This window comes from Patagioenas fasciata, chromosome 1 (genome assembly GCF_037038585.1).
Source record: "Patagioenas fasciata isolate bPatFas1 chromosome 1, bPatFas1.hap1, whole genome shotgun sequence".
Classification (NCBI taxonomy): Eukaryota; Metazoa; Chordata; class Aves; order Columbiformes; family Columbidae; genus Patagioenas; species Patagioenas fasciata.
This window is the reverse complement of record NC_092520.1, coordinates 514,009-584,948: the sequence shown is the minus strand read 5'-3', so window position 1 is coordinate 584,948 and position 70,940 is coordinate 514,009. Positions and strand designations below refer to the sequence as shown.

The 70,940-nt window shown below is 51.7% G+C and overlaps 3 protein-coding genes and 2 pseudogenes across 3 annotated transcripts; 1 reads left to right on the top strand and 4 right to left on the bottom strand.

Moving 5' to 3' along the window:
* Window positions 1-14,056: 14,056 nt before the first annotated feature.
* On the top strand, window positions 14,057-15,025 carry LOC136111534 (olfactory receptor 51Q1-like). Its single transcript, XM_065855834.1, has one exon. It carries the CDS (start codon window positions 14,057-14,059, stop codon window positions 15,023-15,025), a length of 969 nt encoding a protein of 322 aa, XP_065711906.1.
* Window positions 15,026-34,007: 18,982 nt separating this feature from the next.
* On the bottom strand, window positions 34,008-63,866 carry LOC136100039 (olfactory receptor 52B2-like). The gene is made up of 3 exons (XM_065834770.2): window positions 63,455-63,866; window positions 35,726-35,841; window positions 34,008-35,415 (listed from the first exon to the last, which is right to left on the bottom strand). Exon 3 carries the CDS (start codon window positions 35,406-35,408, stop codon window positions 34,449-34,451), a length of 960 nt encoding a protein of 319 aa, XP_065690842.1. The 5' UTR covers window positions 35,409-35,415; window positions 35,726-35,841; window positions 63,455-63,866; the 3' UTR covers window positions 34,008-34,448.
* LOC139826953 (ubiquilin-1 pseudogene) lies at window positions 41,813-43,582 on the bottom strand (annotated as a pseudogene).
* On the bottom strand, window positions 54,271-62,178 carry LOC139827647 (olfactory receptor 52B2-like; annotated as a pseudogene).
* Window positions 63,867-65,442: 1,576 nt separating the features above from the next.
* On the bottom strand, window positions 65,443-66,417 carry LOC136100031 (olfactory receptor 52B2-like). Its single transcript, XM_065834756.1, has one exon. The coding sequence runs from the start codon at window positions 66,415-66,417 to the stop codon at window positions 65,443-65,445; it is 975 nt and encodes a 324-aa protein (XP_065690828.1).
* Window positions 66,418-70,940: the final 4,523 nt, after the last annotated feature.

The following is a 70,940-nucleotide window of genomic DNA, read 5'->3' as shown; positions in this document are numbered from 1 at the left end:
TATCAAGATGAAGAGAAACTGCTTGGTCTCAGTCCTGTCCCAAAATACCTTCCTCTCCCTTGTGAAATTCGACTTTTTTCCAGGGCTTTGTGATTCTGCCCATACAACAGCTCTATAGTGCAGGAACATTAAACTTCCCGTGGTGATTATTTCAAGGAAAGCAGCAGTGCCGCTGGGCAGAGCTGTAACTTTTAAAACACTTTTATTCCACAGGGGGGTTATTTGCTTTGTTTGTTTGTTGGTTGGTTTTGCAGCTGAACGCGCCAGACTTCAGCAAAGCGGACTCGGTAGAACTGAGACAGCGACATCTCATGAGGAAAAAGTCTAGGAGGATATTTTTCAGGAAGAGGTGCAGTTCATTAAAGATGCCATAAAAATAGAGCTTTTCCTTCATACCCCACCAATAGAATGAATAAGCAAGGAGCCCACTAACAGTCGTCACGCATAAATCACCCCCTTCGCGGTGAACCCTGGCACGAGAAAAGAAACGAGCGTCTGAGCTTGGTCAAACCAGGAATGATTTACAGAACGAAACAGCAAGAGCGTATAAAGCAAAAACAAAGAGGGGACGGCAAAACAGCAATTTGCATTTAGTTAGACACATAGATCAACGTAAGAATTGCTTTGTTATTCAAATTCTAGGGAAGCATATTGAATGATGGACGATATGAACGTGCATGACATTCGTTATTCTTTTCAATTATAAATTATTGTTCCCTGAAATGGTCTAACATCGGCAGCAAAGTAAGAAATCGAGGGAAATGGGTGAAAAAAAGTTAAAAAGAAAGAAAACAGATGGCTTCAAATTACAAGGGTGGTGAAGAGGTGGGTGATGTTCCCCAGGGAGTGTTTAGGGACGGGAGGAGCAGCCCAGAGGTTGTTGGCAGATACCTTTGAGAATGAACAGGAGATAAATGAGACAGAAAACCAGCCTGGAAGAAGGTAAACCCAGGGCCTGGCTTCAGAAAGGTGGTAAGAGGGTAAAGAAGTCATAGGGAGTTACAAACCAGCTGGATTAACATTTATTTCCAGAAAAATACTGATGCGGACAAACCGAATGTTTATGGAGCACACATGGCGTATGAAAGAAACAAGCAGCAGTGACCATGAATTTCTGAGGAACAAATTGTGACAAAGCAGTCTAATTTTTCTCTCAGATGGAGTAACGTGCTTTGCTGACAGGGAAGAAACAGAAAATTAAATTGACTGCGATTATGCTTTTGACACATTTCGCATAATGCGTTCAGAAACAATAAGGGGAGGATGATCTAAATGAAACTACCACAAAGTGAAGGCAAAACTCACTGGAAAAAAAGGCTTTTTCGAATAAAAGTTATCAATTATTCATTGTCGAAGATGAAGCAAACAGGGATTTGAAGGAAGCTATCTTTTTCCTCCAGTTATTCACTTTTTTCATTAATGAGCTCTTAAGGAAACAGCGGTTTCTTTGTGTCTGAATGTAGTGGTTGTCATGTCATTTCGGGTACACAGATCTGATCTTGCTTAAAAGATCTGGCCTTTAATCAGTGTGTTCCGTATGAATGCTCCAGGCTGACACCTTCTTTATTATTCTGTCTGACTATTTAAGATTTCTGGTGTAACTCCAGCGTCCTTCTGGTGACGGGGTAGGGAGACTGCTTATTAATTCTTCAGGCAAAAGGACTGAAAGAACAAGGGCAGCACCTCTACAATGAAGCGCTGGAAAGTACCGGAGATGACAAGGCAAACAATAGTCAACGATTTGCTAAAATAAACAATAAAACAAAACTCAAAGTGAAGACTACGTCAGAAAGGATGAATAGGGGCGTTGTACCCAGGGTATGTGGGGTAACCTTCCTGTTCTCAGCACCGAACCCGCAGGTGCGGGCGCCTTCTGGAAGGGGACACAAAGACCCGTTAGCAAAAGGAGTGCAACAAAATACTTTAACGTCCACAGAATGTGAAGCACAAGGACTCTTTTCACACGTGAGATGTTTTTGAGAGGTATGGAAGTGCTATCAGGAAGGTCAGAACAGATTTACTGAATATCCTCCTGGGCTGGTTTGGGTAAACTGTTGTCTTCTAGGGTGGCAGATAGACCACAAGATCTCTTGAGGTTCCTTCCATTCTTACTTTTCATGTTTCCATTGAAAATTTCAAATAAATGTATATTTTCTACCACTGTCCTATGCATCTCATTTGTTGTGTGTATATTTTGATATTCCCTACCTACATACAGGAGAACATCTTCTGCCTAGCGGTATGTTGATCTTCACCAAGCAGTGATACGGGAGCTTGAGCTCCTTGGTGTTATTTCGGTCATAATAAACACCTGGGTCTTGGTAGAGATCAACCATCACTCTTGGCCTTCCTGAATTTCCACCAGCAAATTGCACATGCAGATTGTATTTCTCAGCTGTTGAACATAAAGGTGCCTTTGATTGTTTGTCTTGGACATCCTGAATTTAACCCAGATTTTGCACCCTGTGAGTCTCTCGTCCAGGCTCAGGGCTGAGGACCTGGCTGATGCTATTACAGTAATAATGTGCGTTATTACTGGATGTATCTTTCCCGTCAGAAACCCCCCTGTACGAAGCCTCTAAAAGCACAAATGATGAAGCAGAGAGGGGCAGTAGCTAAGTGCGACCAGAGGCTGTTACTTACGTCTGCCCATTTAATAGAAAGAAGGCCCTTCTGCAAGCTTCATCTTCCAACTATATCCTTTGGGCTAATAAAAGAAATTATCTCTCTTCCGAAACAAATGGCAGGGTCAGCCAGCTAACATCTGATAAAACCACATTTTTCAGAAAAAAAAAAATGTATCATTAATGGTTGTTGTTTGCTGGAGGTAAAAATGGCCCGGCATTAAAACGATTACCCTTTGAAAGAATTGTACATGACCGTTTTCTAATACTGAATCCATTGCTCCCAATGGCAAAACTGTGTCCTTCTGATGAATGAAGATGAAATAATTACTGATGTGGAAGTTATCCTTTTCTAATGGGTGAGTCACCTTGATCTGATGACCGTCAGTGTCAGGGCCACTGCAGAGGTCAGTAATAAATGTTGTTGGGGCCCCACATGGCTTTATTTCCCAGAATTTGGGGTAATTATGGGATAAGTTGGATAATAAAATCCCGCATCATGGGATTTTGGACACAGGTCATCCTTCAGCTGAATATGTCGTCGCACTTGGAAGGAGAGGCAAAAATGGAATTTGAAAGTGGCCAAAAGCAGGTTTTCTATAGCCAATGAAGTGCTTCAGCAAACTCACTGCGGTATGTCGGACATGAGGTTGCTGTCCAATATCTCTTCTGGCTTCTCATCGGGTTGGTTTGCTTCATCACCGCCTGTTTCTTGGCAGATATGACACAGAGCAGGGAAACTTCTCCCAACCAGCACCAGGAGCCCCGGTCTGGCTGTTGGAGCAAATCACACTGAGCACTCAGGTTATCGAATACGGCCCATATCTTAGTGTCCCATACGCAAACCAAGGGGTGGCCTGTCGCTCCAGGAGGAGCAATACATTCTGTGTCTACCCAGCTCAGTTTGGGTCGCAGAGAAAAACTCCATCCCAGCGAAAGCCAAGGTCTCCATTTCTAAAATGGGAATGTGGCGAAAAAGAAAAGCCTGGCAATGATGTGGCTGTGCCGTGGTTTTAAGTTGTTTGGTTTGGTGGTTTTTTTCCTTTGTTCCAGGTGCCACCCAGGATTTTCCTGTGGGTTTCCCTGGTCCTGGACGCTCCATTGTGCTCCACTCCACAGCTTCTGCTGCTTAGAGTGGGTCTTATGGGTTACACTGGGGAACTACCTATCCGGTCACAGCTGAGTGTACCTTGGGGAGCTTGTAAAAATCACTGATTTGAGCTAACAGGCTGAAAACAGGAACAATCATCCGCGGGGCATAGATCCACTGACGGCTATTAACCGTGCTTGGGATGAAAGGGCCAGCTTGTGAGGCTTCTGTGTCGTAGTGTGGCATGGGCTGTGCCCTCGTTTTCCTGTCAATAAATTATGCTAGAAATGACAACCAGAGCACAAAATGGGGAAAAAAGGTTTTGGGAAAATCTCACTTGTTCAGGGAAAAATGGCACAAGCCTCAAAAAGTTGTCCCTCCAGCAGTAGAGGGTCACCTTGTTCAGTGAAGAGTGAGGCACTGCCAGGAGCTGACCTGGTCTGTGCTGTGCAGCTTGGGATGGGACTAAAGATCCCTCAGCAAAGCCCATGTCTCCCCATAACTATAGAGGAGGTGGTTTAGCCCCATGCCAGAAGAATAACATGGCTGAAGCTGTGTTTTTAATAGAGACATCCTAAAGGATGAATATCAGATGTTAATATCCTTCCTGTCTTGGTGAGATGGTAACACTTTGAGGTGAAAGGTTCCTGAGCACAACTGGTACCCAAAAGAGCAACTCTGGACCGACACATCCAGGTTCTAAACTCCCCCATTGCTGTAGCAGGCACAGACCTACCTGGCATCTCAGCTGCTCCATGTGCTTCTAGTGCCCAAAAGGGTGCTCAGCAGAGGCTCCATCCTGACCATCAGCAGCCCCAAAGCCACCCTGCCTACCTCTGCTCCTCCAGCTGCAGGACGTGTCTGTCACTGTGTCTGCATGTCCATGCCTGCACGAGCACTCGGGTCCAGCCGAGACTGTCCGTGCAGACTGGAAAACACCTCAACTCAGCCGAAATCCCCAGGGTCTGGAGAGCTGAGCTGCTGTCTGGGCACTAACGCCTGTGCAGATCTCCCCTACATGTCCTCCAACTGGAGCTTAGGCACCCTGGGCACTCCTTGGGCACCAGGGGTGGGTTTCTGTGATCTGCAGGTGAATCTCCCCCTGTACTCAGTGCTGGGGAGGCCAAACCTCAAGTCCCGGGGTCAGTTTTGGGCCCCTCAGGACAAGAAAGGCCTTGAGGTGCTGGAGCGAGTGGAGAGAAGGGAACGGAGCTGGTGAGGGGCTGGAGCACAAGTGTGATGGGAGCGGCTGAGGGAGCTGGGGGGTTCAGCTGGAGAACAGGAGCTGAGGGGAGACCTTCTGATCTCTGAACTGCCTGAAAGGAGCTTGGAGCCAGGGGGGTCGGGCTCTGCTCCCCAGGAACAAGCGCCAGGAGCAGAGGAAACGGCCTCAAGTTGCCCAGGGGAGGTTGAGGTTGGATGTGGGAACAATTTCTTCCCCAAAGGGCTGTGGGGCATTGGAACAGGCTGCCCAGGGCAGTGCTGGAGTCACCATCCCTGGAGGGCTGGACAGACGGACAGGAGGTTCTCAGGACACGGGGCAGGGACAGGGATGGGGAACGGTTGGACTCGATGAGCTTGAGGGGCTTTTCCAGCCAAAATGATTCTGTGATTCTATGATAATCTAAACCCAGTGACAGGGTTCCCAAGGATGCTCAGCACCTCCCCCAGTATCCAGCTGGTCCTCAGCCTCCTGCTGCACACCCAATGCCCAGGGCAGCCTGGGAACATGAAGAGAAGGTCTGCAAGGTCTGCTCATGGGACATGGGGTTAGCAGACACAAGCACCCTGCTCCATGCTGTGCCACGAATGTTGTGGTTCTCCTGCCCCTCTGCTCTGCCCTGGGGAGACCACACCTGGAATATTGTGTCCAGTTGTGGCCCCTCAGCTCCAGAAGGACAGGGAACTGCTGGAGAGAGTCCAGCGCAGCCACCAAGATGCTGGAGGGAGTGGAGCATCTCCCGTGTGAGGAAAGGCTGAGGGAGCTGGGGCTCTGGAGCTGGGGAAGAGGAGACTGAGGGGGGACTCATTCCTGGGGATCAATATGGAAAGGGGCAGTGTCAGGAGGATGGAGCCGGGCTCTTCTGGGTGACAACCAGTGACAGGACAAGGGGCAATGGGTGCAAACTGGAACACAGGAGGTTCCACTGAAAGAGGAGAAGAAACTTGTTGGGGGTGAGGGTGTCAGAGCCTGGCCCAGGCTGCCCAGGGAGGCTGTGGAGTCTCCTTCTCTGCAGACATTCAAACCCGCCTGGACCCCTTCCTGTGGAACCTCAGCTGGGTGTTCCTGCTCCATGGGGGATTGCACTGGATGAGCTTTCCAGGGCCCTTCAACCCCTGACGCTCTGGGACTCTGTGATTCTGTGACATGGCGATGCAGGACACGGATGGAGCTCTGCAGGTGTATTCACAGCACTGGCGTAGCTGTCACTAAAGCTTAGCGCAGGCATGGCTGAACAGCCCTCCAGCCAGCACGTGGCATTTGGTGACAGCACGGAGTTTGCTGCAGGCAGAGAGTGTCCCCCGAGAAGCTGGGAGCGCTCGGGCGCTCAGCTCAGGTGAGCCGGGCTTGTCGAGGCTCGGCTTACCGTCGTGCCCAAGTTGTCCAATTTCCTCTGTCTGCGCTGTGCAGAGGTTGCTTTCGGGCAGAGAGACGCATGAACCAGCGATGAAAGGGCTCAGGGGAGTGAGAATCTGATTTTTTCATCTAGTTTCAGGCACAAGGCTCGCTCATTCCTCTGCACGAGGGACAAGTTGTTTTTGCAGGCAGTGCATTACTCTAAACCCAAACACTTCTGTTCTCATCTCCGTGACTCCCAAACCCCAGCAGCCGCATTAATTCCTCTCTGTGTTTCTACCCGTGCTGTGGGGATCAACACAAGAGCTCACCACCCTCTCTGTGGAGCTCAAAAACACCCACTGGGGAGAGATCTTGCTGGGGGAGTTTGTTTTCCCCCCATTTCCAGCATAATGAAAGAGCCCCAGGGTGGAGGTCAAAAAGCAGGTTTCCTCAAAAATCCACGTAAGCAGGTGCGCATTCTGATGCTGTGATATTCAACCACTGGAAGAAGTTGGTGGAAGCATTAGGAACACGCTGGAGCCTCCAGCTTTTGATTTTTCTAGAATTTTGACTTAATAACATTTTGGAAACCGCTGCCTTCAATACAGTGTCTGTTAATGGTCAGAGAGAGGATGTGGGGTAATGACCAGACGAGAAAGCTTTCTGGCAAATACCAGATGTGGGTTTTGCCTGATTCCCTACATGACTGTAAGCCAAGATCCACTGAAAAACAATATTTAAAGTGTCTTTGGATGAGGGCCCAGGGCTTACGTGTGGCTTTGAGCAATGAAGCGAATGCTCAAGGAAATATTTCAGGAATAGTACGTTAAGAGTATATTAACAGAATGTTAAGGAGTAGCATTTTCAGTATTCTCAGTGATTTTTCCCACATCTGAGTGGTTTTCATCCCAGAAAAGGTGAGGTTTAGCACAGGTGGAAGCTGCATGTACAGATTGTCTGGGAAAATTATAAGTTGAGGAACATTGTGCCCAAAGCAGGACTGGAGACCTGCAGCATGGAGGGAGTGATGTGCACAGAGTCACAGAATCACAGCTGGTTTGGGTTGGAGGGACCTTCCCAGCCCCCCAGTGCCCCCCCTGCCATGACAGGGACATCTTCACCAGCTCAGGTTGCTCAGAGCCCCCTCCAGCCTGGCCTGGGATGTCTCCAGGGATGGTTCAGCCACCACCTCTCTGGGAACCTGGGCCAGGCTCTCACCACCCGAATCGTAACAATTCCTTCCTCATATCCAGCCTGAATCTCCCTCCTTTAGTTTAACCCATCACCCCTTGTCCTGGCACAACAGGCCCTGCTCTAAAGTCTGTCCCCATCTTTCTCATGGGCCCCTTTTCAGTCCGGAAAGGCCGCACTAAGGTCTCCCGGAGCTTCTCTTCTCCAGCTGAACACCCCAGCTCTCTCACCTGTCCCCAGCAGAGCTGTTCCAGCCTCGGGTCATTCCTGGGGCTCCTCTGGCCCCTCTCCAGCAGCTCCATGTGTGTCCTGTGCTTTGTGTCTTTCCCTGTGACTTATTCTTCTCTTTGAGCTGCAAAGGTCTTGATCTGACAACCACAATGGAGCAGATGCCCTCACCTTCCACACACCCTCATGGGGACTAGAAAGGTTTTGGGAAGAGGCAGCAAAAGCAACCAAAGGCCTTAAATAATTTCCATGCAAGGGAGAGTTGGGCGAGCCAGGACCCTCCAGTCCAGACAAGGGATGACTGAGGGGTGGGGACAGGCTTTGTAAAATCCTGAGTGCCTTGGAGAGGACATTGAGATGTAGCAGGAACCCCTCCGCTGCTCTCTGTCTCCCTTAGTACAAGAACTAAGACACGTTAAATAAAACTGCAGGTGGCAAATTTCAAACCAATTACAGGAGGTGTTTTTCACCCGGCAGGATTAAGATTGGGAACATTTTGTCAGAGCGAACTGCAAACGCCAAAAGTCTGCGGGGGCTCCACCGGGCAGCGAGACACATCCACAGGAAAAATAAATCCATTGAGGAATATTGAACACAAAACACTGCTCCTGGCTCAGGAAGTGCCGGAGCCTCGGATCGATGGGGGTCAGCAGAGAAACCTTCCAGAGAATTCCTTCCCTGAGCACCGCCCAGGTCACATCCTGGGCCAGCTGGACCTCCGAGCTCTGCCCAGCGATCCAGAGCCTCCTCAGTGCTGTTCGCCTGCCCCAGGAGCAGCAGCGCGTTCTGCACCCACACCCCCTCCACCCAAAACCGAGGACACAAGCTCCCTGTTGGGGATCCGGCCCCTCAGAGCATCACTGAGTGGGTGGCAAGGAGGTAGAACATCAGGCGAGGGGTGGCCATGGAGTTTGAAAGGTGGGAGCCTTCGCTGTCACCTCACCCTGCACAACCGCGCTGGAGCAACCTCTTTGCTGCTGCATCCTCTCGCCTTGCAGGGAGGAGTTTTGCACCAGGAGCTGCTCATCTGTGGTGACCCCGATGCCAGAAAGGCTCTCAGGCCCTGTGGAACATAATTTAAAATGATGTGTTTTTAGAGCTAACACTACGAAGAGAAGCCAGCACAGCTAATCTTACATCCTTTCAGATGCTGGGGACCCCAAGCTGCGCAGGGTGGAATGGGTCTGCGGTCAGCGTGCAGCTCACCCTGCAGACCTCATTCAGTAAAGTGTTACCCCATTTTGGTCATTTTGGCTATTATAAGAAAATCTGTTTCCATATCCAGAGCTTCAGCAGAGACCTGAACACAGGAGGAAGAAAGGGCAAGCAAGGTAGTGGGGACTGGGGGCTGCAGAAGACAACGTTGCATTTCCTATCCATCCCATTACAAATCTGACCCTTCATCCCCTTTTCAACCTTTGTAATAAGAGCCAAAAAAAACGCAGGATCCACGTTGAAGCTCGTGACAACTTGTAAGAGGACCAGCCAGGATCTGGACAACATCTCATGGGTGCATTTTGCAGATACTTCACCCGGAATATCTCCTCCAGCAGAGCTGGGACCAAGTGCTGGGTCACTGCACGTACAAACACAGGGTGACTGCTGTCCTTGGAGGGTCCGGCCATGTAATAACAGTGTGGGCATGGTCTTCTTTGAAATGAGCAGTGGGCAGGTGCTGCAGGGAGGGTAAGACACAACTGGGGGGGGACAGTCTAAGGATGCCTGCGTCGCTGCTACCCACACCACAGCACGTCTCTGCTCGGCAGCAAAGAGACGCGTAACTCGTTCGTGGCAGAAGCACCAGCCGTGCAGCTCGCTTTCAGGGGGCCAGAGGGGTTAAACAGACCAGTCTCATCTGTCCACGACACAGGAAGGGACTTTAAATGCTATTAAAATTCAAGAGCAAGTGGGACTGGTCATAGCTCTGCCCACCCTGGCTCCAGCTCTGACCCCCAGAGGGTTGTGAGGCTGCTGTTGGCATCACGTACAGGCTGCAGGAACCTTCCCCTGCTGGAACCTTCCCCTGCAGGAACCCCTCCACTGCAGGAACCCCTCCACTGCAGGAACCCCTCCACTGCAGGCACCCCTTCACTGCAGGAACCCCTCCACTGCAGGAACCTTCCCCTGCAGGAACCCTTCCACTGCAGGAACCCCTTCATTGCAGGAACCTTCCCCTGCAGGAACCTTCCCCTGCAGGAACCCTTCCACTGCAGGAACCCCTCCACTGCAGGAACCTTTCCCTGCAGGAACCCCTCCACTGTAGGAACCCCTTCATTGCAGAAACCCCTTCACTGCAGGAACCTTCCCCTGCAGGAACCTTCCCCTGCAGGAACCCCTCCACTGCAGGAACCCCTTCACTGCAGGAACCCCTTCACTGCAGGAACCTTCCCCTGCAGGAACCCCTCCACTGCAGGAACCCCTTCATTGCAGGAACCCCTTCACTGCAGGAACCCCTCCACTGCAGGAACCTTCCCCTGCAGGAACCTTCTCTTGCAGGAACCCCTCCACTGCAGGAACCTTCCACTGCAGGAACCCCTCCACTGCAGGAACCCCTTCATTGCAGGAACCCCTCCACTGCAGGAACCCCTCCACTGCAGGAATCTTCCTCTGCAGGAACCCCTTCACTGCAGGAACCCCTTCACTGCAGGAACCTTCCCCTGCAGGAACCCCTCCACTGCAGGAACCCCTCCACTGCAGGAACCTTCCCCTGCAGGAACCCCTCCACTGCAGGAACCCCTTCACTGCAGGAACCTTCCACTGCAGGAACCCCTTCACTGCAGGAACCCCTCCACTGCAGGAACCCCTCCACTGCAGGAACCTTCCCCTGCAGGAACCCCTCCACTGCAGGAACCCCTTCACTGCAGGAACCTTCCCCTGCAGGAACCCCTTCACTGCAGGAACCCCTCCACTGCAGGAACCTTCCCCTGCAGGAACCCCTCCACTGCAGGAACCCCTCCACTGCAGGAACCCCTTCACTGCAGGAACCCCTTCACTGCAGGAACCTTCCCCTGCAGGAACCTTCCCCTGCAGGAACCCCTCCACTGCAGGAACCCCTTCATTGCAGGAACCCCTTCACTGCAGGAACCCCTCCACTGCAGGAACCTTCCCCTGCAGGAACCTTCCCCTGCAGGAACCCCTCCACTGCAGGAACCCCTTCACTGCAGGAACCCCTTCACTGCAGGAACCTTCCCCTGCAGGAACCCCTTCACTGCAGGAACCCCTCCACTGCAGGAACCCCTCCACTGCAGGAACCTTCCCCTGCAGGAACCCCTCCACTGCAGGAACCCCTCCACTGCAGGAACCCCTTCACTGCAGGAACCCCTTCACTGCAGGAACCTTCCCCTGCAGGAACCTTCCCCTGCAGGAACCCCTCCACTGCAGGAACCCCTTCATTGCAGGAACCCCTTCACTGCAGGAACCCCTCCACTGCAGGAACCTTCCCCTGCAGGAACCTTCCCCTGCAGGAACCCCTCCACTGCAGGAACCCCTTCACTGCAGGAACCCCTTCACTGCAGGAACCTTCCCCTGCAGGAACCCCTTCACTGCAGGAACCCCTCCACTGCAGGAACCTTCCCCTGCAGGAACCCCTCCACTGCAGGAACCCTCCACTGCAGGAACCCCTTCATTGCAGGAACCCCTTCACTGCAGGAACCCCTCCACTGCAGGAACCTTCCCCTGCAGGAACCTTCTCTTGCAGGAACCCCTCCACTGCAGGAACCTTCCACTGCAGGAACCCCTCCACTGCAGGAACCCCTCCACTGCAGGAACCCCTCCACTGCAGGAACCCCTTCATTGCAGGAACCCCTCCACTGCAGGAACCCCTCCACTGCAGGAATCTTCCTCTGCAGGAATCTTCCTCTGCAGGAACCTTCCACTGCAGGAACCCCTTCACTGCAGGAACCTTCCCCTGCAGGAACCCCTCCACTGCAGGAACCCCTTCATTGCAGGAACCCCTCCACTGCAGGAATCTTCCTCTGCAGGAATCTTCCTCTGCAGGAATCTTCCTCTGCAGGAACCTTCCACTGCAGGAACCCCTCCACTGCAGGAACCTTCCCCTGCAGGAACCCCTCCACTGCAGGAACCCCTCGCCTACAGGAACCTTCCCCTGCAGGAACCCCTCCACTGCAGGAACCCCTCCACTGCAGGAACCTTCCCCTGCAGGAACCCCTCCACTGCAGGAACCCCTCGCCTACAGGAACCTTCCCCTGCAGGAACCCCTCCACTGCAGGCACCCCTTCATTGCAGGAACCCTTCCACTGCAGGAACCCTTCCACTGCAGGAACCCTTCCACTGCAGGAACCCCTTCATTGCAGGAACCCCTCCACTGCAGGAACCTTCCCTTGCAGGAACCTTCCCCTGCAGGAACCCCTCCACTGTAGGAACCCCTTCATTGTAGGAACCCTTCCACTGCAGGAACCCGTTCATTGCAGGAACCCGTTCATTGCAGGAACCTCTCCACTGCAGGAACCCCTCCATGCATGCAAGATCAAACCCAGGACTCAGGAGACTCATTAAGCTTCGACACTACCTCGTGTTGCATAACCACAACGAAGAGAAGGAGGTTTCCCTGCAGAGGGGGGACTTGGTCTCCAACACTTGTAAACCAATGGGAAATTTGACTCTGATTCCCCCAAGATTCAAGGTCCCGGCGGGTGTTCAGAGATATCATAAGTGGCTGTTTGTGACTGGGTGAGTCCGGCTGAGGGTTTCTCCCCGCATCAACAACCGAGCCTGGGTGGCAGCAGAACTGGGTAAGTTACTGAGATGCAAAGGGCAGGAACATTGCCGAGAGGTTTCACACCTCAGATGGCACTTGCAGAGCCTCATCATGATGCTTAGAGGTTTCGTTATAAGGTACTCCAGGGCAAAGCAAGGAAATTGTATTTAATCCCTTCTCCCTGTTCTAATTAATATGCTATTTTTTTTTTCCTAGTTACGGGAGAGTTAGAAAATATTAGATCTAGAAAGCATCACTGGGGTGATTTGTTCTGACATCCTGCATCACACTTCCAGGAGGATTTCATAACCAGTTTACTCATCAAGCCCCCTGTACGGGCTTCGGGCAAAGCACACATCTCAGAAGGGTTTCTGTTGTTAGCTCTGGGGTTCCAAAGGATGAAGAATTTGTCATCTGTCCTTTTCTATTCTCAGGTTTGCAAACTGGCAGCGTCTCGTTTCATCCGTTTTCCATGTAACTTCAGTTTCGAGTCACTGGGTCGCATTGTGCTTGTGGGTTACACTGAAGAGTCGTCACTGTCAACCACGCACTGACTGGGGGACAGTTTTTAGATCAATTCAGCTTTTCTTTTCCCAGTCACATAGTCTAACTAAATAAATCCTTCAGTAGAAGACTTGTTTCCCCAAATAATAAAATCCTCTCTTCTTTGATGTGGATTAGATGATCATTGTAGATCCCTTCCACCTGAAATAGTCTATTCTGCCCTACATAGCTCTGCAAGGTTTGTTCTTACGTGCTGTTCATTGCCAGCACTGTAGTTTCTGGACCTCCACGTCCCTGGAAAGGTCTCTGGTTTGTAGCGGTGACTGTGTTGTCGTGCAGGGATTTATGGGGTTCCACTCGGGATAAGTGAAGCACCAAGCGCTGGGTCTCCTGGCACACACGAGCACCAGCTGCCTGGTCCCGGCTGTTCCGCGGGTTGTGCGTGGGACCTCTGCATCACCACAAGATTTATTCCTCTTCCTCTGACAACTATTTCTGTCTGCTGATACCTCCGGTGAAATTTGCATAAATTACATTTATATTTTAATTTGTTTCAATACTTTATTCATCTCTTATTTATTGGATGAACAGTTACGGGTTTTGTCATATTTGCTGTGAAAAAAAAAATTAAAGCATCCTCAGTACTGTAATCCAGACAAAATCTGGATCATGGGGGTTAGGAAAGCCTAACTCATTGCTGGGTGGACACATGTGAATTAGTCATGATTTATTACTTTAAACTAATAGTATTTAAAAAAAAAAAGCTTTTGAGAACTTCTAACATATATGATATATTTAAAAACTCCCTGATGCTTTAGTCTGTTTGTTTCTCTCATTCATTAATATTTTATCCTGCAGTCATCAATGAAAAGGGAAAAATGATTAGCAGCACATTCATTAGGCACTGCTAAGCACCTGCGTAATTTATGAAATTTGTATCTTCTGCATATATAAGTATACCTGTGTCTGTTTTCTGGTTTGTGGGCAGTACACATTATTATTATTATTATTATTGTTGTTGTTGTTGTTGCTGTTGTTGTTGTTGTTGCTGTTGCTGGTGCTGTTGCTGGTGCTGGTGCTGTTGTTGTTGCTGTTGTTGTTGTTGTTGTTGTTATTTCATTGCAGATGTTCCCTGGTCCACCATGTGGTTGTCCAACAGCTCCAGCTCCTCCAGCCACACGTTCACCCTGACGGGCATCCCGGGGCTGGATGCTGCCCACGTCTGGCTCTCTGTCCCTTTCACCTGCATTTACGCTGCGTCCCTCGTGGGGAACTGCACGATCCTCTTTGTCATCAGGAGTGACCCGAGCCTCCACGAGCCCATGTACCAACTCCTCTCCATGTTGGCCATGACTGATCTGGGCTTGTCTCTGTCTACAGCACCAACTGTGATGAGTGTTTTCTGGGCCAACTGCCGGGAAATCAGTTTTGACGCCTGTTTTGCTCAGCTTTATTTTGTTCATTCTTTCTCCTTCATGGAGTCCTCGGTGCTCCTGGCCATGGCCTTTGATCGCTATGTGGCCATCTGCTACCCGCTGAGATACACCTCCATCCTCACCAGTGCCAGGACAGCCAAGATGGGGCTGGCCGCTCTCTGCCGGTGCCTCTTCGGGGTGCTGCCGTCGCTCTTCTTGCTGAGAAGGTTGCCCTTCTGCCGTTCCCGTGTGCTGTCCCATGCCTACTGCCTGCACCAGGACCTGATCAAGCTGGTATGTGCAGACATCACGTTCAACAGCATGTACGGGTTAGCCGTGGCCATCCTCATAGTGGTGCTAGACCCACTGCTCATTCTTCTGTCTTATATTAGGATTTGTAAGACAATTGCGAGGTTTCCATCCCGGAGGGAGCGTCTCAAGGCTTTGAACAACTGCCTGTCCCATGTCCTGGCAGTCCTGATTCTGTACATCCCCATGGTTGGCTTGTCCATGGTTCACCGTTTCGGCAAAAATGCTTCCCCTCTTGTTCACGTCTTCATGGCCAACACCTACCTGCTGGTTCCCCCCGTGCTGAACCCCATCATCTACAGCATAAAAAACAAACAGATCCGCAGGGGTGTCCTCAAGGTCCTCACGCCAAGGAAGAGCTGCTTCCCTTGGCACCGCAGCACATAAAGCGCCTTCGCTGACTGCTCGCCACAAACCAGCGGGATGAACTCATTATGCTGTGTACACCATTGCTGCTAATCAAATGTATGCTTCTGGGTGAAGGTAGAAGCAATTAATATTCAAATCAATTTAAATAATTGTCCATGCTCCTTTATTCTGCATTTACCACAGCATTTTCTCTACTTTCTGAAGTGTGTTCTATTTCAGTTGCCACTGAAGGAGTTTATGCTCCAGAAAAAAACATAAATATGCAAGATTTTATTTTCTCAAGGCCACTGAGGCTGTAACAAATCTTGCTCAACTATTTCTAATGAGTACTGTAATGAAGAATTAAACCCTAGTCTAGGAAATCATTCCACATGTGATTAAACCTATGTGATTAGCCTCATTGTTTGCATTCCCCAAGGAAGAAGCCATTCAGGCACCAGTTATGAAGCCATCAGGAACCAAACGAAGCACAAGTCTTTGTATCCCACCTAAACGTGGGACATTACAAAAGTATTGAGTGAGCATTTGCCCACTTGTTTTTCATGGATGCTCAAGTCTACGTTGGGGAGTGCAGTCTTACCAGATGAGCAGTATGTGGGTGACCCCATCAGTAATACCACATAAGGTCAGGATGACTTAGGTAACGTTATCGGAAATACCAAATTTGGAGTGATGTAGCAGAACTGGGGCCAATGGAGAAAAAAGTAATAAGAGGCAGCTTGTTTACCTGGGACAGGAGTGGGGAAAGGAAAGGTCACAGGCAGGGGAAAGGGCGGTCAAGAAGTGGTAAAAGAGATAATAAGGCATGCAAGTGATGCATTTGGGGTTGTCCAGGGTAACAGCTGGGCCACCATGCTCTTGACCTCTACATCTGGAGCAGGACCAAAAGCCAAACCCATGCTAGGAGAGCCAAAGCTGTTCCTGTTCTCAGGACAGGGATGGGCAGCCTGCCTTCCCTGGCTGGTGGAGAACACCTGGGTGAATGGATCAGGTGTCCTGGTATCAGCTTGTCAGCATCTACCCAACAGTTCTGAACAAAGTGGCTGCTAAATGGCTTGCTTTGATGGCACGCTGTAAATGCTCTCAAATCCTGAAGCCATGATGGCCATGGGGTCTGGAGCACAAGTGCGATGGGAGCAGCTGAGGGACCTGGGGGTTCAGCTGGAGAACAGGAGCTGAGGGGAGACCTTCTGATCTCTGAACTGCCTGAAAGGAGCTTGGAGCCAGGGGGGTCGGGCTCTGCTCCCCAGGAACAAGCGCCAGGCGCAGAGGAAACGGCCTCGAGTTGCACCAGGGGAGGTTGAGGTTGGATGTGGGAACAATTTCTTCCCCAAAGGGCTGTGGGGCATTGGAACAGGCTGCCCAGGGCAGTGCTGGAGTCACCATCCCTGGAGGGCTGGACAGACGGACAGGAGGTTCTCAGGACATGGGGCAGGGACAGGGGTGGGTTATGGTTGGACTCCATGATCTTGAGGGGCTTTCCAATCAAAATGATTGTGTGGTCCTGTGATTCTATGCAGATGTGCACTCCCACTCCCTGTGGAAAGTGCACACCATCCGCCGCTCCTGCCTCCGTGTGTCTGATACGCACCTTAGCAGAACAAATATCGTGCAGCAGATTTCAGGTGGCTGATTCTCCAAAGAATGCTGTGCCCAGTGAAATCTATGAGACCCATGTGCTCCTGCTTTTAAATTATTTTACTGGCACGTCTAATACCTTTGTATACTTTAAGCAAGAAAATCAGACGCTTGAGAGGGTAAGTGCCTCTGGGAACTCCCGAGAGTATCAGATACATGAAGATTGTACTGAAGTGGTTCCCGATCTCGGTTGTCAAGGATAGAAATTCATATGGGAAACAAGTATTTACAGTTTAAACGTGTAATATTCTAAGAGTAAACATGCTCCCAGTCTGAAGAACAAGCACTGGGTCCATGCAGCATTCTGTACCTGAAGTAATAGCAAAAATTTATCTTAGACTTGTAACCTAATAAAAGAGTTTCTTTTGAAAAGCTGTGCGTACTCATTGATACAGCTGGGGGTTGGGATGGTGTCAGCATGGGTCCCCCCAGGTGGGCAGACACCCTGATGTCTGTGGCATCATTTGGGGGCACATCTGTGAGCGGTTGACCCCATACATGTTTTGATGGAGAACCGTCTGTCTTTATTCTCCTCAGTACATTACATGTCCCAGCGCAAAATGAATTTATACAGCCCGGTCATCTGGATCAGAGCCTTAATGTCTAGTTACATCAAGTTTCTCCAGCCCTTGTACCATAGAGCTTTTCAAATTTCCAAGGGATGAGGTCCCACTTCCCATGAGGAAGGATTTTTCCTTTATTGTCCAGCTGAATTTTCCCCTACTACAACTTCTGTACCAACCCTCTTGTCTCTCCATCCCTGATGAGTCCGACTCTGCTTTATCCGTAATCATTTCCAAGGAAATGATTACAAGCAAATATATAAAGGGTGAGTGCCATGAGAATGGAGCCAGGCTCTTCTCAGTGGCAAACAATGACAGGACAAGGGGGAATGGGATCAAGCTGGAACACAAGAGGTTCCACTTAAATTTGAGAAGAAACTTCTCAGTGAGGGTGGCAGAGCCTGGCCCAGGCTGCCCAGGGAGGTTGTGGAGTCTCCTTCCCTGGAGACATTCAAGGCCCACCTGGACATGTCCCTGTGCAACCTGTCCTAGGCGTTCCTGCTCCAGCAGGGGGATTGGACTGGATGAGCTTTTGAGGTCCCTTCCAATCCCAAACATACTGTGATACTGTGATACTGTGAATGGAAAACTTTAATTAGAAACCTCTTTTGCCCCTTTTTCTTCTAGTTAAAAAAGCCCCCATTGCTTCATCCTCTCCTTGTCTGTCGTCAGCTCCAGCCACCTGACCACCTCCATGGTCTCACCTGGACTTGCTCCAGTTTATCAACATCACCTTTGCTTGCATGGAAGGATCCACAGCTGCACAAACAGAATCACACTCTTGCTGATTAAAGGGGTAAAAACTCTCTTCCCTTGACCTGGTGGTTGCACCCCCACAAGCGCAGCCCAGCCCATGGATGGTCTTCATTGCTGCAAGGGCACACCAAGTGCTCGTGTCCAACCTGCTGTCCACCAGTCCTTTTTGAAGAGCTGCTCTCCAGCCAAGTGATCCCAGACAGGACCAATAAAGGAATTTGTGGGGTTTTTATGAACCTCATGGGACGCAGCTGAGAATTCACAGGAGCGTTTTCTGACTCTTTCGATAGGGCTCAACCCTGCAAAGCGCTGGGTGCCCAGACCTGACTCAGAGGCTCACGAGTGTCCCACCAGAGTTAGGTGAGTGCTTCAGCACGTTAAGCAACCCTCACGTCTGCCCACACTTCACGTGTCCGGGTAATGAAGCAGCTCTGAACTGGAGCAACAGCAAACGCGGTGAGGTTCCATGTGCCCCAGGGTGGGAGACACTGGTGGACAAAAGGTTGGATGTGAGCTGATAGAGTGCACTCGCAGCCCGCGTCCTGGGCTGCATCCCCAGCCCCATGAGCAGCAGGTTTGGGGGTCCTGCCCCTCTGCCCCGCTCTGTGAGACCCCCCTGCAGTGCTGGTCCAGCTCTGGGTCCTCAGCACAGGACACACATGGAGCTGCTGGAGAGGGGCCAGAGGAGCCCCAGAAATGACCCGAGGCTGGAACAGCTCTGCTGGGGACAGGTGAGAGAGCTGGGGTGTTCAGCTGGAGAAGAGAAGCTCCGGGGAGACCTTGGTGCGGCCTTTCCGTGCTTAAAAGGGGCCCATGAGAAAGATGGGGACAGACTTTTGAGCAGGGCCTGTTGTGATAGGACAAGGGGTGATGGTTTAAAGTAAAGGAGAGAGATTCAGGCCGGACATGAGGAAGGAATTGTTGCCCTGAGGGTGGTGAGAGCCTGGCCCAGGTTGGGCAGAGAGGTGGTGGATGAACCATCCCTGGAGACATCCCAGGCCAGGCTGGACGGGGCTCTGAGCACCCTGAGCTGGTGAAGATGTCCCTGTCATGGCAGGGGTGGCACTGGGGAGCTGGGAAGGTCCCTCAACCCGAACTGTTCTGTGATTCTATGCTGAAAGAGGCCATGACTCCAGCAGCTCTTCTGTAAGGAACACGTCATTCCACGCGTCTCTTGGGCACACGGACCCGCACATATGGCTTAGTCACCATGACTCACACTTGATACAGAATCAAAAATGAGCAAATCTTACTTCTGGAAGAAATGATTCATTAGCATAAGACCATTATTTATTGCTGTCATGATGGTGCCTAAAAGAAACGCAACAGGCTCTGTTCCAATGCGTGTTTGCTCTCTACTTGCACATGGACTGGGAGGTTTAATAAGGTCTATTGCCTGGCAGCCAGTGGAATGAAAGGTTTGGCACCTGAAGTCCATTAAACACCTCTGAAAATCCCTGTCTAAAATGTGAAAGCCATAACACTGCTAATTGGTAAGCTTTGTGCACAAGGGGGGAATGTCTCAGAGAATACTGCAGCCGTTCTCTGGTCCTTGCATCCATTTCAGTTAAGCTGGTGTCGAAATTAATAGGAGGCATCTGTCTGCTTCCCTTGTACAGGCAACGTGCAGCCCCCTTGAGTGGTCACGATTCCAGCTTTCTCGGCTGGACTCAGACACCCCTGGGTTGGAAGTGGCAGCTCAGACCTCCAGAATAAGGAAAATAAAGGGAAAAAAAAAAGAAAGTTAGAGGTTTGTGAGCTGCACTCAGCCTACCCATCCGTGTGCTGGGGATCTCCTTAGGGAACGAGCCGGCAGACCTGAGCTCACCGCCTGAAGAAGTGGCTGGAGACCGCTCCATCCCGTCTGAATCCCTTCCCCGGGAGTACTCGCCCTTTGGCTCTGTGCTCTTCCGACAGCGATTCTGTGATCTTACACATCTTCCCCATTTTCTAATGCCAGGCTGACCTGTGTGTGGGCTCTGTTTTCCCAGCGCAGCTCATGCGACCGCTGGTTATCGCGACAGCCCCCAGCGCCACCATCCTCCAGCGGCCAGACTGCACCCGCGGGACACAGCAATGACAGCAGTGACCTCCCTCAACCTGAGCATCTTCTTCTACGAGTACCTAGGCTGAAGGACAGATGAGCTGTATCTTCAAAGTTCAGAAATCCCTGGTGGTTTAGGGTGAATTAACGTTATCGTGCTCAAACCGAAACGTTGCTCTGAGATGCAATGCTGAAGACAGGCTCAAGTCCTCTTTTGAAAACCCAGGTGAAGGGGTTTTCAAGCTGAGAATATGAAGAATTGTCAAGCTGAGCACTGAAACAATGAGGTAGCAAACATTTCTAGCCACTTTTGAACATTTAGGCCATTATATGACCACAGAGGATATTAAAACCCAACAACAATAACAAAATCTGGGGCTGCAAGAAATGAATTCTGCACCTTCTCTGCTTTGCCTGACCAGGGGCTGCTAAGTTCAGACATGTAATTGCTGCATGCGCGTGTAACTTTATTCCCCATGCATAATATCACTGGGAATAAAGTCAGAATACACCAAGATAACAGATACAGACAACCTCTGGTTAGTGCAGCGTCTGGAGACGTGATGTCTATAGAACAAGCCTAGAATCCAGGCTTACGAAGCGAGAGGTATCCAAGGGAAAGGACCCAGGACAGGTTAACACTTGCTTTGGGACCTGCTCAACGGTGGGGATTTGACACATGGAAACACCAGGCTGTGAAAAGGTCCTGTGAGACTCCAGTGCCCAGGGTGTTAGTGCAGGATATGGCAAACATGAGAGTCACCAGGCTGGTGATGCCGGAGAGCCCAGGTCAGCTGTTTGTTCAGGTTTATTTCTTGCGCAATGACTGCAACAGCCAAACCCCCCATGGCAGGTGCTTGATTTATTGGCATTTCTAATTCTGGCTTCTAACAGGAGGTAGGAGCACTCCAGCTGCAAGGTGGTTTTGCTTTGTTTTTAAAGCTTATAATCAGGACACATGAAAGTGAAAATGAAAGGGTTTACTTCTCATCAGGAAACATTTTCCTACGCCAAACTGCAGGTGGGCGCCTTGGGTTTGTTTAAACCTACCTGTTCCGCCCACTTTTCAGTGTGTGCCGGGTGACCCACCCTGGGAACAGGCAGTGCAGCCTTGCAAAGCCACCGAACCCCTCCAGCCCTTCTAGACTGGGCACCCAAGGGTGAGTTTGCAGACGTGGTTCCGTCTGCCCGGTACAACGCTCCATTGTGCATGGCATTGGAAGTCAGGTTGTGCTCCAGTATCCTTTCCCCTCCCTGCTCTTGAGACCTCCACTGGCGGGCTGTTCTCCAGGCCATGAGACTCCTCCAGGATGAGGAAGGTTGGAGATAGCTCGTTGTCTTTCTCCAGTTTTTCTTTCAGGCTGGGCGGCTGCTGGACCCGCGGAAGGTGAGTGGTGGGCGGTAAGCAGATCCACCCCACGCGGTGGTCGTGTGCCTGGTGGGAGCAGGGATGGCTGCAGCCCTGCTGCCCTGAGGGACAGGAGCTGCTCCAGGGCACAACCCTGGGCCTGGAGACCGCGGGGTGCAGGGAACGGAGTCAGGTGAAGCACAGATGGAGCTGGAGCTCGGTCCGCAGGGGAACAGGGACATGTAGTGCGGCAGAAGGGTGGGAGCAGAGCCTCAGGTCCCCTTTGAAAGGAGTGCGGTAGGAACCATTCAAGTGCTGGAACAGGCTGCCCAGGGCAGTGGTGGCGTCACCATCCCTGGAGGGGTTGAACAGATGTGGAGATGAGGATCTCAGGGACATGGGTTAAGTGCTAGGGTTGGGTCATGGTTGGACTGCGTGATCTTGAGGGTCTCTTCCAACCAAATTGATGATTCTATGATTCTGTGAAGGTGGTAAGGTACAAGGCTGGTATCCTAATTGCAAAGTAAGATGTGGCCGGTCCCAGCTTGGTAATTCAGGGGGTGCATGTGCAGAGCCCGGGGAGATGCAGCTGCTGCTGCTGCTGCTGGCACTGAGAGAGCGAACTCAGGTATCACCGAGGCAGGGAGTGCATGGCAGCAGCTACCCTGGCACTCACAGCGTGCACACACGCCTAATCACACATAAACACACACGTGTTCATGCACGCACACACAAATGTGCACACACACGTGGACATACACACATGCACACACACACAAACACATGATGTCCTCCCCTCCTTGCCACACGCTGGGTCACTTGGGCACACTGCCCAGGGGACACACAGCTGTGCCCCCGGGTCCCAAGGGTGGACACGCTGTGTTCCCGGGCCAGCGCTGCTCCAGCCACGCGTGTCCAAGAGCAGAGGCAGCATCCAGGGCCCCCAGTGCACTTGCGTTCTCCAGGACAGGTCCGCTGCGAACACAGAGGTGGTGCCTTTTCCCCAGCATTCCCGCAGCAGAGACTCAGGCGTGGATTCCAGAAATTCTTCTAAAACAGATGATTTATTGACAAGGTACAGCGCAGAGCAGCTCCAGATGGTGCCTCCTGAAGGGGGGTGCTCAGCAGAAAAATACCTCCAACAATTCCACCCCCACAATCCAGCCCCCTGAATACCACTGGGGGCCAGCTGCAAAAATTAGAGTCTGGGGTCTCCCCGTTCTTCACTGATCTCTTCGTTTTCCCCAGGCAGGCTGTCAATTAAAGTTCTGACATTCAGCTGCTATTTTGTACCTGCAGCTGAGGAAAATAAGCCAAAACTTGCTTCTGTTTCTCATTTTCTGTTAGATGCTGTTCTGTCCCTTTACTTATCTCCAGGGACGCAGCTCCCCTTATCTTCCAGCTTGAAAACTCCAAGGCCTCTTTTCCTTAACAAAGCAGAAAGCTCAAAGGTTCACAGTTTGCAGAAGTTATGCCAAGCGAAGTTACTTATGCTAAGAGAATTCTATATAAGCAGTTTCTAACCAAGCTCTATAGGCAGCAGTACATCAAATGATTCAATAAACTCTGGCAGTCACCAAGTGATTGCAAGAGCCATGTGCAGTGAAAGGGCTGGAGGACACTTCATCTGCCACCCAGCCACACAAAAGCCCTGGCCCCTCCAGCCTCGGGGAGAAGATCTCCCTGGGAACATCTCCCTGGTGTTGTGGGACACCCCACACCGCAGGTCTTCATCTTGTGATGCTTTTCCTTTTAACCCTGTCACACCAGGACTCACATTCACAGCCCAGCTGTTGCTTGTGATGGTAGCCCTGGCCTGGAGGCTGTCCACACCTGCTTGGTCTGCTCATCTGCACCTTCTACACCACCTCCGCTGTGCAGAGCTGCACCATCCTGCAACACGTCCAGTTGTGGCCCCTCAGCTCCAGAAGGACAGGGAACTGCTGGAGAGGGTCCAGCGCAGCCACCAAGATGCTGAAGGGAGTGGAGCATCTCCCGTGTGAGGAAAGGCTGAGGGAGCTGGGGCTCTGGAGCTGGAGAAGAGGAGACTGAGGGGGGACTCATTCCTGGGGATCAATATGGAAAGGGGCAGTGTCAGGAGGATGGAGCCAGGCTCCATATTAAGCAACAGACAAAGCTGGGGAAGGGGCTGCAGCACAAGTGTGATGGGAGCGGCTGAGGGACCTGGGGGGTTCAGCTGGAGAACAGGAGCTGAGGGGAGACCTTCTGATCTCTGAACTGCCTGAAAGGAGCTTGGAGCCAGGGGGGTCGGGCTCTGCTCCCCAGGAACAAGTGCCAGGAGCAGAGGAAACGGCCTCAAGTTGCACCAGGGGAGGTTGAGGTTGGATGTGGGAACAATTTCTTCCCCAAAGGGCTGTGGGGCATTGGAACAGGCTGCCCAGGGCAGTGCTGGAGTCACCATCCCTGGAGGGCTGGACAGACGGACAGGAGGTTCTCAGGACAGGGGGCAGGGACAGGGCTGGGGAACAGTTGGACTTGGTGATTTTGAGGGGCTTTCCAACCACAATGGCTCTATGATTCTATGCTTCAATTAGAGGAGCTGGTCAAACACCTGTGGGTGTCACCTGCCCTTGCAACACTGGTGACCCGTGTGTCCCGCACGTGCTCCACCAGCCTCCGCGTGCAAGAGGGGCTGCAGGATCCAGGATCTATGGACACAGGTCCTGCCGGGGAGCAGCAGTTGGGGGATGGACTGTTGACCCTTTCCCCATCCCCAAGAGCAGCCACCTGCCCCTCAGCACTCAACGGCTTCTCTGTGTTCAGTTCGCGATCACCCCCCTAATGGGGCTTTCAGCAAACCCACATGTCCAGCCAGCCACAAACTTCTCCCGGTCTTCAGACTCAGCCATTAGACCACAGCTTTATCTGTATTTCTTTCTACATTGCAGAGATCACTTGGTTTTAATGTGTGTTTTATCAATACCTTGTACTCAAATGCTGGGAGATGTGAAATGCTACAGCTGCCTTTTACATCAAATCAACGCAAACACAATGAGAATATGAAAAGAGAAGGTGAATATGAATAGTAACATATTAAACAATATTTCCTGTATGATTTCTAGACCAGAACATATTTGTTTATTTCTTCTTATTACATTACCTGAGAATCTGCATTTAAAAATCCAAAGTGGCACAGCACCCAGGAAATTTATATCAGCTGCACGTAATTTTCCCCTTCTCAGTGAAAGAAATTTCATATTTTGCTGCCCAAGATGTTGACTCACCTGATTTTGTGATGCCAACTTTTATGTCTTTCATTTACACAGCGTAAACAAAATGTGTTAAATATTTTACCTATAAAATGTGTTTAAAAAAAAAAAAATGGAAAATGTTGTTACATTGCCTGCTAGGTAGCAGATCTGGAGGAAAAATTGCCTTTTCATTTCACAGAGCAGAATTTCGTAATTTCACAAAATGGAAATTAACAGAGTTTTAGTGTAAAACTTGTTTGGGCTTATTTTTCTGAGAACAAGAACCCTGGGAGCACTTAAAGTGGCCCAAACTATTTCATTTCACTTGCAATCATAAGAAATTGATGCATCATAAACAAGGTAGATGGGAAGACTTCATAAGATGGTCTGCAGTAGATTATTTCAGTCTTCTTTCCCTCATCAATTAATACACTTTGAAGGATACTTGGTTCACCCTCCTAAGGTTCCTGGAGAATGGAGAGATGTGAACTGCTGCACAGGGTGCACAACGTGCTCTTTATCATAGAATCACAGAATCACTGATGGTTTGTGTTGAAGGACCTTCAAAGGTCACCCAGTGCCCCCCCTGCCATGACAGGGACATCTTCACCAGCTCAGGGTGCTCAGAGCCCCGTCCAGCCTGGCCTGGGATGTCTCCAGGGATGGTTCAGCCACCACCTCTCTGCCCAACCTGGGCCAGGCTCTCACCACCCTCAGGGCAACAATTCCTTCCTCATGTCCGGCCTGAATTTCCCTCCTTTAGTTTAAACCATCACCCCTTGTCCTGTCACAACAGGCCCTGCTCAAAAGTCTGTCCCCAGAAGGAGCCTCTGGCAATGAGCCTCCATCATTGATATGTCTTCAATCTTTCAAGTCCAAAAGAAAACTAATGGAAATAACAAAACAAAACCATATTCTTCTCCTTAGAAGCCCTTCCACTTGCAGCAGCATCACTTCCTGAGCAGCCCGTTCTGATGTTGCCCACCCTGTGTGTGCCCTGGAGGATTAACTGAGCCAGAGGCCGGTGCTCACAAGGCCTGGAGAACAGGAGCTGAGGGGAGACCTTCTGATCTCTGAACTGCCTGAAAGGAGCTTGGAGCCAGGGGGGTCGGGCTCTGCTCCCCAGGAACAAGCGCCAGGAGCAGAGGAAACGCCCTCAAGTTGCACCAGGGGAGGTTGAGGTTGGATGTGGGGAACAATTTCTTCCCCAAAGGGCTGTGGGGCATTGGAACAGGCTGCCCAGGGCAGTGCTGGAGTCACCATCCCTGGAGGGTTGGACAGACGGACAGGAGGTTCTCAGGACATGGGGCAGGGACAGGGCTGGGTTATGGTTGGACTCCATGATCTTGAGGGTCTCTTCCAACTAAAACGATTTGATGATTCTGTGATTTAAACTGCCCAATTTCCACAGCCAAGCCAGGCTGATGTAAACCCGGCTTTGGTTAGGCACAGCCCTGAGCTGTGAGCAGGGGAAGGATGCTGCACGACGCGTGTGAACTGAAACAGCCTGATTGCTACTCTAGAAAGTAATTACGGATGAAGTAGAGATAGGGCACCATCTGTCTTCGTGTTGATTCAGGATTTAGCCCAATTTAGCAGGCGTTCGGGTGAGTGAGATCGCCCTCCCGCACGCCTCGCTGAGGGAGCCGGCACTGCCGTTTCTTCAGGTGTCCACAGCACCGTGAAATTAAAGCCCAGGGTCTGATTTCACCTGAGTTTTGCCCTCTTTGATTCAAACCCCCGGCAGAGCTGAGATGGAAGTGGATTTGCACTAATTTGATGAAGCAGTGCTGGTGACCCATGGACCCGGCGACGTGCCGCAACGTTGCCCCGTGGGTCCACGGGGTGGTGACACCTCGCCAGGACACCCACGTCCCTCCCTCACTTGGAAATCACTGATCCCGCACATTTCTGCAAGGGCTGTCAGTGACACGGCGCTATGTGCTGGTAATTAGCCCGCCGCAGGCCCACCCCCCCAAATTCAAAGGGTTTTATTGATCGGCAAAGTGTTGTTTATTCAGTTCTCCAGCCATCCAGGAAAAGCGCTCCTTTGTTATGCTCCAAAGGAGCGATGTTCAGGACGGGACATATTCCTGAAACAAACCTGATGCAAAATACCAGCCCAGATTGGACACGTACACGCAAAGACGTTATTGTGTTTATACGACGTGCAGAGTTTTCCGTGTAAATTAAACCCAAATTAGCAGTTTGCCTAATGCAACTCAAACACTGGAAACCAAAACCAAACTTAGGTTTGTTTTTTACCTCAAAATTATGTAGAATCAGTGATTCCTGGGGGAAAAAAGAAAAAAAAAAAGGTTAAAAATCCCATAATTTCTGTTGTACAAGCGAACTGGTGACAATGCTGTGAATGGGTTCTTCTCCCTGGCAGCTTTTGTGACCGTGCTGGGTCATCTTCACAGCAATTTTGCAAGGTTAGGAGCCAAGTGACTCTTGGTTCGAGCTGAAACTGAGACAGTTTCTTTTTTAATTACTTGTTGAAATCTGGGATGCGTAACAAGACAAGGAATGTCAAGATGTGCGACAACAGAAAAGAAAGATATTAAGTGCTAGAACAAGAGTTCAGGGGCAGTTTTCTGTTGCAGAAGATCAGATCCAGCAGCTGCTGGATTTACACGGTTTCTCAACCGGTTTTTTAGCACTGACTGCTCCTTGTGCTGCAGAAAATTGTCAGAAAAGAAGCGATTCTGTAGTGAAGCAAGACCAAGGCAGCAGAATGGGTACGGTTTAAAGGCTCTTTAGATACCTTTCTTCAACAGCCAAGATCTGAGATGCCTTCAGAGACCTTTGAGGATCTAGCCCAATCCACATTAGCTGCGGTTTTGGTCGTTCCTATTTTGTATACGGCCACTGAGTGCCCGTTGTTGTCCATGGGTGTCAGGGACAATGGCACCGCAGCATCGCAGACTGGCTGAGGTTGGCAGGGACCTCTGGAGATCACCTGGGCCAACTCGCTGCTCAAGCAGGGCCACCCAGAGCCATTGCTCTGGACCACGTCCGGGTGGCTTTTGAATATCTCCAAGGATGGAGACTCCACAACCACCCTGAGCCACTGGCAATCCTTGCAACAAAAATCACTTACTTGTGTTTAAAAGGAATTTCCTGTATTTCAGTTTGTGCCCATTACTTCCTGTTGTAACACTGGGCACCACTAGAAAGATCTGGTGCCCTCATCTTCGTTCCCTCTTATCAGGTGTTTATTCCCCCAATCCTTTTCCCCTCCAGGCTGAACATACAGGGTCAGCCCAGTCCAGTATCACAGAATCATAGAATCCCAGAATGTCAGGGATTGGAAGGGACCTGGAAAGCTCATCCAGTGCAATCCCCCCATGGAGCAGGAACACCCAGCTGAGATTCCACAGGAAGGTGTCCAGGTGGGTTTTGAATGTCTCCAGAGGCAGGAACAACCCCAGATTCCAATATAAGTTGGGGAAGGACCTATTAGAGAGCAGCATAGGGGAAAGGGACCTGGGGGTCCTGGGGACAGCAGGGTGACCATGAGCCAGCACTGGGCCCTTGTGGCCAGGAAGGCCAATGGTACCTGGGGTGGGTTAGAAGGGGGTGGTCAGTAGGTCAGAGAGGTTCTCCTGCCCCTCTGCTCTGCCCTGGGGAGACCACCCCTGGAATATTGTGTCCAGTTGTGGCCCCTCAGTTCCAGAAGGACAGGGAACTGCTGGAGAGAGTCCAGCGCAGCCACCAAGATGCTGGAGGGAGTGGAGCATCTCCCGTGTGAGGAAAGGCTGAGGGAGCTGGGGCTCTGGAGCTGGAGAAGAGGACACTGAGGGGGGACTCATTCATGGGGATCAATATGGAAAGGGGCAGTGTCAGGAGGATGGAGCCAGGCTCTTCTGGGTGACAAACAATGGTAGGACAAGGGGTAATGGGTTTAAGCTGGAACACAAGAGGTTCCACTTAAACTTGAGAAGAAGCTTCTTCTCAATGAGGGTGACAGAGCCTGGCCCAGGCTGCCCAGGGAGGTTGTGGGTCCATATGTCATACTGGGAAGCCCAGAACTGGACACAGTACTCCAGATGTGGCCTCAGGAGGGCAGAGCAGATCCTCCCCACCTCTGGTCTTCCAGGTCCCAACCCCAGCAACAGGGAAGAGCTGGCTGAAAGCATTAACATTACAGCAAACTGCTCATCAACAATTTTATACAGAAGTAACAACATGAATAACAGGAGTAGAATTAAGAATTAAAGGAATTAAAGGTCCCATCACCAGTAATTAAGAATTAAAGGTCACATCAAGGCTGAAGTAACAGTTCCTTGCTCCAAAACTTAGGAAGCAGAAACAAAAGGGCCTTTTGTAGAGGGGAACTATGTAGGGAAATCGAGCATAAGGGAAGAAATAACCTCCAAGTACCACTGAGAAAGGACGGCCAAGACACGAGTTAAACTGAAGAAACTGATGGAAGGAAATCCTGGGAGGCACCACAACCATGAGGCAAAACTGAATCATCCACAGCTGTCTTTGTACTGCTAAAATTGAAAACAATAGTTCACACACCACAGGTGCATTCATCAATATTCTCAAACAGAAGAGAAAGTTTTGGCTCATTCTGTAGCAGCGATCAGTGCCTTTGTGACAGGAAACCAATATTAGCAGAAACTGACCATTAAAAAAACCATTGGCAAGAGCAAAGGAAGAAAACACTCCAAGTGCATGATCTGCAAACCAGATAAACGCGGAGCATGGAGCTGGTGTTTGCAGACACTCTGTCTTGATGCCTCCAAAGCCAGGACAGGCTCTGGTACCTGCCGAGCTGCTAATGGAGTCTCCGTTCAGCTCTGGGAGATGCCATCACCACCTTCTCCAGTCCCAGAACTCTCCTGCGCCATCCCCAATGCTGCGGATGTGAGCACGTCCCTTTAGGTCACGACAGCTGCTTGGGGACCATTATTGTCTATGTTTTCCAGCCCGCACCTGAGCTGTGCCCCATCCTGGGCATGCCAGAGAGAAGCAAAACGGGATTATCCGTTCTGGGGGTTTCTGCTCCTGACGTGCAGCTGGAGCGGACACAGCCCTGCAGGTCCCGTGTGACCACAGCCCACGGGAGGTCTCACCGTGCTGCCCTGCGCAAACGCCTTCAGAGGATCTGTTTCTGAAGACACCACCCCATGTTCCCACCCTCAGCCTCCTGCCATGTACTTCAAGACCACGTCTCAATCCTATCCGTATTTTGCATTTTGCCTCATTTTCCCCTTCCTGTCCCTATCTGCAATTCCTTCAGCAGCTTCCAGATCTTTGGGTCAGCTGGGGGGTTGCATTACACCAGGATTCATATCCTGAAGGTGTCCAGAAGAGCAACGTGGCCTCATCCGTCAAAACCGAAGCCTGGCACATTGCTAACCAAGCTTTCCTTGGGAGTCTTGCTAGTGGCAGTAACCAACAGCTCCGGACAGCCTCCGTCCCCCAGGACCCCTCTGGGAGATGAGGATGCTCAGGGAGTCACACAGCATCGTTCTCCTCCCCATTTCAAACGAACCGGTGGCACTAGGGGCTGAAAGGTGGCCTGAAATATTCCTGTGGTTTCAACACGGTGGAGGAAGCTCAAGCAGCAGAACAAAATATCTCCCTTGCAAGGCACGGGGGCGGCAGAACCAGAATCCCTTCTGAACTCTGCCCTTTCAAATTCCTGATTTGCAACACACCCTGAGCAACCAGCCCTGTGTATAAGTAGAGATTAGGAACAGCAAAACTGTTCTCACTGCACCTTAAGCAACGCTTGAATGAGACTGCTTCTTCAGGCAAATATATTTTTTATGGACAATTAAGCCTGTAATCACCATCAGTTTTGAGATAAGGGCACTTAAAAGCTAAAAATGCACATGACTTTCTGCATTTAGAAAAAGATAAATGTATATAGTGAGTTACAAGAAAAGATAAGGTGAGGTTTGGCCCCAAAGAATCTCACATGGCATCATCCACACTCTTTTCTCGGGAAGGTGAGGTTTGGTGCTGCGGCAAAGGTCAGTGCTGGTATCTCACTACAGGAACGGCACTTGGTTGCAGGAGGCAAAGGTTTTCCAGGACAGTTTTGTGCACATTTCATGTATTTTTATGATGCAGTCAAGTGTCGTGTTCCCATTTCAGCACATATGCTGCTCAACCTGACAACAGGACTTTGGTGTACAAATGGTTTTTGCACCCCCAGCCCATGGCAGCCGTGGGTGATGGTGTGGACATCTGGCCAGTGTTGCACATCTGGATGATGCCACACAGCTCACCAGTGCTGCACATCTGGTTGGTGCTGTAGATATGGCTGGTGCTGCACATCTGGCCGATGCTGTAGATGTGACTGGTGCTGCACATCTGGCTGGTGCAGAGGCATCAGAGGTGTTTGCTGCTGAACCCAGCGAGAGCAGAGCTGCAAGGGAGAGCAGATTGGCACAAGCAGCATTGGTTTGGAAGATGAGACATTACCATGAAAGACCTTAATCCTGTTTAGCTTTCTGAAGAGAGGCCTGATATACCTTAGGGAAATCACCTAACCTACATTTGCTGCTCAAAATGAGAACACATAACACTTCTTTCCTTCTTTCTTCATAAACTGGTGGATTCTTAGAGGTTACAAACCCTCCGGGTCCCTTGTTAGGCCATTATATCAGTTTGGACAATACAGCCATGATTTCTGCTGTAAAATTAATTGATACCATTAAATGAAAAATAAAGTAATGATGAATTAAATACACATTGCTGTAGCAATTACAATAAATTATACACACACCTGTTACTGGAACCTGCTCTGACTTGGAGTCAAGCATCAGCTTTGTAATTCCTAAGAGCTAGCTTTAAATAAGTAACGTGGGTTGTACTTACAATTTCTTCACTAAATAACAATCCCAGGCATTATCTCTGATTAACAAGAAATGAAGCCAAACACTGAAGGAAAACTATTATGTTCCACCTATGAATGGCATTAGATTTTTTTGGCCATTTTTAGATACAGGAACTCAAATGAAAAGGTGCATTTTAGCAACAAAAGAGCTGATAGTAAAGGTGATCAGCCATACAAGGCAGTGCATTAGGCTGCTGTGAGGTGCTGTGCAGCCGCTGACCACGTCTGCAGCTCTGCCTTGGGGAGCATCGCCCTGGTTCCTCCAGCTGCTGTTGCACAGTGATGCCCAAGAGATGTTCAAGCTCTTGGCTGGATACCCCAAGAAAGCAGCCACTCTGCAGCAAGCGTGTTGGTAGGATTTGACATCAATAATTTATTTCAGCACTTACTTTCTAGATGCCAGAGTTTCCTCTAAACTATGAATGCACCATTATTCATTTCTGAAATGGAAGATCTGTGGCGAAGAGATGTGCATCGTTCTTTCAGTTTGAATTTTCTCTGTCCATTCTCCTTCGCAGAAACAGAGAATAATGTCAGGGGTTGAAGGGCCCTGGAAAGCTCATCCAGTGCAATCCCCCCGGAGCAGGAACACCCAGCTGAGGTTCCACAGGAAGGGGTCCAGGCGGGTTTGAATGTCTGCAGAGAAGGAGACTCCACAACCTCCCTGGGCAGCCTGGGCCAGGCTCTGACACCCTCACCATGAAGAAGTTTCTTCTCCTATCAAAGTGGAACCTCCTGTGTTCCAGTTTGCACCCATTGCCCCTTGTCCTGTCACTGGTTGTCACCCAGAAGAGCCTGGCTCCATCCTCCTGACACTGCCCCTTTCCATATTGATCCCCAGGAATGAGTCCCCCCTCAGTCTCCTCTTCTCCAGCTCCAGAGCCCCAGCTCCCTCAGCCTTTCCTCACACGGGAGATGCTCCACTCCCTTCAGCATCTTGGTGGCTGCGCTGGACTCTCTCCAGCAGTTCCCTGTCCTTCTGGAGCTGAGGGGCCACAACTGGACATGATATTCCAGATGCGGTCTCACATACCTGTGTGTGGTACACATAGCTCTTCTTTGCTGCTGGTGGTGTATCGTTTGCTGATTGTAGAGCTCTAAAAATCACCCTGAGAAGACCACAGCTCCAGCAAAGGGTTTTTCTTTGCTCTGCGGAAACGGTAGTTCAAATGCTGGGTGAATGAGTAAAACTATGAGCAGAAAACCTAAAGTGCTTCCAGACACGGTTCCTGCACCTTGTCCTGGCTGGTGGATGTTTCACAACATCACTGACAGACACCCAGTCATCCCAGCAAGGTCACTGGTCACCCTGAGCCTGTCACAATGTCTCAACCACAGTCACTACTGATGTGCTTCTGACACAGCGAGGGACACGGGGACATGCTGCCTGGTGACTCATTTCACTCATGCTCATCTCTTCTCCCTGGGATCCACTGATGGGATGCGTGGGAATGGCTCCAAGCTGTGTCAGGGGAAGTTTAGACATTAGGAAGCATTTTTTTACTGAAAAGGTGGTCAAACACTGGAACAGGCTCCTGGAGATGTGCTCGATGCCCCACGCCTGTCAGTGTTTAACAGGCATTTGGACAATGCCCTTAATGTCTTAATGCTTTAACTTCTGGTCAACCCTGAAGTGGTCAGGCAGTTGGACTAGATGGTCATTGTATGTCACTTCCAACTGAAATAGTCTATTCTATTCTATTCTATTCTATTCTATTCTATTCTATTCTATTCTATTCTATTCTATTCTATTCTATTCTATTCCATTCCATTCCATTCCATTCCATTCCATTCCATTCCATTCCACTCCATTATTCTATTCTATTCTATTCTATTCTATTCTATTCTATTCTATTCTATTCTATTCTATTCTATTCTATTCTATTCTATTCTGATTCTATTTAGGAAGAGAGGAAACGGCCTCAAGTTGCGCCAAGGGGAGGGTGAGGTTGGATCTGGGAACAATTTCTTCCCCAAAGGGCTGTGGGGCATTGAACAGGCTGCCCAGGGCAGTGCTGGAGTCACCAGCCCTGGAGGGTTGGACAGACGGACAGGAGGTTCTCAGGACATGGGGCAGGGGCAGGGATGGGTTATGGTTGGACTCCATGATCTTGAGGGGGTCTTCCAACCAAAATGACGTGACTCAGCAAATGGCAGCAAGCGCCAGTGGTGACAGCACAAGCCACCAAGGCAGGACATTTCGCTGCGGCACCGAGACTTCCACTAACTCCCTGTTCTGCCAGATGTTCCCCAAAATAAGAGCCCAGCACAGAGCTCCCCAGGTTTATGCAGCATCAAAAGCCATCCCAGTGGTTTAGACATCAGGAAAAACATCTGTTTAGCAGCAAACATCTGGTAAAGACTCTCCACCGTGGTGAAGTTTTCGAGCTGCTCATTTTCAGCCACAGAAACCATGTCTGGTGCCTCAGTAAAAATAAATAGTTTCAGGTGTCCTTTTGGGAACAGTTTTTCACCCATGTGTTTACTCAAAGTAGAGCCAAATAATGTTGTTAAGGAATAAAGAGACCCCCTGCGTGCAAACGTGAAACAATTGCTTTTATTTTTGTGTTATTCCTTTTGGAGACTTTTTCAATACTATGAATTTTAACGAACAAGCAATTCCTAAAGCAAACTCCATTACACACCTGTGATTCAGAAGAACCAGTTCATTAAACATGTTTTACCTGACTCGAGAGGAAACAGATGAGATGTAGATTTATCGTCACAGTGAAAGCCGTGTTGCCTCCACTTTGTAGGGGATTTCCCACGAGTGACGTATCTGGGGTAGGTTCTCATTTCTTTGATCACTCTCCCTCCACAGCCAATTAGAGGCCCCAAATTTTGCATTTTGTCTTAGGTTTTCTACAGATTGTTGGGGTAAGTGATGCAGGGGCTGGCGGGTGTCCTGCATTTTACTTTGATCGCAGAAGACTTGGGCAAGTTGCCTGAAACAGTGCAAAGAGAGCATCTGGAGTCCCACCAAGGTGTTCATCACCTCCTGGCAGGGACACTTCACTCTTACTCTGGCAGCAAACGACCCTTGGGGCAGATGAACGCTTTCACAACCTTCTCTTTTATCTGCTGTGTCCGCACACCATACACCACGGGGTTCAGCAGCGGGGGGAAGAGCACGTACAGGTTGGCCAGGAGAATGTGGACGTGGTGGGGGATCTCCTGGCCGAAGCGGTGCGTCAAAACAGTGAAAAAAGCAGGAATATAGAAAAGCAAAATAACACAGACATGAGAGCCACAGGTGTTGAAAGCCTTGTGACGGGCAGTCCTGGAAGGGAGTCTGAATAATGCCAGCAGAATTAAGACATAGGAGACAGCGATGAGCACAACGTCCACCACTATCGCTGCGAAAGGCACTGCGAGGCCGTACAAGATGTTGACAGAGATGTCGGCGCGGGCCAGGCGGGCGATGCCCATGTGCTCGCAGTAGGTGTGCGGGATGACGCTGTGCGCGCAGAACGGCAGCCGCTTCAGCAGAAATACGCACGGGAGAATGATGCAGAAACTCCTCAGCAAAGCCACCATCCCGGCTTTGACGATGACGGACGGCGTCAGCACCGCCGTGTACCGCAGCGGGTCGCAGATGGCCACAAACCGGTCGAACGCCATGGCCAGCAGGATCACCGACTCTGCCGAGAAGGTGAAGTGCAGGAAGAACATCTGGGTCAGGCAGGCGCCGAAGGAAATCTCCCCCGCGCTGAACCAGAACACGGCCAGCATCTTGGGCACGGTCGTGGTGGACAGCACCAGGTCGGCGACGGCCAGCATGGACAGAAGGAGGTACATGGGCTGGTGGAGGCTCCGTTCTGTCCTGATGACAAACAACAGGACACCGTTTCCCAGCAGGGCAGCCAGATACATGGAGCAGAATGGGATGGAGATCCAGATGTGCAACTTCTCCATGCCCGGGATGCCAGCCAGGAGGAATGTTGCTGGCCCCAAGCTGGTAAGGTTGCATGGTGGCATGTTTCACCTGAAAGCGACAGCAGAAGACACTGAAGAACATTATTTTAGATGCTTAAGCACTTCTATCCTACCAAATGCCTTGTATCACCTTCTCTGATCTGCTCATAGCCACAGCCAGAGGTGTCACCCCAAATCACGGAGACCTGCGGTCAGCAATGTATTGCAGCATGCACTTTAACTCCTATTATGTTTTAAACAGCAATACCCAAATTTTCTCCTCACATGATTTTAACATGATGTAAGTGTATTTTTCCCCCAAGTACTTCAGCTTAGGCCAGAGTGAATGGAGACAGAATCAACCCTTATTGCACAAATACCTTAAACTGATGTTCTATACGTCCAGAGTAGAAGGAAGAAGTCAGGGATGAGAGAGGAAACGTGAAGCGTTTGCAGGGATGTACAAGGTGTTCTCAGACATCAGGAGCTGGGATACCTGGGGGATTTAACGTAGCTGGATTCACACCAGGTCAGAGAACAAAATTAGGTCTGGGTTTGAAGTTGGCTGCCCATGTCCCCTCCTTATCCCCAAACTTCTCCCTCCCTTTCCCTTTGGTTCAAGGACCCAGTTCAACCTCTGCACCTCTTTGCCAGTGCAAACCTGGCAGAAATTAAATTCAACCAGGTATTTGGGAAGACCTTCAGGTCAGGAGACAACCCGTGGGAGATGGAGCTCCCCCCCAGCCAAGGAGAAACTGAGGAGCACCAGAGGGTGGATCAGACCCGGGCTCGCGCAAGTTAAAACACGATAATACTCCTTTTTCCAGCAGCTTCTGCAATAACATTCAGCTCTTAAATATCAAAACTCAAAATAGGAATTACCCATAACGCAGCTGAGATAAGAGAGTGGTGCAAGTACTGAAAAACAGAACCGTGAGGTTTCTGCATTCCAAAATATTGGCCCCACGCATGAGAAAGCAATTGTATTTTAAACAACAGAGCTGAATCCCTGTTCGCGCTCAATGAGAGACACATTTCATGTCTAAAGTAACCCGAACCAACAAAGCCCAAGGAGCCTGCCCCGTAGAAACAAAACACAACAATAGACTGTCTATGAAAATAAAATTTGTCAAAATAGTAACTATCTGATTCTGTAAATGACTTAAAACAATCCACTATAAATATTGCATGGAAGTAAAATATATGTGGTATATTAGCAGACAAAATATTATTTATGCAGATAGCACATGCATTCTGTGCTCTCATACGAAAAGCTCGTCACCTCTTGCAAAACATAAATGTGAAACCACAAGTAAATGAGGATCCACTGCACCTGCAGGTGGGAATCTCAGTGCAACAGGAGCTCTGCACCACAGGAGCCGCTCAGCATCAGGCCCCTTCCTCCGCAATCCCATCGCCCCTGCAAATCTGCATTAATACAGAGGATACACCTCCGAGCAGCGCCTTGGATTCTGCTTTCCCAAAATCTTTCAATCCTCATTTAAAACAACAGCTGTAACCTAGGAAAAGAATGCAGCAACCCGGTGCTGCGGAGGATGGAGCCCCCACCCGTGGGGGCAGCCTCCCCCATGAATAACCAGCCCTCGGGAGAGAGGCCGGGGAAACAAAAACAGGGTGGGAGAGAAAGGTGTCAGTGGTGATTTGTTATCTCCTAACAAGGGAAAGGAAATAATAAGGTGTTTCTCTTGCATGGCCGGAGCACTCGCAGCTCTCCCATGGGAGCGGGGGTGGGATGCTGCCGTGGGCACTGGTCACGGTGGTCCATGGCGGCTTTGCTGACACTTACATCACCCGTGTGTGGTTTGATCCTGCCCGCTGGTGCTGCACCGACATCTCTAACTCAGCAACCGCATCTCCCAGAAACAACATCAGTCAGAGAGCAGCAGATGCCACAGGTCGGCAAGGGAAGGCTATTCACATTGTTCTTGCCAATTTGGCATCTCTGTGACAGGCTCTCGCCATCCTAGAGACCCTTCTGGCCCCACACCCACCGTGCAAGCAGCTCCGCGGACCCCTGAGCTGCGGCGGGCCCCGGCTGCGGCGCCGGCGCGGGGGGACAGTGGCACCGCTCTGCTGGGCTCCAGGGGCTGGAGGACGCGCTGTGCCAGCCCAGCAGCTCCACGAGCACCCTCCGGCTGAGCAGACGTGCCCGGGATGTGCTCTGTGTTCCCCCCACTGCCCAGCCCCACCCTGGCACCGCACACACGACCAGCGTGTCGCTCCCTGCACACCGGCAGGTCCCCGGTGCCAGCCGTGCCACCGTGTCCCCCTGCGCACAATTATACCCACGCTGCCTCGCACCTCCCGTCCTCGGGGCCCTGGCCGGGCTGACGTGATGCAGCTGCGGGTCACGGCGAGACCCACAGCTCTGGGAAAGCAGGCGTGACGAGTCCTAAAAAAAGCAGCCTGACTTATCAACAGTGCCGAGCACCCAGACGCACAAACTCAATGCAATTACTTTTGCAGATATCTTGGAACGTATGTATAAATAGCAATCCATGTTTTGAATACATTATTGAGCTTGATACATAACACTCTTGGTGATTAACGCAATAAAAGGCATTTGGAAGTTTCCCTATAGCAATCTGTGTGTCGGGCTCCTCTGGGCAGGGTGGGAGGCAGATTTTGGGGCTCAGGAGCCCCACCTGGATGAAGAACTGAGCACTGACCCGGCTGCCAGGTCAGCCAGTGACCACCTCCCCCCCATCCCCCAGGAATGTCACCATCCTCGGGATCAGAAACACATTATTCTGCAGGAACTGTTTTCCACAGCCTGAATTATGAAATTAGCCCCCAAGCAGAGGCAGTGGATGTCGCAGGCTCGGCAGCACAGCCACACCTCAACAAACACAGGAGGACTTTCACTGTAAAAGAAATAATAAATCCACCAGAGCAGCTGTGGAGCACAGCACTGAACACACATAAAACCCCCAACGCAGAACTCCCCCCCGTGCTAAATCTCGTTTAGGATTGCAGGCTTTGCAGTATTTGGGATCACTACCCAAAATAAGAGGCGATGCCCGACTGCGGCGGAACTCAGGAGCGGGGAGAGCTGCAGGACGCTGGATCGACGCTGCAGCAGGATCACTGCTTTGGGAGCTGGAACAGCACGGTTAGAGCTGCCATGGTGACACTGGGGAGGTGACATCCATCGTCCGGCTGGGCTGGAGATGTGTGGCTGGATCATCCGCCGCCACCTGCGCCAGGACAGGAGTAGGTGACCGGGGACGGGGTGGGCACGAGGCTCAGTTGTCTGTATGAGGGATGCTGGAGCATCTCCCCAGGACCTGCGGCCGGTGCACTCAAGATGGTCTCTGGGTGCCGGAGCTGGCAGCGCCCTGGGATGGATCAGTCCCTGATTTGGAGGGTGCTGAGCATCCGAGACACCAGCTACGCTGTGCCTGCCAGGCTGCAGTGCTGCACCCACATACCCAGCTGCCCAGGCACCTCTGAAAAAACAGAGCTGCCAGGAATCAGAGAATCAGAGAACCAGAGAACCATAGGAGACTTTGTGTTGAAGGGATGTTCCCAGCTCCCCCAGTTCCCCCCCTGCCATGACAGGGACATCTTCACCAGCTCAGGGTGCTCAGAGCCCCGTCCAGCCTGGCCTGGGATGTCTCCAGGGATGGTTCAGCCACCACCTCTCTGCCCAACCTGGGCCAGGCTCTCAACACCCTCAGGGCAACAATTTCTCCCTCATGTCCAGCCTGGATCTCCCTCCTTTAGTTTAACCCATCACCCCTTGTCCTGTCACAACAGCCCCTGCTCAAAGTCTGTCCCCATCTTTCTCATGGGCCCCTTTTCAGTCCGGAAAGGCCGCACCAAGGTCTCCCCGGAGCTTCTCTTCTCCAGCTGAACAGCCCAGCTCTCTCACCTGTCCCCAGCAGAGCTGTTCCAGCCTCGGGTCATTCCTGGGGCTCCCCTGACCCCTCTCCAGCAGCTCCATGTGTGTCCTGTGCTGAGGACCCAGAGCTGGACCAGCACTGCAGGGGGGTCTCACGGAGCGGGGCAGAGGGGATGAGGGGATGAGGGACACCCTGGTGACACGACAGCTGAAGTTTGTCAGCCCAGCTGCCTCCACGGACAAGGAGAAGAGAGAAGGAGCTGAGAGCAGCGGCAGTTTTAACCACGGGGGAAGTTTGCAAAGTCTTGAGCTGGTGCAGACAACAGGGTCCTCAGGCCGTGGCTGCTGCACGGAGACGCCAGCGAACCCGTGACCACCACCCCACGGATAAACCACATCCCTGTGGCCGAGGGGATGGGGCAGGGTCCATCAGTCAACAGAGGACATGACCCAGACCAGCTTGTCAACTGCTGCCAGGGGACAACGCTTTGTCCCAGCGGGTCAGGCAAATCACGGCTGCTGGCACCTGCATGGTCACGCACGGGGTCTGCCAGACAGAGGGACATTTTCCAACCTATTGAACACAGTCTATTGAAGAACAAACCCATCTCCCCAGGACCAACTCTCCAATCACCTCCAAAAAGGGGAAAAAAGAAGGTGTGGTGAGAAAAAGGGAACAAGACACAAAATAACAAGAAGACATCATAGGACACGAGAAGTCTGAATTTGGCTTAAGAATGGCTGAAGAACCACGAATGGGGCAGGTGGAGTAAAGAAACGGGTAGAAAACCTGTCACTGGACATATTGCCAGGGAAGAATGGTGGGAGAGAAAATGCTTGGAGAAGAAATGAGTGGGAAACCCAGAGCAGCAAGAAGAGTCGGAGGCAGAGGGGATGGTGAGGAGCAGGGAGGGATGTGGTGGGAAACTGGATGGAGGGGCCAAAGGAAAGGGGTCTGGGCTGATCCTGAGCTTGTTGGGCCCAGGCAGGGCTGGGACAAGGGAAGAAGGTCCAGAGGAGCAGAGCCAGCGCCAGCTGCTCCATCTCCCCTGGCACAAGGGCTGGCCAGGACGTGGGTTTGGGACATCATGGGCAGGTCTGCCGCAGAAAGCGCTGAATGCCTGGAGCTCCCGATCAGCTGTCACAGCTCGTGTGCTAGAGACAAGGCTCTGCAGAGCATTGTGGAGCTGCCCATGGAATCATAGAATCATCTAGATTGGAGAAGACCTTTCAGAACACCGAGTCCAACCCTATGACGCAACCCCATTCACAACCTCATACACACAGCAAAGAAAAAGGGACAAGACTTGCCAAGACACTCAGGGTCTGGAGAAGATGCCTGAACCCCTGGTCCCAGGTGCAACACTGGACAAAGCACAAAAGGTTCGGGATTTGCTAACGGGGGAAGCTCTGAACTGCTGCATGAAATTAAATCCTTATGTGCAACAACAGGCGGGTAGAAACCAACTGTGAATACATTTGGGATGTAAATGTGACTTACAGCCGTCACTGATTGTTACGATAACCCTCAGGGACACCACACGCGCAGGAGGCGCAGTGGCAGAAGTGACACATTGACTGTCGTAACAGCACTTGCCCACTGGAGGAAAGGCTGGTGCCGGCAGGGACAGGAGTGAGGTGGCTCGGGTGCTCCCTGCCCCTCTTCTTGCAAGGCCAGACTGAAAATGAAAACGAAAATGAAAACAAAACAAAACAAAACAAAAAGCACATAAAAAGAAATAAAAATTAAAAAATAAAAAACAAAAATTTAAATTTAAATTTAAAAATTAAAATCAAAAATAAAAATAAAATAGAATGAAAAATGAAAAATAAGAATGAAAATAAAAATAAAAACAAAAAATAAAAATAAAAATTAAAAAATTAAAATTAAAAATAAAAATAAAATAAATTAAAAATAAAAATAGAAACAAAAATAAAAAATAAAAATTTTAAAAATTAAAAAATTAAAATTAAAAAATAAAAGTAAAAAATAAAAAATGAAAAATAAAAATAAAAAATAAAAATAAAATAAAAAACAAAAGATTAAAAATTAAAATAAAAAATGAAAGATATAAGTAAATAAAAATTAAAAATTAAAATTAAAATTAAAATTAAAATTAAAATTAAAATAGAAACAAAAAAATTTTTAAAATTAAAATTTAAAAATAAAAATAAAATTAAAATTAAAATTAAAAAAATAAAAATAACAATAAAAATAAAAATAAAAATAAAATAGAATCTATGCCACTGTTTGTTTTGGAGTCCAATTGGGAGCCAAGCTCATTTATCATCTGGTCTGCAGCATCTCTGAGTATCAGTGCCTAACCTGTAAAAATGCGTATTTTCCCCTTCAGTACCTTTCTGGGCCGGTTTTCACCCCCACACAGACATGGATCACGGCGCACCGCAAAGGGCAGCACCGCGCCCGGGCAGGCCCCCCCTCAGCACCCTTGCGGACCAGGGCAAATCAATTCCCATGGACGGAAGAACGCTACAGCACACAACTTGTTAGCGTGCACCCTGCTGCTTTTAGTGCGGGATGGGACTGCAACGCAGCCATTGAGAGGTGAGGTGCTGTAACCGGTCCATGTGGACACACCGGTTATGGTATCTTGTCCGATGATGGTGCTTTTGCCAGCATCTCCGCTGCCGCGCTGACGTCTCCTTCTGCATCAATCAGCGCCTCCAAGTTTGCACTCTGGTCCTGGAAGCCCATGGCGCTGAGCTGCTCCATTTGTCTCCCAAATCTGGCCTGTGCCACCTCCTCATCCATCTCCATCTGATGTTCTGCTTGCTCCCCATCTGACGTGAAATCCCCACCGTCCTCAGACTCGCTGCTTTGTGCAGAGTCGTCCATGCTTTCCAGATCCAGCTGCACACTCGGGTCCTGCAAGCTCAGTATAAAATCCGGTACCTCTGTCGAGAGGGTCTGTAATCCCAGCTGGACTTGCAGCAACGCCTGCAGCGCCCGCGGGTTCCTCAGCAGCGACGAAATCTCGGCGTCCTCCAGCTCCGGTGGCAGCTGCTGCACCTGCTGGTCTTCAAGTGGAGAATTCCCACCGCCTGGTATCTCATCGCTGTTCAGCAGCACTTGCGCGGGGCTGTCGGGGTTTGTTAACACGCTCCCCAGGTTGTGCATGAGTCCTGGGTCTCCTGTCAGCTGCTCAACCATGGTCTGAGCCTGCCCCGAGCTGGGCACCACCGGCCCTGCCGCAGGGCTCAAGCTCAGCGAGGTAAAACTGTCACCTGTGCTGCTGATGGTGAACTGGCCATCGCAGTCACCTGCGTCATCACTCACCCCGCTGGACCGCGGAGCCCAAGGGTTGGGTAATGGCCTCCGGTTTTCGGTGTGGGCTGGTAGCCTGGCTCCCGTCAGGGGTGGGTTACGGTCCTGGGGAGCAAAGGGGCTGTTTCCCATCTGCACAGCATCCAGGATGGGCTCCTGAACCTCCCTGTACAGCTGCTCCAGAGCGCTGAACCCTCCAGGGATGCTCTCCAGGTTGTTCATGGCCACATCATGGTTCCTTATCATCTCCTGCATTACGGCAGGGCTGCTGGAGGCCTCCAGCATTTCTCTGATAGTCTGGGGGTGGGTGAGAATGTGGCCAATCTCGGGATTTTCTTCAGCCAGCTGCCGCATCTGAGGGCTGGACATGAGGATGTCCCTGACAGCGTCAGCGTTGCCGAGGACATCCTGCACCAAGGCGGTCTGCATCTCCCTTACCAAGCTCTGCAGGGGCACCTCTTCTTCTTGAATGCTGCTCACCAAGTCCAACACGTCTGTGGAGTCCAGGCCCAGGAGATGCGCGCCCGTCACCCCGAGGAGGAAGCCCAGCAGAAACGCGTTGTTGTTGATGGTGTTCAGATCCAGGCCCGAAGCGAGGATCCTGGACAAGAGGTCCTCCATGGTCTGTGCCACGATTTCCTGGCTGGAGATCAACAGCTCAGACAAGTTGTGATGGATTAAGCTTGGGTTTTGCAGATGACCCGTGCTTCCCAAGTAGAGTAAGTTGGAATGGCTGCGGCTGGGAGGTCGCATCAGGGCGGTCGCTCTTTCTTGATCTACCAGGCCATGCTGTGGTTTCTGCTGGGACCTGATGACAACGTGGATGTTGACCCCACTGTGAACTCCATGCTGGCTCAAAGTGTCTTGATCCTTGAGGACTTTCCCAGCAAATATCAGCACCAGCAGATCAGGGGATGCTTTGAAACGTTTGGCAACTTCTTCCTTAAACTCCTGGATGGTGCTGCTCTGAGCAACCTCAAACTGCTCCTTCTGTTTGAGGGTCTTCACAGTAACCTTGATGATATTTGAGGAATCCACGGTGACAACAGGCTGACCAGTCTCCGCTGCCCCTTTGCTCCTGGGCATGGTGACTCCGAGACCAGGACTGCGCTCGCTCTGTTGAAAAGCAGAGGTGCTGGCAGGAGGTGACAGAGGGTGACGGCCGCAGCGGAAACAGGGGGGTGGCAGTTACCCCTGCTATGGTGACAGTTGCCAGGAGGGAGCAGTGGCACGGGGACAAGGAGCACCTCCCTCCGCAGTGCACATAACAGCCAGATGTTGCACAGCTGCTCCAGTCGCTCACCACCCGAGCAGTCCCCCCATGTTCCCCGTCCCACTGCGGCCTCCTGCCCGTATAGAATGGCCAGGCAGCGTCCCTGTGCTGTGACATCACGGTTGATGTCAGAGTGAGCAGTGAGGGCCCTCGGAGCCAAGCTCAGGCTTCCTCGGCTCCATGGTCCCCAACCGAGTCCCCGGGACACGAGGAAAACCACAACGTGGGGACCCCCAGGCTCAGGGGCCTCCAGGACCATTTCCATCCCACATGACCAGCAGGTCAGCATCACCAAACCCACCGCAAAGCTCCTGGGCACCCACCCTCCCGGCTCCGGACCTTGCTCCCCTGCTTCAGCGAACACCCCGCTCCTGCCAGGAAGCACCTCGAATTGTCACATCAACCCCCAGTCTTTGGGTCCCAATGTGGGTTTGCTGCCAGTGCATCCATGCACAGGGTCAGCCCTAGAATCACAGAATTACAGACGGGTTTGGGTTGAAGGGACCTTCCCAGCTCCCCAGTGCCACCCCTGCCATGACAGGGACATCTTCACCAGCTCAGGGTGCTCAGAGCCCCGTCCAGCCTGGCCTGGGATGTCTCCAGGGATGGTTCAGCCACCACCTCTCTGGCCAACCTGGGCCAGGCTCTCACCACCCTCAGGGCAACAATTCCTTATATCCAGCCTGAATCTCCCTCCTTTAGTTTAACCCATCACCCCTTGTCCTGTCACAACAGGCCCTGCTCAAAAGTCTGTCCCCATCTTTCTTATGGACCCCTTTTAAGTCCAGAAAGGCCACACTAAGGTGTCCTTGGAGCTTCTCTTCTCCAGCTGAACACCCCAGCTCTCTCACCTGTCCCCAGCAGAGCTGTTCCAGCCTCGGGTCATTCCTGGGGCTCCTCTGGCCCCTCTCCAGCAGCTCCATGTGTGTCCTGTGCTGAGGACCCAGAGCTGGACCAGCACTGCAGGGGGGTCTCACAGAGCGGGGCAGAGGGGTAGGACCCCCCCAAACCTGCTGCTCACGGTGCTGGGGATGCAGCCCAGGTACAATTGGCTTCTGGGCTGCGAGTGCACATGGTCGTCTCATGGCCAAACTCTCACCCCCCAGCACCACAAGTCCTTCTCCGCAGGGCTGCTCTCAATCCCCCCATCCATTTCTATCCCCAGGACTGCCCCCCGTGCAGATGTTCCCAGGTAAGGGTTACGCAACCCATGTCAACTTCGATGCACTTCGCACCATCCTTGTGGATGCCGTTAAATTTAATTCCATGTGCACAGAGCAAACACCCTACAGTTCCATTACCATGACAGCTCTCTCCCTCACCCAGCTGAGAAAGTTGATGTTTGTTTCAAAACAAAGGCAAAAGGAGGTAAATTTGTCTTAGCATCCCATGCTTTATTTCTTGTTTATGTGACACTCGGAAAAAATTTTCACAGTCCCAGGTTGGTGCTGAATTTCTGCACCTGCAAAATTCAAAGATGACTTTCATGGAGCCAATACAAAAATCCAGGTGCACAGCAGAACAGCTTAATTTGTTTAGCCTTTTCTTCATAGCTTTCAGGTTATTTGATGTCAATATTCACCTTCCAAACTACAAAAGTTTCTCCTTCAATCAAAAACCGTCTGATCCGGTTGCAGAGTGCTTATTTCATGCCAGGTAATCACACCACACGGTAACTCCCCACAGGACACGGTACAGTTTCTGTTTCCAGACAGCATGCAGGGAGAAGAGCGATTCCAGAGCCCCAGCACTCGCTCGCAGCAACAAAGAGCTCCCCCGCAAGTATTTATTTGGACAAAATGCACTGGCACGCAGGCCCCTGCCTCTGCACTGATGCCAGGTGCTCTCTTCCCCCTCCATGGGACACTGGTCCCTCTGCTTGGTGACTCCACAGCCCTCTTACCCAGCTCACTGAGAAGCGATGGGAAAAATGGTGCTAAATACAGCGATGGTGGCTCTGATCACTATTGTTGCTGTTTGTTGAGTCTCTTTCCCATTTGCAGCCCAGATTTATTTCTGATGCCTGTATCAATGTGTGCCCGGGTAGTGCTTCTCCTCTAACGACTCTGGAGATAAAGAAATCTGGGACGAAAATCAGAAGGATGGACTCCCAATCACGCTAACACTTCCTTCCCCAGTAAGGACGGTCATTAACCTGAGTAGCTCCAGTTCTTCCTGGAATTTGATTTCTGGAGCTTGTGAGGATTGGACACTGTCCCCGGAGCCACATGTACAGCGTGTTCAGATGCTGCTGTTCCTCCTCAGACATCGTTCATACCAATGGGGGCAATTTGCCAGACCCAGAGCTGGTGCCTGCAATATCTGCAGAGTTTTTGGCATCACCCAGAGCCCGCAAACAGCATCAACCATGGTGGCTATGGATGACATCTGCGTGGGCTTCTCTAAAGACTCTGACACAGTCCCCCATGACATCCTTCTCTTTAAACTGGAGAGACATGGATTTGATGGGTGGACTGTTTGGTGGATGAGGAACTGGTTGGACAATCACACCCAGAGGGTAGTGGTCAACGGCCCAAGGTCTGGATGGACACCGGTGACAAGCGGCGTCCCTTAGGGGAGCGTCCCCTTTGTCACCAGCAGGCCTGGTGTGATGTAAATTGACCCATGAGCCAAAAATAGACCAAAACAAAACCAATTCTGCTGGTGACACTGGTCTCCCAGCCACGTATTGATCTGCTGGGTTCTCCTGTGCATTGCCTCATCGCTCCCTGCAACTGGAAGGGCAGAGGAGAACACTCCTTGTGCCCCTCATCCCTTGACCATATTTTCTGTCACCACGCAGAAATGGCTCCAAACATGCTGCTAAAATACTTCCACTTGGTTTGGTGAATGACATTCTGCAAGCCCAAAATGCTCCTGGTTACCCAGCTCATTATTCACCAGAACTTCTTCCATTTGCCTCCCTAACTCCTTTTCCTCTGGGCACAAAAAAACACAACATGGTCATTTGAGTAGGATTTAAACACTGCCAGAGTGTAACGACAGCATTCTACATCCCTTTATACAACATTAACATATACATATACCTCTATACTAGAAGATACAGGCAATTAATTTTATTTTTAATGTTTTCCCTCTGGTACTCATGGCAGTTCACAGGGTCAGAGTCCCTCCACAACAGGATTTGGTGAGGAGCACCTTGCAGCCCCCAGGTCAGATTGACACAACTTGGGGCATTCTAGAATCACAGAATCATGGAATGCCCTGAGCTGGAGGGACCCACAGGATCATCGGTTCCACCTGCTGTCCCTGCAGTGACACCCCACAGGTCACCCTGTGTCTGAGGACGTTGTCCAGTCTCTTCTTGAACACTGTCAGGTTGGGGCTGCGACCACCGCTCACGTAGAGCTGGAGGCTGAAACAGGCATGCAGGCGGCTTCTTGGTCCTGTACCACTCTGGAATCCAAATATTTCACTGAGAAAACAACTTTGTACCAAATAACTTCCATTCTGCACATGGGCATACGTCTATATGGGTGTAGTCACTGTTGGAAAACCTGCTGTTGCTCTCATGAGCTCCTCGCAGCAGTTAATTATTCTCATTATTCAGAATAAGGCTTTCATTTCTAATCAGAATACGTCTGGCTTCATTTTCCGTTCATTCAAATTCATCCTTCTCAAGGGCACTACAATGATCCTCAGCATCAGATGTTTCCTCCTGAGACCTCCACCCTGCAATGAAGGTGCCTCTACAGCTCTTTAAAAATTAATGTTTTGCACCCTTCATGGATCGAGTATTTTCTCCAGCGCTTGTATAATACGCCTGTTCTGTCTCCCTCCTCTCCAGACTTTTTTGCTGCCATTTAGAACGCTGACCACAAACCAGAGGGCAGGATTGCAGCTCCGCTCTCACTGTGAGCAACCCACCCCCTCACTGCACCCACGCTAACCTGCTCCTCATTAGCAACCGATTTTGAGGCTCAAACAGACCACGGATTAGTATGAGCTCCAAACAAGCCAGCCAGGCCAAAAGCCACAGGCTTATCCTGCACTAAGCCCAGCAATGGGTATTTTTAGAGATTGCAGCCAACTGGGGAATAGGCCAGGCCAACCAGAGCAGTGACAGATGTTCCTCAGCTGCCTCCCACGGGGAGAACCAGGAGATCAACCCCCTTAAGTGTACGTATAGAAACACACACAGCCTGGGGAAAAAAACAGGAGGAACTGGAGCTCTGTGCACTGTCAGAAAGTTATGATATTATAGGAATAACTGGAACAGGGTGGGATGACTCATATGACTGTAGGATCACGATCGATGGTGATAACCTGCTTCATAAGGACAGGCAGGGAAGAAGAGGAGGAGTCGTCACACTCTATGTTCAGCAGAACCTATAGAAGATGACTATGGCAATTGTGGAAGCCCTATCGAGTGTCTCTGGGTCAAGATCCAAGGGGTCATCTCCAAGTGTGATCTCACAGTAAGCATCTGCCACCAACCTCCAAAGCAAGATGATAAAGGCTGACGAAGCGAGGTTTGAATCACTTGGGCAAGCTCTGGGGCAACACAACCTGGTTCTGATGGGCGACTTCAGCTACCCAGACATGTGCTGGAAGAACAACATAGCAGCTCACGTGTCATCCATCAAGTTCCTGGAACACATAGTGGACGGCTTCCTCGCACAAAAGTTAGATGTGCCAACCACGAACTGCTGGGCGTGCTGCTTACAAATCAGGAAAACCTGCTTGGTAGTGCCTCGGTCAGCGATACCGTGGCTGCAGAGATCACAGCGTTGTGGGGTTTGGGATCCTGCTGAGCACACTGAAGGTTTGTACTAAGACAAAGCCATGCTTTGCTGGACCAGAACTCTGGATCAGCCCTCTCTGCACCGACCTGCTGTTCCGGGAGCCTTGGCTGCTGCGCATTTCTGCCTTGAGCTTGGGCAGCGCAGCCTTGACACACCGTGCTGCTGACCACCAGCGAGGTTCTTCTCCTGTATTTAACAGCCAACTTCGACACACCGTGCCGCTGACCACCAGCGAGGTTCTTCTCCTGTATTAAACAGCCAACTTCGACACACCGTGCCGCTGACCACCAGCGAGGTCCTTCTCCTGTATTTAACAGCCAACTTCGACACACCGTGCCGCTGACCACCAGCGAGGTCCTTCTGTATTTAACAGCCAACTTCGACACACCGTGCCGCTGACCACCAGTGAGGTCCTTCTCCTGTATTTAACAGCCAACTTCGACACACCGTGCCACTGACCACCAGCGAGGTCCTTCTCCTGTATTTAACAGCCAACTTCGACACACCGTGCCGCTGACCACCAGCGAGGTCCTTCTCCTGTATTTAACAGCCAACTTCGACACACCGTGCCGCTGACCACCAGCGAGGTTCTTCTCCTGTATTAAACAGCCAACTTCGACACACCGTGCCGCTGACCACCAGCGAGGTCCTTCTCCTGTATTTAACAGCCAACTTCGACACACCGTGCCGCTGACCACCAGCGAGGTCCTTCTCCTGTATTTAACAGCCAACTTCGACACACCGTGCTGCTGACCACCAGCGAGGTTCTTCTCCTGTATTTAACAGCCAACTTCGACACACCGTGCCACTGACCACCAGCGAGGTCCTTCTCCTGTATTTAACAGCCAACTTCGACACACCGTGCCACTGACCACCAGTGAGGTCCTTCTGTATTTAACAGCCAACTTCGACACACCGTGCCGCTGACCACCAGCGAGGTCCTTCTGTATTTAACAGCCAACTTCGACACACCGTGCCGCTGACCACCAGCGAGGTTCTTCTCCTGTATTAAACAGCCAGCAGGTTCACTCCTGCAGGTTTTTAGATGAAATGTTTCCTTCCACACTAACCTGCGTTAAGCACCGCACACACCATAACGAAGATGCTGAAGGGAGTGGAGCATCTCCCGTGTGAGGAAAGGCTGAGGGAGCTGGGGCTCTGGAGCTGGACAAGAGGAGACTGAGGGGGGACTCATTCATGGGGATCAATATGGAAAGGGGCAGTGTCAGGAGGATGGAGCCAGGCTCTGCTGGGTGACAACCAGTGACAGGACAAGGGGCAATGGGTGCAAACTGGAACACAGGAGGTTCCACTGAAAGAGGAGAAGCCACTTGTTGGGGGTGAGGGTGTCAGAGCCTGGCCCAGGCTGCCCAGGGAGGTTGTGGAGTCTCCTTCTCTGCAGACATTCAAACCCGCCTGGACCCCTTCCTGTGGAACCTCAGCTGGGTGTTCCTGCTCCATGGGGGATTGCACTGGATGAGCTTTCCAGGACCCTTCAACCCCTGACATCCTGGGATTCTGCGATAACCAACCTGCGGGGACACGTATGGGAAGATGCAGCACAAATGCAAACATCAAAACTTCTGGCTCGCAAACCATCAAAGCACTGATGTCTGCAAAGCACCTGGGCATGCGGAGCTGTGCCACACTGCAGCTCTGGAGCAGCCTGGATTTTGGGCATGGGCAAAAAGGGAATGTGTCTGCCCCTGCCTCTGTGCCAGCCCGAGAGCTCTCCCTGATGATGACGGGATGAAGGACAGTGTGGAATTCCCAAGGACCACAACCATGTACATAGAATCATAGAATCTTTTTGGTTGGAAGAGACCCTTAAGATTGAGTCCAACCATAACCTGCACCTAGCACTAAACCACTAAGAGCCTCATCCACGCGTCTTTTTAACCCCTCCAGGGACGGTGACTCCACCACTGCCCTGGGCAGCCTGTTCCAATGCCCCACAGCCCTTTCCATGAAGAAATGTTTCCTCATATCCAATCTCAGCCTTGGAGATCCAGAGTCCCCTGGGCCAGGGATGCCTGTCAGGACACAGGGGATGGGAGCAGGGGCAGTGCAATTGCCAGCCGACATGACAGCCCGTTCCTTGCGCTTTCTACAAGGCTTCCAGTGACCAACAGAAAGGACAGAACAAACTTCAGTGTAACAGGTCTGACACTGCCAGAAGACCTAATCCATAACAACTGCACGTAGTCGCAGAACCATGGAGCAATCCGGGCTGGACAGGACCTTGCCAGTCTCTGCTCCAACCTCCTGCACAAAGCAGGGTCAGCTTTAACTAGGCGAGACTCAAAAATCCCCAAGGATGGGAACTGCACAGGCTCTTTGAGCAGCCTGTTCCAGTTTATGTACTGGGGCTGTAGAGGAGTTGGACAGTGCAACCACGGACCAGCCATCCCACAAGCGGTGGATGCGCTCAGGGTGGCACCAGGGCATCCTCCTCTGAGCCTGAACACCGAGAGGCTGTTCACCCTGCTCTGCCCATCTGATCCTGGCTTAATCGCACTCTCGCCTAACATTTGAGTGCACAGGTCTGTCCAAGAGCTGGCTCCTGCGGGATTAATCCAGGACAGGCTCAGACGCAGTTTAACCAGGCAGCACCCAAAGCCAGGCGGCGCGTTGCTGCACCTTGGCAGTGACACAGGCGTCCTGCCTGCCACAGCAGGCAATCTTAATTTCAACTCTTCCACTGATAAAACACCCTCCTAAAAGCCCAGAAACTCGCTCACTCAGCACAAGCACCTCACCAGTTCGCTGCCCCAGCCTCTAACGAGGGTTTTCTGCCCTCAGGCAGCGATGCGCAGGTTCTAGGAATCTACTCTTGCATCAAGGGATGGGGTTTCTATAGACCCCGGGGGACCCACACCCAGGAGACAGCTCACTTTCCTTCCATTCATCCGCACCCCATCTCAATATGTAAGTCCTGATGCGAAGGAACATAAAATTAACACTCTTTTTTTTCCCATTTCTGCTGATTATTTTCACGCTCTTACACGTTCACTGAGAGGTGTGATACCGAGCAGATGTTTTAGGCTCCTCTATTGCACTTATGTATAGGAAATTCTCCAGATGGTGCTCAGGATCCAAAGATGTCCATGACTCAAAACACAGGTTTCTGCTCCTCTTGATTCACCAGACAAGGAGAAGCATATTTAATGACAGAAATGCTAAAACAGGTAAAGGAAATTCACCCTTTCATATCCCACTGGGGAAGACTCTGCTTCTTAGTGTCAAGCCAGCAGCCCACATCTCACCTGAGGTCGCCAGATGGCCTCCAATCTGCTCAGCAGACACTCAAAAGAGTTTGTCTTGGTCTCCAGCAGTTCCTAGGAGCAAAGGCTTGTTTTTCATGGCCTTTAACACCAAAACGGACTGCTGTCATCACGCAGCTTCGCCCGCTTCATAACACCGCACAGCACCTGTGAGATGCTTTGCTTCCATTTCCATTGAAAGGCAACTGGAACAGCTCTCAGCCATCATTGTACCTGAGCAAAGATGGATCAAAGTGCTGGTTTCTCCTGACTTCCCCCCCTCATTTATCCCTGTCATCATTGCAGCGGTGGGAGGGGTGCTTCACAGGGACTGGGCAGCACCAGTATGCACCAGTATGAATTTTTGGGGTTGTCATATTCAGGGACAGGAGCTGGACTGGATGACGCCTGCGGGTCCCTCACAACCCAGGACATTCGGTGGCTCTGTATTTCCATGTGCTGGGAGAAGGAGCGGGACCTCTCCTGGCACCAGCACAGCTCCAGCCTCCCCTGGTCCCTCATCCCACCCAGAGCATCACATGCCGAGGGACCTCCCAGCTCACCCTGCGTTTTCAAACACACGGACTTTGGTCTGGGTGAAATATTTGAGAAGCCGAGGGGAACACGGACCGGCACTGCCCAACATCACCTCTGCACAGCTACAGGGACACACCGGGACCCTCACATTGGCCCAGCGCCACCCAAGGTGTCCCCACCCAAATGCTCCTTCCCTCGGACGCCTGAGCTCCCCTGGAGCCCCCTCCTCTGGTACAGCCTTCACCCCTCCTCCTTAGCACCATGACTTTGTACTCACCTCTATTAAATTAGCTGTCTCTGCATCATCCAAAAACCTGATTAGCAATGATTTTATACTTGCTTCTACACAACTGATAACAATCATACATAGCACCAGACCCAGCATTCGATCAATCCCTGCTGAATGTCCCCAGAAATATAAGGAAAGCCACCTCTCAATGGGGAGCTATCACTGAAATAAGGCTTTGCAGATAGCCAAACTCCATTACTTGTTATATATTTCTTTATTTATTTGTTATAATGAGGTATATATCACAATGTTGTGAAAATAAAAAAATACCCTTCGGGTAACTGTATCACCCAAATGTGAAAGTCATCAGAAAATGAAACTACATGATTCTACAGAAGCTGAATGCCAAAAGTAAGTGCTGAGCACCATTAATTATGTTCTTGCCCTTTTTACACTTTATTGATCAAGTTTCATATTCACTTTTCCATTATTTTATTTGGAGCTAATGTCAAACTAACAAGTTTCAGATTTCTCCAGTAATCCCATTTCTCCTTTTCAATATTAGCACATGTCAAAAAGTATTTCTTGTTTTCCTTTATTTTCAGTGGCTTTGCTAAGCCTGGGGACACTTGAGGAAGACGTGCAGGCCTGGCGGTTCCTCCACCAGCTCTTCTGGACCCCTCGGGCCCACGTTATCCAGACCCGCTGATTCCCACTGGCCTGAGTCCAGTTCCTAAAGGCAGAAATGTGAACAGAAATACGGGCAAAATCTGAATTGAAATGTGCACCACAATATAAAGAGGTTTGAGGTACGCTCGAGACTCTGGGGTTGCTGGAGGTGCCTGTAAACTTCAGGAATATTTAGTCATTGGGAACGCACCAGAAATGCTGCTGCAGGTGAGTGTCCCGAGGACAGGGACAGTTTCCATCCCCACCCTGCAGCACCACCGGGCTCTGAGAAGTCACCTCTGCCCTCCCCTCCATTCACAGACCCCAAACAGGTCCCTTCTTCTTGAAAACAAGGCAGAGAGGATGCATCCCATAGTAAAACTGCCCATTCATTGGGGTGTGACATTGGGAATGAGGACATAGACCCATGGTCCATCTGCATGGGTCAGTAGTCCCAAAGCCTCCAAGACCAGCCCACACTATGGATCAACCCAGCATGAGACCCTGCTCGTGTCACCAGGTGCCAGCAGGTGCCAGCAGGCTGGCTGGTGGCTTTGTCCACACTCGAGGTCCAAACCCAGCAGCAGACACATCCAGGGGGAGATACCTCCTGGCTCCCAGAAGGCATGTGGGCACTTCTCTGGGCTAGAGCTGGCACCCAAATCTAGAGCTGGCACCCAAAACTAGAGCTGGCCCATTCTGGATGCGGAAGGGGGCCTAGAAATTCAAGCCAAGAGGAAGTGAGAGAAAAAGGATGGTTCTTGTATTCGCTAGCACCACCACACAGGCTTCAAAACCACCACCTCAGCTTTCACCAACAGAAGTGTCACGTCACCGCCCATGTCTGTATTTCTGTAGTGAGCCACGCCACCTCCCTCATCCTTGGGCAATGGGTGGTCACATCTCCCTTTTTCAGTAGATGTGGTCCTGCTACAGCAAACACGCTAATGCCCAGTTTACCAGTGTTACTAGTGAGGAGTAGGAACATTCGCAAAACTCTCTGAGACACCTGACAGAGCAGTACTGACGACAGGTAAAGTCACATTTTTATTGCCACAGCTGATGTTATATCAAGATTCACTCCCAGTTTCCTTCCAGGCTGGCTGCCCCAAGACAGATCCCTCTGGAAATTGCAGGGGAGGTGGTTTGGGGAGCTGGAGGTCCCCGTCCTGCTGGTCTTGGCTCAGTGACACCCCATGTGGGACCAGGGCCATGTCTCTGTGCAAATGTGCTGCACTTCAGTTGCATCTGACATCAGCTATCGGGGTTTTCCTCATGCTCGGCAGCCAAGCTGGCTCTGCACATCCCCCGGGAGCCCCGAGACAGGGATGCTAAGACAGGGCATGGATGGCTCCTGTTACCGCAGACTCCCCGTCTGCCCGAAGTGCCCAGCTCAGCCGAAGACATGAGATCTTCCCACCCTTGCCCGCAGCAGAGTTGAGGGCACAGCCCTAAGCAGCAAGAGTGAAGCAAACCCGGAGCCTGCAGCCTTCCCTGAGCCCGCAGGCAGGGAGGGACACTGGGACCCGATCGCCTGTGTTCCTGGTGAGCTATGCCCGCGCTCCGGGCTGCTCCAGACGATGGCCGCTGTGGTGCGAACAGCCAGCGCCGGGCAGCCGTGCCGAGCAGGGCAGAGGAGCAGTGTGACACCATCGCTGTGTCTCGCAGCCATCTGAGACGGCATTGAGAGGGGACCCAACGGGCGCTCCCAGGCCTGAGCGCCTTCAGGGAGCACCACCGGCCCAGCCACACCTGCTCCCATCCCACGGAGATGATACCCAGCTCAAACACAGACATTTGTACACTGAGATAACAGGCACACATTTTATACGCACTCCTTTAATGTTTTCTGTTTCATAAGCTCCTAAATAGCACCTAAAGAATTCAGAAACTGTATTTTCGCTTGCAAAGGTCTTGACTGTAGACAAACCCAACAGGACAATGCAAGGGACCCCAGGAACATGGGACTAGTGGTGGTCCCTCGTGTCTGGCCCAACGAGTCGTTTCCCATCAGTACATCTGGGAACCCGTCCAGCCTCTCTGGATGTTGACATCTATTGAATACACAAATTCTGAAAACATTCCCATCTGGCCTGTGTTTGCCAGGTTCCCACTGCTTTTCATTCACTTCCCTCTCTTCAGAGCTTTGTTTCACCCCTCTCCCCAGCAGACCAGCCCGGTTGCCCGTTCCTGCCTGCCTGGTTGTGTCCTGTTGCCCAAGCCACGTGCTCTCCGATCTGCCTTGTTCTCACCCCATAGACGATGGGGTTGAGCATGGGCGGCACCACAATGTAGAGATTGGCCAGGGAGATGAGAACATGCCGAGGAACGTGCTGGCCAAACCGGTGTGCCACGAAGAAGAAAGACGGCGTGTAAAACATGGCGATGGCGCAGCGGTGGGAGCTGCAGGTGTGCAGAGCCGTGGGGACAGCAGCCTCCAGAGGCACCTGAAGATCAGCACGTAGGAGATGGCAATGGAGATGGCATCCAAGCTGGTTGAAAGGAAGGCATGTGGGCACTTCTCTGGGCTAGAGCTGGCACCCAAATCTAGAGCTGGCCCATTCTTGATGTGGAAGGGGGCCTAGAAATTCAAGCCAAGAGGAAGAGAGAGCAACCCTGCACCAGATGTTGACGGAGATGTTGGCTCGGGCCAGGCGGGCCACACCGATGTGCTCGCAGTAGGTGTGGGGCATGATGCTGTGCCCACAGAACGGCAGCCACGTGAGGAGGAAGATGGTGGGGAACATCATAGTATCACAGTATGTTTGGGATTGGAAGGGACCTGGAAAGCTCATCCAGTGCAATCCCCCCATGGAGCAGGAACACCCAGCTGAGGTTCCACAGGAAGGTGTCCAGGCGGGTTTGAATGTCTGCAGAGAAGGAGACTCCACAACCTCCCTGGGCAGCCTGGGCCAGTGCTCTGTCACCCTCACTGAGGGTGATGCAGAAACTCCTGATTAAAGCCACCACTCCAACCTTCCCCAGGACAGAGCGTGTCAGCACAGCCGTGTATCGCAGGCGGTCGCAGATGGCGATGTACCCATCAAAGGCCATCGCCATTAAAACAGCTGGCTCTGCCACTAAAATGAAATAGATGGAGAACACCTGTGCCAGGCAGGCACTGAAGGAGATCTGGGTGGGCACTAAGGGTTTTGGGCACGGCAGCAGAGGACAGCAGCAGGTTGCGCACTGCCAGCATGCACAGGAAGATGTACACACGCTCCTTACGATGGTGACCAGCAGGACCGAGCTCCCGAGAAGGGCAGCAGAGTACATCATGCAGATGGGGATGGAGATCCAGGTGTGAAACTTCTCCATCCCAGGTATCCCCACCGAGATGAAGAACGTGGGATGGGATCCCGACGCATTGGGTGTCAACATGGCTTGATGCAACACTTCACATCGTGTCTCGCTCGCAGGAGCTGTGTAATGGTAGGAAGAAAGGCTCTAAGGGCAGCTGAACCATACCTGAGATACAAGGGGGAGCTGAACTCATGATTAGCATTGCTCGTGGCACAGACACTTAAAATGTATTTCACCTGTAAGTGTTAAATATTCTGCAGTTTACTCCATCAGGGTTCCCCACTATTCAAGTCCCTTCATCTCAGGTAGGTACTGTCATTTATGCTGAGTCTTTGAAATAAGGACACTCTTCTGCCTGCAGCTGCTGGGAGCTAGAGCAAAATGTACAGGAGACTCACTCTTGAAACAGTGATTACACAAATGCTCCTCTGGGTGACACGCGTGGATGTGACCACCACTTATGCTGCAAGTGATAAATCTCCAGAGTTAGAAATATATCAAGGACCATTCTCTTGCTCTCCCATGACTGCCACAAAGAAGGCACGTGCGCTGCTCCTGCTCCGGGACACCCAGCTTCAGTGACTCAGAGCTGTTGGAAATCTGCCTACGAAAACAGACACAGGGAGCCCGGTCCGGTCCTGTCCTCCTCGGGACTTTGCCTGCCCACACCAACCCCTAGGAAGGGTCTGTGTCTGTAACGGCGTGTGAGCGCGCTCTGCCAAGAGCAAGGCGAGCGACGGGCAGGGGAGAGCCCCACTGATCCCAAAACCTCTGCTTCGTAAGAGCCCCAGACAGCAGCGCCCAATCGCCCAGCTCTCTTGTCACATATGCAAAGAGACAAAATTAAAAGCCGCCAGCAGCAGGGCATTATCAAAATGTCCAGGGTCTAAAGGGGGGGTCTACAGTGCCATGAGGAGTAACCAGCTGTGTGCCAGGAGCTGCCGCCTTACGCATTATGACCCTGGAGAATGAACCAGCTCTGAGCTGGCGCTGGGCTGCCAGGTGCCATTGAGCCAGTGCAAATTAAACAATGAAGCCCCCTGAACACCCCAGCTCTGGCGACGACTGTTTCAGAGAATATGGAAAATATACAGGCAAACTTCCATCCTAGCTCCCACCCAGTGCACTTAACCTATTAGAAGAACACAAGTCCATTCTTGCTCTAAGTGAAATGCCTTCACATGCACTACGTCTGGAAGAAGCAAGCAGGAGGGGGATGCTGCTTCCACCAGCTGGAGAAGCACACTGCCCGGCGCTCTCCCTGCCACGCTCACACGGGGACTTTGGATGATGCACCCAGAACTGCTGCCGGGAAGTGTTTACGTGTCTCTGGCAGTGGAATCACGCAACAGCTCCCTATCTCCCTAATCCATCTGTACCCCATCAAACCCAGCTGAAACCACAGCGCCATGACCCAGCAAACTCACCCGCTCCTGTGCCAGCAACGGGATCCTGCTCGTACAGAGCCTGAGCCGGGGTGTTTATACCATGTCCAGAGAGTGCCTGGGGCACCGCAGGACACTGACGTTGTGCTCATCCTCAGAGCGGGCGGTGAAGAGCACCAGGGACATCACCGGTTCGTTTCCCCGGGGTATTTCCTACGACTGTGCTAGTTGGGCAGGGATTGTACAAGCCCTGCAGACCCCCGGGCTGTCCCCAGCCCTCACCCCCTCATCACTCATCATCTCCCCAGCCACAGTAACTTCTGCAAGATTCACTGCCTGGCCCTGGATCCCAAAGGGGTTCCCAGGGCTGTGCAGGAGCTGGCCTGGGACAAGCAGGGACCTGTCAGCCAAGTGGGAGTTTTACCCTCATCCTCACCCTCGACTGGAAGTGCTTTGTGATCAGGACCTGTTTCACCTTTTTGTGAAGCATGATGGAGAGCAATTTGGGAGCTCTGAGATAGGGATCAGCAGATATTGCTGCTATAAACCTTTTAAGGACAATCATCACACAGAATCACAGCATGGACTGGTTGGAAAAGCCCTCAGAGATCATCCAGTCCAACCCTTGGTCCAACTCCAGCCCATTGACCAGATCACGGCACTCAGTGCCATGGCCAATCTCAGTTTACAAACCTCCATGGCCGGTGAGCCCAGCACCTCCCTGGGCAGCCATTCCAATGCTGACCACTCTCTCTGCACAGAATTGCTTTCTCATCTCCAGCCTCAATTTCCCCTGGCAGAGTTGAAGCCCCTGCCCCCTTGTCCTATTGCTGAGTGCCTGGGAGAAGAGCCCAATCCCCCCCTGGCTGATTTTGTCCTCATTGCTGATTTTAGAAGAGAGCAATGGATTTATTTGGACACTATTCCTCCTGTGCAGACCTGCAGACACCCTGAGCAGAATGTGCAGTGAGGGCAGGGGAACCATGATCAGCATCTTCCCAACTGCCACAACCCTTCAGGGACTTGTCAGGGACCCCTGGGGAACAGCAGGGACCTCTGACACCCGAGAGCAAACCAACCCACCACTAACTCCATCCCGGCTGCTGACCCACCGCCTCATTTCAGGCAGGACAGTTCACAAGGACATGCTACTTATCACCTGCCTCTCTGTGCAGTGGGGATTTTTACCCATTAACTGACATTCGGTAAGACATTATGGTGATGGAGGTAAGATGAAGTCATTACACTTCGCTACTCTGATTTATTACTCGCAGAGCTCTGCAGATGAAGAACAATTAATAAAGCACCATTGTTTTAGAAAAGCAATAAAAACCAAAGGAAATGTGGTACTTCAACTCGGAACACTCACGGCTTTGTTCGCGATGAAAGCCGTGCTTGTCTGTCTGTTCAGCAAAGTGTTCAAACACAGCTCAAGAGCAATTGCCTTTAAAGAGAACGCTTAGAGCTTGACTCAGCACAAACCCGATGCTTGATCTCCACTTCAGGCGCAGGCTTGACTCCCTCTCGGTGCATGTTATCATGAAAACGCTGCCCACGCACCCACCGAGGACACAGCTCCTTACAGCGACTCCACCGACTTCCACTCCCAAACTTTATGAGATTTCAGTTGCTTTTTGCATGTGCTATGTGGATGACATGAAAAAACTTCAGGAAAATCCCTTCCTTCTCCGCCAGGGAAGGGTTCTGGTGATCCAAATATCCCCATGAATTGCCTACCACACCAACCAAGTTAACAATAAATCTGTGTCTTTCAAAAGTGGCAAACAGAAAACAAAGTGCGGAAGTACTGGTTTCACATCTCGTGTGGGTTATTAAGCTAACATTTTAACCACCCTATAAACATAAATCTTCCTGATCAGCTGGCTAATATCCCATTACGCACGCCCCTTTGGACATTAATTGCTAAGCTAGTGATTCATTGACTCGGGGACATTTGCCTCTGCAGTTTGCTCCCTGACCCGGCACCACATCCATCCAAGAGGCAGAGGAGGTTTAAAACTGCCTCCTCAGCTGCACAAAACTGTCCTCGGAAACCCGGAGAAGCAGGAGGACCCATGACATGCACCCACCCAGCACAGTGACACCCAGCCCATCCCAACCGAGCTGGATGCTGAAGTGCCGGTGACAACGAGCCTGGAAGGACATGTCACCCCTGAGAGAGGATCCCCGGGCGCTGAGGACGTCACTGGAGTCACATCACCCCAAAAAAGTGCCTGTGGGTGAGGGCAGTAACACAGCACTCAGGTCAGCACTGGTGTGTTACTGCCATTCCCTGCCTATTTTCTGTTATTTATCATAAAATCACAGATGGTTTCTGCTGGAGGGACCTTCCCAGCTCCCCCAGTGCCCCCCCTGCCATGACAGGGACATCTTCACCAGCTCAGGTTGCTCAGAGCCCCGTCCAGCCTGGCCTGGGATGTCTCCAGGGATGGTTCAGCCACCACCTCTCTGCCCAACCTGGGCCAGGCTCTCACCACCCTCAGGACAACAATTTCTTCCTCATGTCCGGCCTGAATCTCTCTCCTCCAGTTTAAACCATCACCCCTTGTCCTGTCACAACAGCCCCTGCTCTAAAGTCTGTCCCCATCTTTCTCATGGGCCCCTTTTCAGTCCGGAAAGGCCGCACTAAGGTCTCCCGGAGCTTCTCTTCTCCAGCTGAACACCCCAGCTCTCTCACCTGTCCCCAGCAGAGCTGTTCCAGCCTCGGGTCATTCCTGGGGCTCCTCTGGCCCCTCTCCAGCAGCTCCATGTGTGTCCTGTGCTGAGGACCCCACAGCAGAAGCAATTTGGGGGCAGGTCTTTCGTTTTGCATTTCTGCAGCACCTGCCCAGGGAGATCCCACCTCCCACGAGCTCCATGATGAAGATGATGATGGCACAGGGCTCCTCAGGACCGTGCTCAGCCTTGGGCCACCTCTGAGCACAGCTGCTCCTTTGAGCTGCACTGCTCCTGTGCTCAGAGTTAGGCTCGTGCTTAACTTCATCGCTGGGGAGAGACCAAAGAGGGGGAGCGGTGAAGAAGGAGGCAGAAATAACCGTGTCAGCTAAAATGTGTGACAGAGACACCAGTGAGCTGCATCATTCTTTGGTATTGACAAGCCTAGAGAGCAGCTCAGTTGTTATTTGAGCTGGCCGAAAGGCTCTCAGGAGAAAACTCCTCAGCTGCAGGTTGCTTCGCCAACAAGTCCATGTTTCAGGCAGGAGGACAAGGCTGGAGCAGAACTCCTGAATCGGGAAACAAGCCTCTTGCAACCACGAGCTGTCCCATATCCCACCTGCGGATCTGCCGTAGCCCTGTGACAGCTGCTGCCAGCTCCCGCAGGTCCCCCGGCCCCTCGAGACCTCACAGCATCCCTCCCAGCCCCAGCGGACCCGCGTGCTGCCCAGGACGACCTGCGCTCCTGACACGTTTGCTTTCCCACGGCTCCATCTCCCATCAGAAACCACGCGCCGTGTAAATACTCTTGCTTTTGTTAGGAAAGCCAACACAAACACGACTCTTCTGAGGACATTAAAAAATCCGATTATATGAGCAGCTTTTGTAACCAGCTCTGTTATCTTTGCTGCTAAGCAAACAGCTTTTAACAAGCAGACTTTCATTTCCCCTGTGCCTACGGTTCCCACCTTTGATGAAATCAGGAAAAAAAATATTGAAAGAGATTAGAACTTTGGCACTTTTTAAAATCTGAAATCCTGAATCTCTATCTTTGGGTTTTGTTTTGAAGTGGTAGCAGCGCTACTGGGATGATGGGAGCACAGCAGGTTTTGGGTGCTGTACCAGTGTCACCTCCTGTGCCATTCGGCTGCGAACACCCCTGGTCCCCGTCAGTGCCCCCTGCTCCAGCTCTCAAATCAGGGACACTGGGCTTGATCAGCCCCAACCGGAGCCCTCAGGCCCTGCTGGCTCCCAGCCCTGGTGCAGGGCACGAGGTTTTTGTGGAGCACAGACCCAGGGAGAGCCGTTCCCCCCCATTTCCAGGGTCACCAGTACCTGAGGCACCTCCGAGGTCCAGGGACGTCGCTGCCTTGGAGGTGGCTTCCCCACCACGGGCAGGTCTGAACCAACGCTGCAGCACAGTCGAGCCGTGGGCTTGGCGAGTGCCCACCACCCTTTTGAAGGAAAAGAGGACATTCTGCAGAAACAGCTGGATGATCTTCTCCATTTTGTCACTACGGACAGGAGCACGCCAGGCTCGCCTTCAGGTCTCACAGCTGATGAAGGGTCAGAGCTCCAGACGTTGCTGTGAGATCTGGATGAGCCTTCAGAAAGGGCTCACGAATTGCTGCATTCAAGACTTTGGTTGCTGACTGGATGAGGAATCATAGAACGTCCTGAGCTGGAAGGGACCGACAAGGATCATGGAGCCCAACTCCTGTCCCTGCACAGGACACCCCAGCAGTTGTACTGGCCAGTCCTGAGGAAGCCACTGAGCTCAGGAGGGGGCCACAAAGTGTCCAGAACCCCATTGCTCAGAGCAATGTATGAGAGAAATGCAGCTGACAGTAGATGCGATGCAGAGAGGAGAAGCAAGCGTTTGCCTAGCATCCCACCCAGTAAAACAAGAACAAAAGGATGAAGGAAAGGTTTCTGGGCTCTGGTGCCTTTCCTTCTCTTCCTCATCCCAGAGCTCCTCCCCACAGAGTAAAGGAAACCAGTGCTGCAGCTCTGAAGGACAGTGGTGCTTCAGTGCTCAACAACCCCAGGAGCCACCAGAGCCAGAGGAGCTCATGGAGGGGCAGCCGTGGGGCCTCTTCCACCCCACCCCAAGCGGGGCTGTGCAGGGCTCAGCTGCTCCTGCACCACTGCCCGATCTCCCCGGAACGCGTCCCAGGACCTGCTGCAGCCATTTCTGCAGCCCTGAGCAACCACCAAGAACGCTGACTACTCACGGTCAACAGCAACTCACGCTGCAATTTTTGCAATGGGCTTCAGAAGCTTCGGCATTTCACAGCTGAGCCAGAATGGCCACCAGGACTCTGCTGTCAGGACGAGAAGATGGACTGGTCCCATCTGAGTGTGTGCTGCCCACCAAGCCCATGAGCACCGGGCAGAACGACCTTTGTGCTTTGGAGATGAGAGCAGGTGGGGGTGTTGCTGTGACTTTTCCATGGGATCGAGAAGCTCCAGCCTGTTCCCACTGCAGTCCTGACTGCAGGAACCAGACGGCTCCTGACAGTCGGTGTCTGTGTCCCCATGGTCCTCCACATTACAATGACTGCTGTGGAGGCACCCCAAAAATCAGTTTAGGCAAGTGACAAGCTCCAAACAGACTTTATTCCAACCAGAACTGTTTGGCAGAGAACCAGCTACAATCAGGGCTTATCCAACATTATTCAGGACTCTGACAACATTACAAAACACAGATTCCAACGCTGATGAGGAATTCAATTACTACACAGCCAATTCAGACTCAAGGGATACCAGAACTCTAGAGTGACGATTCAAAATGCACATCTTCCCACTCATAAAACGCAAGGACTCTCAAGGGTACCCAGAAGATATAATCGCTTACCAGTAAGGCGAAGTGTCTCAGTCCTTGAAGAAATGTCCTTAGATGGCATCCCAATGTAAGCAGGAGACACCCCCCCTACAGACCCACTGCTCCAAGGAGAACAACTCAACAGGCTCTCCAACAGCTCCATTTATACCATGGTTGAATCTGAGCTGTGGTCATTTATGGTAGTGGTCCAGAAATTTCTCTCAGCCAAGGCTCTTCATTGGTCAAGGGCCCTGTCTATCAACCAAGGGGTGTGTGCATGACCATAGTGGTCCATTGATCTAGAAGCATCTGGTGCTTTCAGGGCAGGGGAAGGTGCATCTGCCACAAAAGTGCAACAAACCCCACCGTGAACGCGGTGCAGAGCACAGTGACGTCCCAGCAGGACACCTGACAAGCTTCTCCTGAGGCCTTCAGTGCTGCCTCCGCTCCCTCCTCCCCAGGGTCTGTATGGTCCCCTGGGACACTCCAGCAGTGCTGCCTTTCACAATGGTCTGGGGCAGTTTGCCACTGTCTTCAGGTGGAATGAGGTGTTACTGGTGCAACTGGCACACACACCAATGAGAGGAACAAGGAGAAGCTAGACACAGCTGTTTAGGTGTTGAAGGATAAATTGATGTGCAGCAACGAAGTGGTGGGTAATCAGCCAGCTGTGTGGGCAAAGAGGATCTTGAAGTGCAATGTACTTCACCCTCAGCAGAGGAGTATGTCCTTGCAAAGAGAGAAAATATCTCTTTGGGATGTGTAGGATGTAGGAGACCATTGTCCCTTCGCACTCCACTCCAGAGGCTTGAATTCAGCTTTGGACATCATGGTTTAAGGGACATGTCTCCCTCAAACACGGGCCACAAAACCTTTCCTGACCTCCCAGGGCTCTTCAGCGTGTAAACACCTTCAGCAGCAAGAGGTCCCTCGGCAGTGCCAGCTGGACCCGTGGAGACAGGAGCACGGTCTGTGCTGTGGTACGCAGCACTCTGCCCCTCCAGCTCTGGTTCGTGTACCTGGCTCCAGTCTGATGACCAACGAAGCGTTCATGGTGTAGGCACTGAGGCCTCAGGTGAAGGAGCAAACAGGAACAAAGCTGTAGGACAGCAAACAAAATCAGCAGCAGTGGGTGATGGTCAATCTGCAGGCGTAAGAGCCTTGGTGCTCCTCAGCTGAACTGCCCCAGCCTCTGCTGATGGACCATTCAGGGGCAACATCTCCAGGAGAAACCAGCAGCAATGAAGGCGCTGCTGACCCAAGCCCATGCCTCCAGAAATCCCGCTGCCCTCAGCTTCTCTTGAACTTCTTCGGCAAACCCGTTTCTCCACGATGAGAAGTGCTGCAGCGCTTGGTGCTGCTTTCCTGATCCTGGCCCGTGTCCTGCTCCCCTCCAGCAGTGCTTGGTGCTGCTTTCCTGATCCTGGTCCGTGTCCCACTCCCCTCCAGCAGCGCTTGGTGCTGCTTTCCTGGTCCATGTCCCACTCCCCTCCAGCAGCGCTTGGTGCTGCTTTCCTGATCCTGGTCCGTGTCCCGCTCCCCTCCAGCAGCGCTTGGTGCTGCTTTCCTGATCCTGGTCCATGTCCCACTCCCCTCCAGCAACGCTTGGTGCTGCTTTCCTGATCCTGGTCCGTGTCCCGCTCCCCTCCAGCAGCGCTTGGTGCTGCTTTCCTGATCCTGGTCCGTGTCCCACTCCTCTCCAGCAGCGCTTGGTGCTGCTTTCCTGATCCTGGCCCGTGTCCCACTCCTCTCCAGCAGCGCTTGGTGCTGCTTTCCTGATCCTGGTCCGTGTCCTGCTCCCCTCCAGCAGCGCTTGGTGCTGCTTTCCTGATCCTGGTCCGTGTCCCACTCCTCTCCAGCAGCGCTTGGTGCTGCTTTCCTGATCCTGGTCCGTGTCCCACTCCTCTCCAGCAGCGCTTGGTGCTGCTTTCCTGATCCTGGTCCGTGTCCCACTCCTCTCCAGCAGCGCTTGGTGCTGCTTTCCCAATCCTGTCCCATGTCCCCGTGCCCTCCGTCGTTGCTCAGCACCGGCGCCCCCCGCCGAGGCAGGGGCACTGCCCCACGGGGCAGAAGAGGCGGATGACGCGCTCCCAGATCTGCTTTGTCCTCACCCCGTACACGATGGGGTTGAGCATCGGCGGGACCACGACATAGAGGTTGGCCAGGAGGATGTGGACGTGACTTGGGATGTGATGGCCAAACCGATGCGTGAGAAAGGAGAAGAAGGCGGGCACGTAGAACATGAGGATGACGCAGAGGTGGGAGCCGCAGGTGCTCAGGGTTTTGAGACGAGCCTCCGGGGATGGGAGCCGAAAGACCGTCCTGAGGATCAGAGCGTAAGAGACAGCGATGAGCACGATGTCCAGGCCGGAGGAAAGGAGAGCCGTTGTCAGCCCGTACCAGACGTTGGCTCTGATGTCGGCGCAGGCCAGGCGGGCGATGCCCATGTGCTCGCAGTAGGTGTGGGGCATCACGTTGTGTCCGCAGAACGGCAGCCGCTTCAGGAGGAAGATGGGTGGGAACATGATGCAGAACCCCCGGACAACGGCGGTCACCGCTATTTTCCCAATCACCGAGGGGGTTAAGGTTGAAGAATACCGCAGCGGGTCGCAGATGGCCACGTACCGGTCAAACGCCATCGCCAGCAGAACGGACGATTCCACGATGAAGCTGAAATGGGTGAAGAACATCTGTGTAACGCAGGCATCGAAGGAAATTTCCCTGGCACTGAACCAGAAGATCGCCAGCATTTTGGGCACCGTTGTGGTCGAAAGCATGAGGTCGGCAGCAGCCAGCATAGCAAGGAACAGGTACATGGGCTCGTGGAGGCTCCTGTCCGTGATGATGACGAAGAGGAGGACAGAGTTGCTGAACACCGCAGTGAGGTACATCACGCAGAAGGGGACGGAGATCCAGACCTGGGACTCCTCCATCCCCGGGATGCCCGTCAGGACAAAGGTGATGGGATAAAAGCTGCTCTCGTTGAGCTCATACATGGTGCTTCAGCGCCCGGCGTCAGCCCGGTTCTGCTCTGCACAGGAAAGACAAGGGGTGAATAACCTCTGGTGAGCCTGGTGTTAGCCCATGACCACCTACAACTGTACAGATTGGTGCACACAACATCCTGCATGCATCTGCCTTCCAACTGGAGCCACTTCTGAAGGCCTGGGCTTGACTGGATGTGTTTTGCTGTAAAAAGGAATCTGTTCATTCTTTCCTACCAACCCTTACAAACTTTGTAAGAAAAACATCTTCTCTGTCCCTCCATTTGCACTGCAAAACAGACCAGGTCCTTTTCTATCTCTGCTTCATCCACTGTCATAACAAGGCTTGTAAAAGCCGTAATTACTTGCCTTGTCGCTGTTGGTGGGCTTTGTATCCGTGTGCACCTGGAAAGCTGTGTATCTTTGTTAGAACTGTGTGTTTCTTCAGGGAGATGAAATAATACAATGTCTTTGTTCAGATCAGTGGCCATTTCATGTCTGAGGGCTCCTTGTACAAACTATTAAGACAGGAATAAAAACGGTACCGGTACCAACACCGATCAGTGTCTTGGATGTGGCTGATGCTCAGCTACCACCTCTGAAGGTTGTGACCACCCCTGAAATTCTACTGGATGTTACCCTCTGTATTTCCAGCTGCATAAACACGTTCACCTGTTTGCAAACACCGCAAAGTGCTTTTCATGCCTCTTCCCATCGCACGAGGGTTTCAGAGACCCAAACACTGCCAGACCCCAAGAGCAAAAAGGGAGCGCCAGGCTGGACTCTCAGCCCACGCTCAGACTTTCTGAACATCCTGGGGCACCTCTCTCACCTGGGAGTTCCCTGCTTTCTCATTAATTTGTTGTCCTCTCCCCCATAAAGACATGGTGGGCTGCACGGCGTGATCTTCGGACAAAGAAATGCTGGCCCAAAATGCGAAGAAACAAGTGCTATCAGGGCAGCCAAGCCGTGGAAATACTCTGGAGGGAGCACTGAAATGTAGGTTTCTGCACAGATGCTCCACCAACGTGGGACACATCCATCCTCCGAGCTCAGCCTCCTCCAGTTTGCCCAGGAGAAGGAACGACGCAGGACGGCTGGTTTTATGTGATTCCCCCCATTTTGCCCCTGTCTGTAGCCCCTTCCCCGGGTATCATCCTCTAAAAAATGCCTAAGCCAGGGCTGGGATGTGGGAAGATGAGTTGGATTTGTACCAAAGCTAAACCTGCGATCTTCAGACCTGCTTGCAGCCTTTTATTTGTATTGCAAACTGCAGGTATCTGAGTGCAAGACGTGTTTGCATTTCAAAGTGTTTCCATGAAGGATTCTCGTCCTCCGTGAACCGTAAGGCCACTGGAAACATCAGTCAGCATAGAAGAGAACTTCGGCTCATCACAAATATTTATCTGATTCCACTTTCGAAACCATTAAATTCAACAGCAGCGAATAAGGATAGGCTAGGTCTATAACTGCAAATTAAATCAGCCTGGGAGCATTCCCAGCACCAATGCCAGCCTGGCTGCGTGAGGTTTACAAAGCAGTGCAGCAAGACTTTGCACCTCCACTTCTTCATGAGATGGAAATACATTTCTCTCACGTGCTGCTTTCCTTCCTTTCATCCCTTTCCAACAAGAAGGCATCGCCCCAACCCCAGCGTTTGGTACGCGGTGACTCACCAGGGGCCAGCCTGAGGAACGAGGAACCTCAGCCCCGATGGAGCTGCCGGGAGCGCGAACCCCGTCTGTGCTGCCTGGGGATGGGGTGCTGATCCTTCCCCTCCCAAATCTCAGAAGGAACCTTGGCCCATCGATTTGTGGAAGTTTAAATTGCTGGTGTATTAAAGATTAACCCCGGTTAACACTCCCAGGTGAGTCAAGGTATTTCCTGCTTTTCCGTCATTTGCATTGCAAGTGGCTTTGCTCGATCTGTGCCTGGGGACCGGCTGTGTCCCCTGGGGACCAACTGTGTCCCTTGACCACGGCGAGGACTCTGGAGGGAACCGGGATGGCACAGCCTGAGTGGCATCGCTGGTTTCCACAAGCGTTTCATCCCCACAGGGTGAAAATCGCCTTGTTATAGCGATAAAACCCCCAAAACAGCCCTGGAGTTTTGCCCACTCTGCCGTGTGCCTCCACGGGAGGGGATTCTGCACCAGCCTGGCTCCAGCCCACGGTCAATGACCTACAAGGGACGAAGCCCACGAGTGGCTGCGAGCACAAAGCTGCCCCCGTCGCCCTGCGAAACGGAGGAGGCTGCGGGGGTTTCTGCCCGGATCGCGCGGCCGGTCCGAGCCGGCATCAGCCGGACAAACAGACGCGCCACAGCTGCATGAGTTATAATGTACTGCTGCTGCAAAATAGTTCTTAAACTACATGATAGAGAAAGAAACAAACAAACCAGCAATAGCTCTGTCCGAAGGAAGCAAAAATGAATTAAAAGATTATCCGAAAATTCCTTGCCTGCAACCATGCTGAAGCTCCATCAACGCAGCAGAAAAAAAGGTCTGAATACATAGGGTTTAATGAATTAATGATTTTATTTTCATCCCAGGAACAGATCAAAATGATTGAAAGCAACTGTAATGTTTTCCATGAAACAGAGGAGTATGAATTCGATATAACTGGGCCTGCAACCACATATTAATCATTCAGTGAGTTCCTGTTTGTTTCAGTGCTGCGGTGCCTGGGGTTCAGAACTAACATGAAACCAACACGGGCAGACAGAAGAAAGCTGCCTCCCTGTTTATCTAGCAGGGGGGGCTGGACTAGGTGACCTTTGAAGGTCCCTTCCAATCCAGCTATTCTATGATTCCTTATAAAGTGTGGCTCGTCTCCTCTGCCCATCCTGTGCTGAGCTCTTGCTGCTGCAGCTCCAGATTTTATCCATCTGGAAAACACCCAGACAGTTTTTTGGATGCCGTTTGTGCCGTTAATACCATCGATCACACTCGGTCCTGCCCAAGCCCCTGTCAATGTGTTTGCTCCAGAACGTGGGTTTGCTTCTGAATTATTGCAGTAATTCACAGTTTATCATCTGCTCCCAGAGAGGGGCCAGATCCCTGCAGCTCCGCTGGGATGGGCAGGGAAGACACAGCAACACCCCCAGGTCTGGGGACCCTTCCCAGTCCCCCAGTGCCACCCCTGCTCTGAGCAGGGACATCTTCAGCAGCTCAGGGTGCTCAGAGCCCCGTCCAGCCTGGCCTGGGATGTCTCCAGGGATGGTTCATCCACCACCTCTCTGGCCAACCTGGGCCAGGCTCTCACCACCCTCAGGGCAACAATTCCTTATATCCAGCCTCAATCTCCCTCCTTTAGTTTAACCCATCACCCCTTGTCCTATCTCAACAGGCCCTGCTCAAAAGTCTGGCCCCATCTTTCTTATGGGCCCCTTTTAAGTCTGGAAAGGCCACAATAAGGTGTCCCCGGAGCTTCTCTTCTCCAGCTGAACACCCCAACTCTCTCAGCCTGTGATGGGCTGTGGGGGAGCAGGATGGGACATGTCTGTCCATCCCAGGAGCAGGACAGGACATGTCTGTCCATCCCAGGGCCAGGGTGGGATGTGTCTGTCCATCCCAGGAGCAGGATGGGACATGTCTGTCCATCCCAGGAGCAGAGCAGGACGTGTCTGTTCATCCCAGGAGCAGGATGGGATGTGTCTGTCCATCCCAAGGGCAGGATGGGACATGTCTGTCCATCCCAGGAGCAGGATGGGACATGTCTGTCCATCCCAGGAGCAGGATGGGACGTGTCTGTCCATCCCAGGGGCAGGACGGGACGTGTCTGTCCATCCCAGGAGCAGGATGGGACGTGTCTGTCCATCCCAGGGGTAGGATGGGTTGTGTCTGTCCATCCCAGGGGCAGGACGGGACTTGTCTGTCCATCCCAGGAGCAGGATGGGACATGTCTGTCCATCCCAGGGGCAGGACGGGACGTGTCTGTCCATCCCAGGGGCAGGATGGGATGTGTCTGTCCATCCCAGGGGCAGGACGGGACGTGTCTGTCCATCCCAGGAGCAGGACGGGACGTGTCTGTCCATCCCAGGGGCAGGATGGGATGTGTCTGTCCATCCCAGGGGCAGGATGGGACGTGTCTGTCCATCCCAGGAGCAGGACGGGATGTGTCTGTCCATCCCAGGAGCAGGACGGGATGTGTCTGTCCATCCCAGGGGCAGGACAAGGACATGTCTGTCCATCCCAGCAGCAGGATGGGATGTGTCTGTCCATCCCAGGGGCAGGACGGGACGTGTCTGTCCATCCCAGGAGCTCCATCCCTGCAGAAGTTGACCCGGGGCTTTCCCGTACATTAACGCTGTCGTTCTGCCTTGTGATGGACCAGGGGGCGTTTGAGGGCATGACGAGGAAGCTCATTTTCTGTGGGAATAGTCCAACACCCCTGACTATCTCAGTGTTTGCAGGGCCCAGGACAATACCCAAGGAGGGCTTTTGTGCCAGAAAACCCGCCTGTTTTTGCCAGTCAGTCCAATAATCATTGTCCCGTCAGACCAAGCCTCGTGTCCAGGCGCCCGCAGGTGCCGGA

What these genes read in the sequence shown, in the direction of transcription:
- LOC136111534 (XM_065855834.1), top strand. Translation starts at nt 14,057, where the DNA reads ATGTGGTTGTCCAACAGCTCCAGCTCCTCCAGCCACACGTTCACCCTG.
- LOC136100039 (XM_065834770.2), bottom strand. Translation starts at nt 35,408, where the DNA reads ATGCCACCATGCAACCTTACCAGCTTGGGGCCAGCAACATTCCTCCTG.
- LOC136100031 (XM_065834756.1), bottom strand. Translation starts at nt 66,417, where the DNA reads ATGTATGAGCTCAACGAGAGCAGCTTTTATCCCATCACCTTTGTCCTG.